Source organism: Lactuca sativa, chromosome 7 (assembly GCF_002870075.4).
Source record: "Lactuca sativa cultivar Salinas chromosome 7, Lsat_Salinas_v11, whole genome shotgun sequence".
Classification (NCBI taxonomy): domain Eukaryota; kingdom Viridiplantae; phylum Streptophyta; class Magnoliopsida; order Asterales; family Asteraceae; genus Lactuca; species Lactuca sativa.
In genome coordinates this window covers 25654791-25726879 of record NC_056629.2, presented here as the reverse complement: position 1 = coordinate 25726879, position 72089 = coordinate 25654791, and the positions used below count along the sequence as shown (strand labels likewise).

The 72089-nt window shown below is 35.3% G+C and overlaps 2 protein-coding genes across 2 annotated transcripts; one reads left to right on the top strand and one right to left on the bottom strand.

Moving 5' to 3' along the window:
- Nucleotides 1–29276: 29276 nt before the first annotated feature.
- On the bottom strand, nucleotides 29277–29960 carry LOC128127208 (kinesin-like protein KIN-7A). Its single transcript, XM_052765635.1, has 2 exons — nucleotides 29745–29960; nucleotides 29277–29660 (listed from the first exon to the last, which is right to left on the bottom strand). The coding sequence occupies exons 1-2, from the start codon at nucleotides 29958–29960 to the stop codon at nucleotides 29499–29501; spliced, it is 378 nt and encodes a 125-aa protein (XP_052621595.1). The 3' UTR covers nucleotides 29277–29498.
- Nucleotides 29961–51621: 21661 nt separating this feature from the next.
- On the top strand, nucleotides 51622–53257 carry LOC111906833 (transcription factor MYB102). The gene is made up of 3 exons (XM_023902612.3): nucleotides 51622–52018; nucleotides 52117–52246; nucleotides 52413–53257. Exons 1-3 carry the CDS (start codon nucleotides 51886–51888, stop codon nucleotides 53191–53193), a joined length of 1044 nt encoding a protein of 347 aa, XP_023758380.1. The 5' UTR covers nucleotides 51622–51885; the 3' UTR covers nucleotides 53194–53257.
- The last annotated feature ends 18832 nt before the right edge of the window (nucleotides 53258–72089 follow it).

Sequence of the window (72089 nt, the reverse complement as noted above, 5' to 3'; positions counted from 1 at the left end):
CGCGCAACCTTTCCCTCCAGTTTGTCGCCGCTATTGCTAAACGTCGCCGGTAAATGTCAAGTTGTTGCCGCTAAAGGTGTCGCCGCTATTGCCTCTCGCAGATAAAAAAAACGCACGACGAGGGTTCATTTCTCCATCTCTTTTCTGTTTGCTGCTTCTTTCCTTCCCCAATTCCAACTTCATCCGATTTTAAGCCTCTATTTCTCTATTTCCAAGCAAATTTCTTCCCTCATTGCGTCCTATTAAGAATCTAGGTGTGGTTAAAGTTTTGGAAACAATTTCTAACTCCATTTCTTCAACAAAGGTAAGTTGATTTTGTAATTTCCTTTTCAATTTGTATGTTAATTTCGATTTTTAGCTTCATCTAGTGATTGAATGATAAAAAATTGTTCATATATTTGTTTTTGGTGGTGTTGTTTTGGATTAGGTGTGGTTAAAGCTTTTGGGACCAATTTCTAACTTCAATTCTTCAACAAAGGTAAGTTCATTTGCTAATTTCACTTTTAATTTGAATATATGTGAATTTGTTGTATATATGCCAATGTATGTGTATTTGATGTATATATGTGGTATATGAGTATTTGGTAAAAATGATATGTATTTGTTATAAGTAGGATATTATTGTGTGTATATGAATGTATGTATGTTTGTTGTAAATGTGGTATATGATTGTGAAACTTTTGTATTTTGTATAAATAGGATGTTATTATCTATATGTGAAATTATGTGTATTTGGTTTAAGTAGGATGTTATTTTGTGTGTATGTATATGCATTTGTATTTGGTGTATATGTGGTATATGTATGTAAAAGTATGTGAATTTCATCATCTTATATATTATGTAAAAGTATGTGGTTTTGGTATAAGTAGGATGCTATAATTGAAAAAAAAATTATTGTTATAATTTGAAAAAAAAATAAAAAAAAATTATAAAATTGTTTAAAAACTTATATACAAAAACTAGAAAGTTTCTAGTTTTTACCCAAGCTAACTCCAAATTAATTAACCAATAAGTTATATAGTTAACTTATAATCTTCAAATTAATTCATAAGATTATATTTCTATAACCAATAATAATCGGTTACCATAAAAATAAGTTAAAGGATGCTATAATTGAAAAAAAAAATTATTGTTATAATTGGAAAAAAAACACAAAAAAAATTATAAAATTGTTTAAAAACTTATATATATTTTAATCTCGACGGTACAAAAGAACAATACAACAACATAATATGTGTGTAAAACTATGTGAATTTCATGTTCTTATGTATTATGTAAAATTATGTGGTTTTCTTATAAGTAGGATGCTATAATTGAAAAAAAAATTAATTATTGTTTTAATTGGAAAAAAAAACACAAAAAAATATATATAAAAAATTGTTTAAAAACCTATATACAAAAACTAGAAAGTTTCTAGTTTTTACCCAAACTAACTCCAAATTAATTAACCAATAAGTTATATAGTTAACTTATAATCTTCAAATTATTAATTCATAAGATTATATTTCTATAATCAATAATAATCGGTTACCATAAAAATAAGTTAAAGGATGCTATAATTGAAAAAAAAAAAAATTATTGTTATAATTGGAAAAAAAAACACAAAAAAAATTACAAAATTTTTTAAAAACTTATATATATTTTAATCTTGACGGTAAAAAAGAACAATACAACAACATAATATGTATGTAAAACTATGTGAATTTCATGTTCTTATTTATTATGTAAAATTATGTGGTTTTCTTATAAGTAGGATGCTATAATTAAAAAGAAAATAAAAATTAATTATTGTTATAATTGGAAAAAAAAAAAACACAAAAAAATATATATAAAAAATTGTTTAAAAACTTATATACAAAAACTAGAAAGTTTCTAGTTTTACCCAAACTAACTCCAAATTAATTAACCAATAAGTTATATAGTTAACTTATAATCTTTAAATTAATTCATAAGATTATATTTCTATAACCAATAATAATCGGTTACCATAAAAATAAGTTAAAGGATGCTATAATTGAAAAAAAAAATAAAAATAAATTATTGTTATAATTGGAAAAAAATACAAAAAAAAATATAAAATTGTTTAAAAACTTACAAGAAATTTCAATTAAAATTAATTAAAAAATGCATAAATAAAAAATTTAAATTTATTTATTTTTTATTTTTTTATTACTTAATTTTTGTATTATTTTAGATGTAAAAAAAAAGTGGATCGGAAAAAAAACAATGCTAATTCTGTATACTAAACTCCAAACCCAAAATTATGTTTCAGCAACATCATGTCTATTAATAAAAGGTGGACTACTAATCCATATCGAAACCATCCCGAGTTCCAAGCATGACTCAAAGCTTTTATCGAGAACTCCAAGTCGCACCTTGATAGTAATGGTAAAATCAGATGTGCGTGTGAAAAATGTGATAACCATTACTTCAAGTACCCGACTGCAGTTGAACGCCATATATTTATAAATGGTTTCAGTAAGGCGTACAAAATTTGGATCTATCATGGTGAATCTTTTATTCCTCCGGTCGTCTTGCCAAGTAACGAAATGGCCGATTTAATCGACGATGTGATGTGGGAGTCGAGAGAAAATGATACCAACCTCGATGAAGGAACCTCGACACTATTATGTTTGATATTTAATAGGATGTTTGTTTTGTAATTAGCGTCGACACTATTGGTTTTGATATTTAATCGAAGATTGTTATTACCTGCGACACTTTTACTTACGATATTATCACCGGCAACCATCATTAATTAAAAAAAATTAAAAAATTGAAAAACAATTACCGGCGACACTTTTACCGGCAACAAAAGTTATTACCGGCGACACATTTACCGGCGACAGAAGTCATTACCGGCGACAAGCTTATTAGCGGCGACAATACTCATTAGCGGCAACAGTGTCAATAGCGATGACTTTTATCATTAGCGGCGACAAACTGATCAATAGCGACGAGGCAATACCAGTGACTTAGTACCAGCGACGCGTCTCCGCTATTAGTATTACCGGCGACTTTTGTCGCCGGTAATGACATTTTTCCTTGTAGTGATAACACATTTTTTTAACATCGGGACATAATAGTCGAAAAAAACGAAAAATTCGAAAATTTTTATACTATGTCCGAAAAAAAACATGGGTTGTCGTTGTTACTATATGATTATACTGAACATAAAAAAAATATTTAATTTTTTGGAATTAATTTATCTAAACGGCCACCATGTCTAAATAAATTTTCTTTTGGAACGGCGGAGATTTTTAATAAAAAGTTAAAAGATGTTAGAAAAGGACCATTACAATAAACTAGAAGCTTGGATTATGGAGTCAATGGGTCCAAACCAACTTAGCTTTTCTACACCTATTTGAAATCCAAAAAAAATCATTAACCACATTATCAAAAATCAAAGATTTCCTAAGTAACAATGTCCCAAAAAGAAAGGAATCACGAAGATTCCATAAACATCAAAACGAAGTCAACACCACAGCCTCAAAAGCCTTCCTTTGCCCACTCGACAACACAAATGTAATCAACCAAGAAATCAAAGGCTGAATAGAGATTGTGAGAGTTTTAGAGCGCACCAAATAGAAATGCGACTCCATCACTATATTGCAAAAACCCAAAAATTCAGAGTGATTTGACGTTGAGCCAAATGTTGACCAAAATACCAAAATGGTCATTAAGACGAATTCGATAAGTTTATGAAGTTGTGACTTCACGGAAATGACCAAGATAAGTTTAAGTCACTTATAATAGGTTATATTAGTAAGTTCAAGAGAAGAAATGCATGAGAATATGCATTTTTGCCAAAAGGGTAAAATGGATATTTTTATGCTTTTGGGCCAAGTTTGTGACTTAATAGATTAAGACCCATATTATGTTAGTGAGAAATGACTTATCATAATTGTAGAGTATGTTCCCACCTTCACGTGGATATAAAGATCACAGAAAACAGGTTAGAAACGAAGAAGATATGAAGGTTTGAAGATTGGAAAAAAACTATCCCAAAGTTGGAATGGAATCAGCTAAGAAATTGCTATCAAGCAGTAACTGTGGCATGGTGAGGAAAAGCGGAAATTCAGAATCTTCATCGTAAGTAAATGGCAATGTACTTTTCCCCACGACATGGTATATGGGTGCCACGAAGCGGTGGCCAAAGTAGGATGTTGTATGAAATCATCGCAACTCAGTTATAGGCTAACGGCACACTCATTAGACACACCACGACACGGTGAGAGACCCGATGTAGCACCATGTTGAAAAAAATATTAAAGGATGTTAAGCCTTCATTCTCGCAAGAAATACCCCCAAAACCCTTTGGAGCTAAGCTCCGCAAATTTTAAGAATGGAAGATGATCAAGAGGTGACTAAGGGAGTTTATGGCTTAGATTGAACATCAAGAGCTCATGAGGTAATCATTTTCTCCATTTTTAAGCTAGTAGGTGTAACCCCTTGTGCATCTTTAGAAGGTATCAAGTTCATACCTTGGAGTTCCTTGTTATATATCTCATTATGTCCTTGTTTATGCACTTATTTGTCCTAAAACCTTGGTCTTAAGGAGTATGGACTACTCCAGGCAATTTGAGCTGTCCTTTTGAGCATTTTGGAGTGCATGGAGTCATAAAAATAGGATCTTGAGGGTTAAAGTTCACCCATGCTTGAGTTGTTGGCCTTTTTACAAAGTTTTGGACATAGTATTTAGTGTTGGAGTCCCAGTAAGACATGAAAGTGAGTAAAGTTGCCAACTTTTTGGATTAAGACCTTATTTAGATGGAGATATGAGGTTTGGACGTCAATGTATTGAGGGAATAAGATATTTGGTTAAGAAATGGGACTCTGACCAGTACGTTGTATGTACTTCTGAGTACGTTGTGCGTACTCGGTCTGAATCCCGCTTTTGGTTAACCTGAGTATGTGGGGCGTACAGGTTAAGTATGCAGGTGTACTACTTGTTGTGGGCCTAGAACGTCTTTTTGGGCCATTTCAAGTGTTTGGGCTTTGATTGAGTGAGTTCAGCCTTGATGGGTAAAATGGTCTTTTACCTTAAAAGTCGGGATTATGGATTTGGGCTCTAGGTTATGGTTTATGACCTAATTATTAATTAAGTTATTATTTGATCATGTATTGTGCATGGATTCTTCAATTTGGCAGCCCAATTGTTATTCGTCTATCAACCGATTGAGGTGAGGTTGAAGGCACCAATGCCGGCCCATGGCTTATTGTTATTTTTATGCCATATATTTGTGTGACTCTTGCATGTGTTGTATGTGTTTGTATGTATGTCGGGCGGGGCCTGATGAGTGTGTTGGGCGGGGCCCATTGCATGCTACTGAAAGACCTGTATCGGGCGGGGCCCGATGGATGGCGTGCATGGATCATTTTATGTATGGTATGGGGAACTCACTAAGTTTTGTGCTTATGGTTTTTAGTTTATGTTTCAGGTACTTCTCATTCGAAGGGGAAGGGATCGGGTTGATCGCATTGCACACACCGTGATTTTCCGCTTACTCGACTCTGATGTATTTTTGGATAATTATTGAGATGCTCTAATCTCTTTATGGTGTTGATAAACATGTTTGGTTGATGGTTTATTTGATATAAAAGACAAAAATTTTGGTTTTGAGTTTTTGGGACGTTACAAGTTGGTATCAGAGCCTTGGTTTGAGGGATTTGGGCTTACTCTCGGGTGTGATCGAACTCAAACTGAGGGTTTGGTAGATATTTCACAAAAAGAAATGTTTTAATTAAAGGATTTTCTAATAAAAGAAAGAGGTATGGTGCATGCAATTGACCGAGCTCAAGTATGTTTTTCCCAAAATTCCCACACATGTTCTTTGAGATATGTTTTGAATAACGAACATGTCAATCGCATGCTAGATTAGGGCTAAGGATCTGCTCAGGATTGCATGATAGAATGCTAGGATAGATGCCTCTATAGCCTAGTGTATGAGCTTATAGATTTAAATGCTAGTACTGGACTAGTCACTGATAAGATGGCATGTTTAGGTTATGCTTTGATTCCAATTACTTAATGCTCGAATGCTGCTTGCTTTGTGCTTTTAGGAGTTTCCATTAACATCAGCTAACTAGTAAGCGAACGTGCTAACTTACATGTTACATATATTAGATAATTGTAATAGCCTAAAAACCATATAAAAAATTTTCATTTTTAATTAAGAATTACAGCCATAAATTGTTTCCAAAATCTACTACAAAATAACATGTCAAATTATTAGAGTATCAACATCAGTAAGTGCGGAAAATAGTGGAGAGTGAATGTTGTGCCATCAAGTCGGGCCCTTCCCTTTAGTACCAGAAGTACTTGAAACCACAATACAAACTGTAAGAAAAAGCTTAGTGAGTTTCCCACAAATACCATATAACATACATACAACTATCATGGGCTACCCCCATGGTCTTTTCCCTGAAATGCCATGCGGGTAGCCCCATGGTCTACCCCCATGGTCCTCCATTCCATGGGCTACCCCCATTGTCTTCCATGCAAGTGCCACAGGCTACCCCCGAGGTCTTTCAAAAAAGCATCCACATAGACAATTATCATTCCACATGACAAGTAATCGGTCGTCATTAGTGCGTTCGACCCATGGATATAGTAAAAAGACTCACCTCGGTCTGCTGGTAAATACTAACTGCTCGGCTACCGATCCGATAATCTTACACTAAATATACACAAATTAGCCTAATCAGAATTAAGTCACAGACTCAGAACATGGGCCAAAACCTTAAGTCAAATTCCTAAAATATGTCCCATCCGCCTTTCCCATAATGGGCCTAACCATATTTGGCCCATCCATAATAACGGGCTCCATGGCCCAAAAGGCCCAAACCATGACACATAGGGCCCACAATAGAAAATTGGGCCCACCTATCCTAATCAGGCCAAGGCCCAAAACTAGTTAAGTACCAAAAGTCATAAAGTCCAATAATTGACCAACGACCCGGTTGCCGTACGCGCAACGTAATATCGGTATGCTTAGCGTACTCGATCTTCAAGCATTACGCGCGGTGTACATCTTAGTACGGACAACGTACTAAGTTGTTAAGCACTTTCAGCCAATAAGTGCTTAATCCATGCAGTCACTTCGTCAACTTCCAGATCTCGGTCATTTAAGGGGTCCTAAGGCATAAAGTTGGCAACTTTATGCCTTTGCATGCCTAATGGGAGTCCAACATCCCATTTTGTCCATTAAGACTCACTTTAAGGACCTATATTCATGCATGGTGATATAACAACCATCAATATAGCATTTTTCTGCCTCTAACACACTAAAGGGACTAAGATCTAGCATTACAAGCTTCTGGAGTTGCCCAAACTCACAAAAGAGAATCCATGGACCAAAATGAGCTTATAAACAAACCCTAACTCTAAGTATCAAAAGGATTAACAAGGTAGGAGCTTTTTACCTGCAAAAGCCTCCTAAGATGATGTAGATTTAGGATCTTGAAGCTCAACCACATCCAAGGCTTGCTCACCAACTTCTTCTTCCTTCAAACACACCAAAAAGGCCACCAAAGTCACTTTCAAGCTCAAGGATCACTCTCAAGGGGTATTAGGATTTTTAGGGACATTCAAAGTCAGTAGAGGCTGACAAGAGTGAGGTTCCAAGGTCATAAGTGAGCTTAAATAGGGCTCATGCCCTAAAATTAGGGTTTTAGTGAAAGGCTACGTACGCCTCACGTACGCGGCTAAAAGTCCCGACTCCGCATGCCCTTGTAGGCTAAGCGTACACAGACGTACACCCAGCATACAAAGGGACTTATTTTGAAATAAATTCAACAACCCAAGGACCAAAAAGGAGCATACCATAATCCGAGTGTTACAATAGTTTTAGAAGGTTAAGTTTAACCTGATTGTCCAACTCTTGTTTGACTCCAACCATTATAGTGTGAGACCTTTCATTCGAGGGATTAATTGGTTTCGATGGTATATAATTGTGTTCGTAAGCTAGTTATAGGGTGTTAGAGGGAGTTCCTTCTGTAGTTGATAGAAGAGAGTGGTGTGGTGGTAGTCCTAGGAAAACCTAGGAGGTGATTCGGTGCAGTTAGCTTTGCTTGCTAGAGACTGTTTGGATTGATAGGGAAGTAACTTGGGGGATTCAAGGTGATCATTGAGGAAAGTATGGATAGATATGAAATGTCGTATTGGGCCACGTACTAGTGGAAGCAGAAGATACGTGCTCGATTTAAGGAAAGTCACGATAATACCAGGGAGCTTATAGAATGTGGGATTCTTCAAATATATTCTGATGGTTTATATGGTTTATTTTTAGTATCGTGGTCACTTGAGGAAGTTCTAGAGGAGATATGGGTGTCAGTGTTGGTTCTGGTGTCGGTGATGGTTCGGGTTCGAGCTCTGGGGTTGGGCTTATGGATGATCAGATGCGGGAGTTCATTTCATCAGAGACTACCTACAATATTCTTGACCAGAATCCTATGATCTTCGGTACGATCAATGATGGTATCATGGAGATTCTGGATGAGTGCTTGGGTGCTTTTTGTTCTAAGATGGTGGGAGCTCGCACTTTGACTTATCGAGAGTTTTGGGCATATGGGGCTCTGAAGTTCTTCGGGAAGAAGGACCCCATTGCGTGCATGAAATGGTTAGTGGATGCCATGAACACCTTCCATACTACCTGCCACCCTGAGGGGGTAAATGTTAGACTTACATCTTGTCTTCTAAAAGACAGAGCTCGAGAATAATGGGAGGAGGTTGGTCATGCCTTGGGAGGTGAGGCGGTTAAGTCGATGACTTGGGAGGATTTCATGACAAGGTTGCAGGCAGAGTTTGCACCTGTGATTGAGGTCTAACAGTTGGTGAGGTAACCTCAGGACCTTCACCAAACTACTGAGACGGTTGTGGAGTTCACCATTATGTTCCGTAAGAGGGCGTTATTGGTTCCACAATATATAGCGGACAAGGAGATGAAGAAGGAGAGATATCATGATATGTTGAGGAGCGATATCAGACAGTTTGTGAGCATATCTAGTTGCAAGACACTGGATGATATGGTGGCAAGAGCCAAAGAGATGGAGATTGACCTGGAGATGGAGAAGAAACGGAAGTCGGATCAGGTTCAGAGTTCTGAGGGTTCAGGCAAGAGGCCCAAGGTTTTTGATTTGAGATCGAGGGGCCAACATGGCCGGGGACGCTATGGAAAGGCACACAATGGAGCTTGCAGGGTGGGTGGCTCTGGTTTCTTCAAATGCGGCAGGACGGTCACTTCAGCCGGGATTGCACTGGCACCACCACCAGCCATGTATCTGATCTGATTTGCTTCCATTGCAATTAGAGGGGCCATAAGAAGTCCAACTGCTCGAGTTTAGTAGCAGTAGGACCAGTTGTAGTGCTCGCTCCGGCGACCTTGAGGATCACAGATGGCTACCAGGACAAGACAGAGGTGCCTGTTGAGAGGAGCAAGGCATTTTAGTTGAAAACCGAGGAGGTTCGTATGACACCAAATATGGTGACGGGTGTGTATGTTCTCCTTATCTCTTTACATATTTGGATTTTCCTACTTATATATGTGTTTTGCTTATAGGGTCGTTCCTTGTGAACGGTATCTCCTCTCTGGCCGGGGCTAACATGGCCGGGGCTACCTGATCATTTGTATCTCTTGCTCTCAGCAAGAGGTTTGTTGATGCTCCAGGGAAAAGATAGATAATTTGTTAGAGGTTGATCTTGTTGATGATTGTGATGTGTGGGTATCAACGGTTCATTGGGTATACGTATTGGAGTTGTTTAAAGAGTGATACCCAATCAATTTGGCTCCCATTCCCCTACACGAGAGCAAGGTTATTGTGGGGATGGATTAGTTGAGCCCCAGTGGGGCAATGATTGATTGATAGCATCAGTTGGTACATATTCGAACCCCAAGTAGGGGAGATTTAGTAATTCTAGGAGAGGGTGTTAAGCGTGGACCGACTCTCTATTCAACAGCTAGGACCAGACGTTATCTTCATTAGGGTTGTTATGGATTTGTGGCTTATGTGATGGATAGCTAGGAGAAGGGTAAGGTTTTTGTGTGTGATGTACCAGTTGTTCTGGAGTACCCAAATATGTTCCCAAAGGATTTTCCAGGAGTGCCTCCGGAGAGGCATGTGGAGTTTCAGATTGACTTGGTTCTAATTGCGGCTCTGATAGCCAAAGCACCTTATCGGTTAGCACCCCTAGAGATGCAGGGGTTGTCTACACAGATGCAGGAGTTGTTAGATAAAGGATTTATCCGTCAGAGTAGTTCACCATGTGGAGCGCCGATCTTATTTGTGAATAAAAAGGATGGGTCTCATTGGATGTGTATCGACTACCGAGAGCAAAATAAGTTGATGGTGGACAACTGTTATCTGCTCCCGAGGATAGATGATTTAGGTGACCAGCTTCAGGGTGCATCTTAGCTTTCCAAGATTGATTTGCATTCAGGTTATCATCAGATGAGGGTAGGTGTAACAACCTGTGTTTTTGTCTAAGAATTATTATAATGATGTAATAGTTAGGTTCAACAATTGTAACCTATTTTGAAGTAATGAAGACAAATTATTCGAGTATCATGTGATTTATGTGCAATATATGTGCTTATAACGACATAATAAAAGAATAATAAACATATGCGTAAAAAATAGAATTAAAATTTAACCTAATATATTTAAATAAAGTTGAAGTAGTCGTAACAAGGATTTCGGGGATATAAGAAATGCTGAAATCTGACTTATAACGAAGAAGTTATGACCCGTCAAAGTTTTGCGACAAAACCGATACGGCGTCACGTATTGTAAAAGGTGAATTTTTGATAAGCTACTTTTTAGCCTTAGCAATCTAAACGAAAGTCATTGTATATTTTAAACGGAGAATGTACAAAAAAAGAGTGTCCAAATCTGACTTCGTTTGAAGAAGTTATGATTTTTCTAAGATTTAGTGTAGCAGTACACAACCCAGAAATCGAATTTTAGATCGATTGATTTTTAGCTGACACAACCTAAATGAGAATTGAAAATCTCATTAATAGGAGCTCAACGATATAAAGACAGTCGAAATCGGACGTCAAATGAAAAAGTTATGAATTTTTAACGGACTTTAACAGTCTAAGCCTGTTAAAATATAACTTTAAAAGTAAAGTCAAAATTAGCTGACGGAATCTAAATGAAAGTTGTAGATCCCGTCGATACCTACGCGTGGATGTAAAGAACGTAAAAAACGGAGCTCGTATGCGAAACTTATGGATTTTAGAAGATAATTACTTTTTGGAGTAACCAACGACTGACACGTGGCGCGATCTGAGCCAGTGCTTCCTCCCCACGGTTGGACACCAGATGGTGACATGTGGAAACATTACACCTAGCGTAATGCTAGATTACACCCAACATACAACCACATTACAACTTATAAATAGAGGCGCAAATCACTTCATTTCTCACACCATTCTAACCCATTCTCTCCCAAACACTCCCAACCCCTCTAAGCCTTTCCTAGCACCTCCTAGGTGTTAGAACCGAGCCCCGAAGCACCGAAAAGCCCCGAGAAGAAGAGATTTCGACTCAGAAGTTTTGCCCACGTAGAGCCCGGTTCCTCGCTAAACCCTTTCTAAGTGAGTTATGCTTACCCTACTTTAAGTATAACTTATGTTTAAGTTCATTATCGTTATTATGAACCTATAAACAAGATTTATCAGTGATTTAAAGTCGTTATATTGATCGGTCTACTTACGGGGATGATGCCTAGGCTGTGATTTAGTAAGGTGTTTAAAGTTGGCTTTCCAAATAGTATACTTCATATACCAAACGGACCCTACCTACAATATGATCCTACCTGGTTGTTCCTTACTTGATAGATCATGAAGTAGACTTTGATTTAATGATGAATCTAGACTAATAATTAGTCGCAATAAATATTAGACTAAAACTTAGTGATAATAATACTAGGTTTCGCCAACGGAAAAGACAATTGTTAGAAGCGAAGCGCTGCCCAAATTTCGAGTCATCACTTTAACAAGTGAGTGCATAGTTACTTTCATCTTACACATAGATATGAATTATTTAATATAAATTACGTGCTATATGTGCCTATTATCTGTGTTCTTGATATCTATACTAGATGAACGATTTATACACGTTTTACTTGATTTAAACTGTATATGTATTTTATATTTATAAATATGTTGGGTAAAGATGGTAGATGATATAAATGATGAAAGATGAAATAAAATGATGAGATGCCTTGATGTTTAAGCTGACTCAGTCATCTAGCGGAGTATAGATGACAACCACATACTATTCTAGACAGTCCAATGGAACGCTTGCAGGCTCGCAACCCGTAGGTTTTTGAACTACGTGTTCACCAGGTGTACTCCATCCCCCTCATGGTTGCCTTACTGAAATATATTGTTGAGGAATCCCCTAAGCAATATTGTCTTCTCGATGATAATCCTTAGGCTAGGTCCCTTGAATTAGATGTTTTAGGGACATAAAGTGAGGATAACGAGAATAGGTAATTAAGTTGAATGATTTGATAAAATTAAAGAATTTAATTATTGTAGGTTGAAAACCCTATGTGCTCACCAGAATCCCAAGCCTGATCCACTCAGTTTCTTGTATTACAAGAAGTGGCAAAAGAACACATTGGTGATGATTAGATGAGAGATCTATGGATTATAGTGTGTTAGAATAATAGATGTTTATAAGGATTGTACTATTTCTGTTTATGCTTATGCACTGTATTGACGATGACATCCCAACGTTTTTTTTAATATAATGAAAATACACTTCTTCGCAAATTATTTGATAATATACTTATCATATTTTTTGGAACAAATTCCACAATATTATTCTTAAAAAGGATACTCTAATTTTAAATAAAGCATAAACAAATCAGTCTTTTCTGGTCGTGAAATTGGGGATGTCACTGTCAGAGAGGAGGATGCGTAGAGCAAGGCCTTCCAAACTTGTTATGATCATTACGACTTTGTGGTGATGTCATTCAGACTCACCCATGCTACAGCCGCATTCATGGATCTCATGAATCGCGTATGCAAGCCTATGTTGGACCTATCTGGGATTGTGTTTATTGATGACATCCTAATATACTCCAAGACTCAGGAACAACATGAGGAGCATTTGATAGAGGTGTTGGAGACTTTGAGGAGGGAGAAGTTGTATGTGAACTTCTCCAAGAGTGAGTTCTAGTTGTGCGGGGTGTAGTTCCTGGGACACGCGGTCAACCAGAACAGTATTATGGTCGATCCGGCCAAGGTTGAGGCGGTGATGAGGTAAGAGGTTCTGGGGGTCTCCATCTGAGATTTAGAGTTTCTTGGGATTGGCGGGTTACTAGTGGAGGTTCATTCAAGATTTCTCCAAGCCAACAATTCCTTTGACCCAGTTGACGAAGAAGATTGTCACTTTCCGTTGGGGGCCTGAGCAACAGGCAACTTTTAAAACTCTGAGGCAGAGTTTGTGTGAGGCGCCGATTCTGACCCTGACTAAGGGTGTCGAGGATTTTCAGGTATACTGTGATGCGTCAATCATGGGTTTGGGTGCAGTGCTGATGCAGCGGGGTCATGTGATCGCTTACGCTTCGAGGCAGCTGAAGCCTCATGAGATGAATTATCCTACACATGATTTGGAGTTGGCGGATGTGGTTTTTGCCCTCAAGATTTGGCAAAATTACCTCTATGGGGTCCATTGTACTATTTACATGGATCAAATGAGTTTGAGGTATCTAATGGATCAGTCGAATCTGAACATGAGACAGCGTAGATGGTTGGATGTGGTGAAAGATTATGACTGTGAGATCATTTATCACCCGGGGAAGGCCAACATTGTGTCCAATTCTCTCAGCTGTAAGGTGGTTAGTGCCTCGATCAGGGATGTATGTTTGAGGATGACCATGATTACCCCACTATTAAAGCAGATTCGAGAGGCTCGGGTTGAGGCTATGAAGGAAGAACACAAGAAGAGTGCATATAGTGGGTCAGGTGGCTTCCTTTGATTATGATAGTCGGGGATTATTGACCCTTCATTTGTGGATGTGGGTTCCATATTAGGGTAGTATGCATCAAGTTTTGAGGGAGGAGGCGCACAAGTCGAGGTTCTTTATTCACCCAAGAGCGAAAAAAATGTATAGAGATCCCCGGCTTGACTATTGGTGGCTATGCATGAAACAGGATGTGGCGTGGTATGTGGAGAGGTGCTTGACTTGCAGGAAAGTCAAGGCCAAACATCAGTGACCACACGGAAAAATAGAGTCGTTGGGTGTTCCCGTTTGGAAATGAGAAGATATTACAATGGATTTTATCATGAAGTTACCGGAGACGGCACGCAGAGTGGTTTCGGTATGGGTCATCGTGGATCGATTAACCAAGAGCGCATACTTTATCCCAATCCGGGAGAGTATATGGACTGAGAAGCAAGTCGAAATCTACATTCGGGAGGTTTTGTCATAATATGGGGTGCCGATTTCAGTGGTTTTTGATAGGGATGTTTGGGTTACTTCCAAGTTCTGGAAGAGATTCCATGAGGATTTGGGTACTCGTCTACACTTTTGTACGGATTTACACCTGCAGACTGATTGGCAAAATGAGTGGACTATCTAGACATTGAAGGACATGCTGCGAGCATGTGTACTAGATTTTGGCGGGAGTGGGGATACGTATCTTCCTTTGGTGGATTTTTCCTTGTAACAACACTTATCACACCAACATTGATCGGCCTACTTCTGATATACTCTATGGGAGGAAGTGTAGGACCCCCTGATATGTTGGGATGAGGTCGTTCGGCGGGTTATGGGGAGTATGAAGGTGGTACTCAAAACGATAGAACTGATTCAGTAGGTTCGTGACAGACTTCAGACAACACATAGCCGACAGAAGAGTTACACAAATAGATGCCAGTCAGACTTAGATTTCCAGGTTGGGGACAGTGTACTCCTGAAATTCTCATATTGGAAAGGTGTCATCCAATTTAGGAATCGGGGTAAGCTAGAACCCAGGTATATTTGTCCTTTTAAGGTGTTAGCCCGGGTGGGAAGGGTTGTGTATTGTTTGGATCTGCCAGAGGAGCTCCATCAGATCCATAACACTTTATATGTCTCTCAGTTGCGAAAATGTTTGGTTGATGATTCTGTAGTGGTTCCATTGGAGGACATTTAGGTGAATGCTCACCTAAATTGTGTAGAGATACCAGTGACGATCCTTGACAGGAGCACAAAGACTCTGTAAAACAAGGTTGTGGATCCCGTGAAGGAGCACTGGCAACACCGAAAGGGTTCAGAGTGGACGTGGGAACCTAAGGACTAGATGAGGGAGAATTACCCAAAGTTATTTGTGGCAGCGGACTTCGATGGAGAAGTCTAATTCAAGTAAGGGAGAATTGTAACACCCAATTCAAGGTATTTTACATTTTGACCCTTAGTATTAAATTAGTTTGCAAATTTGGTACCAATGGGCGTTAAATGAAAATTTAAGGGCGGTGCACGTACGTTGGACGTACGTCTAGTACGTAGGGCGTACGTGGTTAGGGGACAAACCCTAATTTTTAGGGTTTGGACCATATTTATGCATCGTTATAGGGCTTGAGGCTGACCCCTCATCAATCTCCTTAACCTAAAAGATATCCCACGACATCCTAGCCCTCTTTTGAGTGTTCTTGAGACTTATTGTGATCTTGTGGTGTGTTTAGGTGATTCTTGGTGGTGAAGGATGTTCCTTGAAGAAGAAGTGGTGTATTCAATCCCTTGGATCCGGATTCTACACCTCATTATGCATCTTTCGAAGGTATCAAGTTCATAACATGGATTTCCTTGTTCTAGATCTCATTATGTCCTTGTTTATGAACTTATTTGTCCCAAAACCTTGGTCTTAAGGAGTATGGACTACTCCGGGACATTTAAGCTGTCATTTTGAACATTTTACAGTGCATAGAGTCATAAAAATAGGATCTTGAGGGTTAAAGTTCACCCATTCTTGAGTTGTTGGCCTTTTTATGAAGTTTTGGTCCCAGGGTTTAGTGTTGGGGTCCCATTAAGACATGAAAGTAAGTAAAGTTGCCAAGTTTTTGGATTAAAACCTTATTTAGATATAGATCTGAGGTTTGGATGTGAAGGTCTTAAGGGAATAAAACATTTGGTTAAGAAATGGGACTCTGACGAGTACGTTGGGCATACTTTAGAGTACGCTGCGCTTGCTAGGTCTGGATCCTGTTTTTGTTCAACCTAAATATGTCGAGCATATAGGCTAAGTACATAGGGCGTATAGGATAAGTACGCATGGCGTACTACCAGTTGTGGGCCTAAAACGCCTTTTTGGTCCATTTCAAGTGTTTGGGCTTTGATTGAGTGAGTTTAGCCTTGAGGGGTAAAATGATCGTATTTCACACACCATTATTTTCTGCTTTATCGACTCTAATGTATTTTTGGATAATTACTTATATACTCTGATCTATTTATGGTTTTGATAAACATGTTTGGGTGATGGTTTGTATAATATAAAAACAAAATTTTTGGTTATGAGATTTTGGGACGTTACAGTAGGGCTTTAATGGTGTTTTTGAAGCATTGAATTAATTATGTAAGATTTTGTTAAGAAAGCTTATTAGTGATGGTTAATCAAGTGTTTTGAAGCATTGAAACCCTAACTAGTGATTAGTGAATCGATGCATTAGTTGTAGATTATAATGAATTAAGGAGTATGAGATGCTTAATTCATTGGTTGGGTGAGATTAGAAGAATAAAATGAGAAGTTAGAATATTGATCCATTAAGTGGTCATTATGACCATAAGAGTCATTAAGCTCTTAATAGGCTAAAACAAGTATTAATAAACTTGTATATGTATATGAATAGGCCTAAGAGCAAAGAGAATGGATCGAGATGCATCAATGGAAGAATGAAGCTTATAGTAGTTAGTCCTCACTAACTAACAATGTGAGTTATTACTCTCACTCTCTCTAGATTATTTTATATATTTATTTATATGCATGTATGTAAGAGTCATGTATCTGAGCATGACAAAGAGAAATAAAGAATAGGATTATATGTACTATAATCCTATGTAAGATTATATAGTTGTGGTATTACATTTAAGATCATGTAACTGAGCATATATATATATATATATATATATATATATATATATATATATATATATATATATATATATATAACCAAACTAGGTAGAGATGTACAAGTAAAATACAAGGGTATTATGAGTAATACACATAAGAGTAGATAAAGAAAGAATGGGATTATATGTAGTATAATCCTATGAATGAGTAGATGATGAAAAGGTATATGTTGATACCTAAGAGATGGTAGAAAGAGACAGAGTATGATTAGATGTAATAAAATCATAAGAATATGTATATATGTATATATATATATATATGTATATATATGTATGTAGGTATGTATGTATGTATGTATATATCTTGTAATCCACATTCCATAAAATTTACAAATAGCTTTTGAGTAATACTTACTCGCCACTAAAGAAATACTTTATTACCATTAGGTACGAAAGCATGGATGTTAGATATAATCAATAGTTATACATATACTAGACGAATTCTCGTGCGTTGCACAGCCTAGGTTAAAAATATATTGTTAAAATGTTGAAAAATATATGTTTAAAATGGTTACGTTATTGACATTAACTTTGACATAATATTTTGAATAATATTGTTCATTGACATCAACCCACCTTCCTCATTAATAAAATTAGGTATAATTATCTATTTAATATTATTTTTAACAATTGTTATGATAGATTAATTTAAATTTTTACTTATGCGATTATTTTCTAATTTCAATAATGATATTCATTTAAAATACAATTTATTTGTTGTTAACGTTATGTAATTTATAAATTGATGTTATTATCATTTAAAATTATTGCTCTTTAGTTTTAAACCACTTATTATTATTAATAAGTTAAAAAGACTTTTAAGAAATACTTAATATTACTATTAAAATGTGAAACATACACTAAATAATAAACTGATAAGATAGACAATTTGCATTTCAAAAAAGACTTGCATGGATAATATGACATATCCATGATTTTTACAGTTTGATTTTATTATTTATAATTATGGTTCATTAGTTTTAAAACCAATTATTATTATTAATAATAAACGAAAGAAAACTTTTGAAAGAAACTTATTATTATAATTAAATTGTTAAATATAAACTAAAATATAAAATGATAAGATAGACAATTTACATTTTAAAGAGACTTACATGAATACTATGGATAATATTGCATATCCATGATTTTTTTATTAATTATTACTTTGAAACAACACAAACATACAAACATGCATACAATATTTAATTAAATATTATATATACCACTTTCCATAACATATGATCGATAACATGAATCTAATCTTATTTACATTAAAATTTCAACCACAACATATAATGATTGTCTTAAAAGAATACTTAAACAAAAAATATATAAAAAAGAATTAGTATATAACAAACTACAAATTAAAAACTTTAACATAATAATATGACTTGAAAAATGGCCCAAACCCCTCAAACCAACACAAAACCTTGAAACTTGTTTTCTTTCTCAATTTTGTATGTGGTTTGTATTTGTGTGTCTAGTAAAAAAAATGACATTTTTATAGTAAATTATCCATTAATTACTTATTAAACATATTATATAAGTTATAAAACCTTTCATAATGTGTGATTAATTACTTTGAAGGTGAAAAGGTGTGGAGGTTTCAAATGTATGAGGTGCTTGGAAATTTGTGTGGGGGTTTCAAATGCATCAGGTGATATGAAAAATATCTCATTTATAAGTATAACAAGACGAATTTCTGCGCATTGCGTAGCGAAGATTAAAGATATATTGTAAAAATATTGAAAATATATGTTTAAAATGGTTATGTTATTGACATTAACTTTGAGATAATATTTGTACACTAATATATATATATATATATATATATATATATATATATATATATATATATATATATATATATATATATATATATATATATAATCTCTATTATTTTGAACAATAATATTCGTTGATATCAACCACATTCCTCATTAATAGAATTAAATATAATTATCTATTTAGTATTATTTTTAACAATTATTATTATTGATTAATTGTATTTTTACTTATGCGATCATTTTCTAATTTCAATAATGATGTTCATTTAAAATACAATTTATTTATAGCTAAATGTAATTTATAATTTGATGTTATTATCATTTAAAATTGTTATTCATTAATTTTAAACCACTTATTATTAATAATAAGTTAAAGAAGACTTTTAAGAAACACTTAATATTATTATTAAAATGTGAAATGTAAACTAAATAATAAAGTGATAAGATAGACAATTTGCATTTCAAAAAAGACTTGCATGGATAATATGACATATCTATGTAATTCGATTTTATTATTTATAATTATTGCTTATTAATTTTAAAACCACTTGTTATTATTAATAAGTGAAAGAAACTTTTAAAAAACACTTATTATTATAATTAAAATGTTAAACATACACTAAAATATAAAGTGATAAGATAGACAATTTGCATTTTAAAAAAGGCTTACATGGATAATATGGATAATATGATATATTCATGATTTTTAATTAATTATTGTTTTGAAGCAACATCAACATATAATTAATTTTAATGTATACAATAGTTAATTGAATATTATATATGTCACCTTCCATAACATATAATATAATCTAATTTACATTAAAATTTCAACCACAACATACAATGATATTCTTAAAAGAATAGTTAAATCAATAAAATATAAAAAAGAATTAGTATATAACAAACTTAAAAGTGAAAAACTTCAACATAATAACATGACTCGAAAAATTGTTCAAAACCCTCAAATCAACACAAAAAACTTTAAACTTGTTTTCTTTGTGAATTTTGTATGTGATTTGTATTTATGTGTCTACTAAAAAGATTGACTTTTTTTATAGTAGAGTATCCATTAATTGTTTATTAAATATATTATATAAGTTATAAAACTTTTGAATTGTTAACCATTGTCAAGAGACTTTTGAATGGTATTAATTAAAATATGAGGTTTCAAATGCATGAGGTGTTTGCAACTTTTTATGGGGGTTTCAAATGCATGAGGTTCAAGAAAAAATGTTAGCTTTATAAGTATGCTAGACAAATTCTCGCGCGTTGCGCGACGCAAGTTAAAAAAATATTGTTAGAATATTAAAAAAAGTTTGTGTTTATAATGGTTATGTTATTTACATTAATTTTGACGTAATACTTTTACATTATATATATATATATATATATATATATATATATATATATATATATATATATATATATATATATATATATATATATATATATAATCTCAACTATTTTGAACAATAATATTCAGTGACATCAACACACCTTTCTCGTTAATAGAATTAAATACAATTATCTATTTAGTAGTATTTTTAACAATTGTTATGATTGATTAATTTAAAATTTTACTTATGCAATTATTTTTTAAATTTCATTAATGATGTTCATTTAAAATACAATTTATTTGTTGCTAACGTTTTTTAAACCACTTATTATTATTAATAAGTTAAAGATGACTTTTAAGAAACACTTAATATTATTATTTAAATATGAAACATATAGTAAATAATGAAGTTATAACATTGAGAATTTGCATTTCAAAAGAGACTTTCATAAATAATATGACATATCCATGATTTTTATAATTTGATTTTATTATTTATAACTATTGTTTGTTAATTTTAAAACCACTTATTATTATTAATAAGTGAAAGAAAACTTTTAAAAAACACTTATTTTTATACTTAAAATGTTAAACATATACTAAAATACAAAGTGATAAGATAGACAATTTGAATTTTAAAAGAGACTTACATGGATAATATGGATAATATGATATATCCATGATTTTTAATTAATTATTGCTTTGAAGCAACACAAGCATACAAACATATATACAATATTTAATTAAATATTATTTATATCACATTCCATAACATATGATCGATAACATGAATCTAATATAATTTACAAAAAAATTTCAACCACAACATACAACGATTGTCTTAAAAGAATACTTAAACCAAGAAAAAATAAAAAATAAAAAAAGAATCAGTATATAAAAAACTTACAAATTAAAAACTTTAACATAATAACATGAATTGAAAAATGGTCCAAAGCACTCAAACTAACACAAAACATATACACTTGTTTTCTTTGTGAATTTTATATGTGATTGGTATTTGTGTGTTTACACAAAAAGATTGGCCTTTTATAGTAGACTATCCATTAATTGTTTATTAAACATATTATATAGCTTATAAAACCTTTGAATGGTAAATCATTATTAAGAGACTTTTAAGTGGTATTCATTAAAATAAGAGGTTTCAAATGAATGTGGTTGAGTAAAATGCATCATGGGAGTTTCAAATGAATGTGGTGAAAGAAAAAATGCTTCCTTTATAAGTATATAAAGACTAGGCGAATGTCCACGCGTTGCGCAGAAGCATCTATATAGCTGAAATCTTTACAAATATATGTTTTTTTTTAAATATAACAATAATGTCGTTGTTAAATTTGATATAATAATTCGTATACTAAGTTGATATAGTATATTGATTATTTTGAATTATATGATAATATATACATTTATTAAAACTGCACAATCTCAATCTTTTGAATGACCTCTACCTGCGAGTTACTCATGAATAAAATTAAATATAATATATGGTTTAATATTATTTATAGTTGTTGTTATTGTTAATTCATTTTTAAAATTTATTTTCTTAACGTTTTAATTGCTATCAGTGTAATTATTTAAAACATCAAACAATTTTTTTATTTATTTTAAAGGTAACAATATAATCATTTATATAGAGTTAATTTTAACTATTGTTATTGTAAGTTATTTTAAGTTACTTATTTCAAAACTTTTAACGATTATAAAAATATCTTTAGGAAGTATTTTAGTGAATTGATATTACAATTTAGTTTTCGCATTTAGCACTATAATTTATTACTTTTCACTATTCACAAAATATTCTTTAAGTTTTTTTAAGTGGAACTGAAATTTATATTGAAGTTGACCCTGTAATATTATATTTAAATTAACAATTTAAGTATTTTGTCCATACAATTCAAAAGTTGTAGGCTTGTAGCTTTAAACTGGTAATGGTTTACATACAACAACATATTAAATCTAATAAATTAAGTAAAATATGTTAAAAGTTAAAGACATAACTTTATAAGTAGAAATAAAAATATTATTTTAATATTAAAATTTAGTTTATTTTTTATTACACTTTAGGTTTGATATTTATTTATCCTTATTAACCAATTTATAATCATTATTAGAAGGACACTACAATTTATCACTTTTAACTATTTACAAAATATTATTTGGGCTGTTTAAGTTGAACTAAATTATATATTTAAGTTGATCCTATAACGTTATATTTAAATTAACAATTTAAGTATTTTATACAAACTGATCAAAAGTTATAACTTTAAAATGATAATGGCTTACATACAACATATTAGACCTAATAAATTAAGTATAATATGTTTAAAGTTAAAAACAAACTTTATAAGTAGAAGAAAATATATTTTTTTAAAATTAAAATTTAGTTTATATATGATTACATTTTAGGTTTGATATTTATTTAACCTTATTAACCAACTTATAATAATTATCAGAAAGAAATTGAAAAGTCATGGGAGTTTCAAATGAATGTGGTGAAAGGAAAAAAATGCATGGGAGTTTCAAATGAATGTGGTTCAAGAGAAAATGCAAGCTTTATAAGTATACTAGGCGAATACCTGCGCGTTGCGCAGAAACACTTATATAGTTGAAGTCTTTACAAATATATGTTTTTTTAAATATAGCAATAACGTTGTTGTTAAATTTGATATAATAATTCATATACTAAATTGATATAATATATTGATTATTTTGAATTATATGATAATATATACATCTATTATAACTGCATAATCTCAATCGTTTGAATGATTTCTATCTGCGAGTTACACATCAATAAAATTAAATATAATATATGGTTTAATGTTATTTATAGTTGTTGTTATTGTTAATTAATTTTTTAAAATTTATTTGCTTAATGTTTTAATTTCTATCATTATAATTATTTAAAACATCAAACATTGTTTTTTGTTTTTAATGGTAACAATATAATCATTTATATAGAGTTATTTTTAACTATTTTTATTGTAAATTATTTTAAGCTAATTATTTGAAAACTTTTAAAGATTATAAAAATATCTTTAGGAAATATTTTAGTTAAATTGTGATTACAATTTAGTTTTTGTATTTATCGGTATAATTTTCCATTTTTAACTATTTATAAAATATTCTTTGGCTTTTTAAGTGACACTGAAATTTATATTTAAGTTGACATTGTAATGTTATATTTAAATTAACAATTTAAGTATTTTGTCCAAACTGTTCAAAAGTTGTAGCTTTAAACTAATAATGTTTTACATACAACAACATATTAAATCTAACATGTTAAAAGTTAAAGACATAACTTTATAAGTAGAAGTAAAAATATTATTTTAAAATTGAAATTTAGTATATTTATGATTACACTATAGGTTTGATATTTATTTAACCTTATTAACCAACTTATAATCATTATTAAAAAGACAATACGATTAATCACTTTTAACTATTTACAAAATATTATTTGGGTTGTTTAAGTTAAACTAAAATTTATATTTAAATTGACCGTGTAATGTTATATTCAAATTAATAATTTAAGTATTTTATTCAAATTGTTCCAAAATTATATCTTTAAAATGATAATAGTTTACATCCAACAATATACTAAAACTAATAAATTAAGTATAATATATTAAAAGTTAAAAAACATAACTTTATAAGTAGAAGTAAATTTATTAATGTAATATTGAAATTTTGTTTATATATGATTACACTTTAGGTTTGATATTTATTTAACCTTATTAACTAACTTATAATTATTATTAGAAAGAAATTGAAAAGACATGAGAGTTTCAAATGAATGTGGTGAAAGGAAAAATTATTCCATAAAAGTAAATATATTAATTTAATATCGAAATTTAGTTTATTATGATTACACTTTAGGTTTGATATTTATTTAATCTTATTAACCAACTTATAATTATTATTAGAAAGAAATTGAAAAGTCATGAGAGTTTCAAATGAATATGGTGCAAAGAAAAATACATGAGAGTTCCAAATAAATGTGGTGAAAAGAAAAATGATTCATTTATAATATAGTATGATAATGATATTATGTATGATATGATACATGTATATGAGTTATTAATATATTCAATTAAATATTATAATTTATAACAAATCCAGTTCACCGTTCACATATGATATAGAACCAAGGTTCTGAAAATTGGACTGTGAGACCAAATCGACCGTCTTATAGTTTCGATGGTTCAACGGATCTAACCGGTGGGACACGTTTCAATAATCGGAAAAACCGAATTATGTCATAATTACGTAATTATTAATATTAGTTATATAAAAAAATAAAAAAATAAATATTTTTTAAAATTTTTGGTTTTAACCGGTTCAACCGGCCGAACCGTATTTACCGGTTCACAACATGAAAGTTTTTTTGGACTCTAAGAACAAGATCCGAAATCGATTCCCAGGTAAACCGGACGTACGTTCCAGTCCTCTTTTCAAAACATGGTATAGAACCAACACATAAATTTTTACATATAGTTACAACATTGAAAGCATCTAATGCAAATAATGACGATAAATTATTGCATTGGCTCAAATGGTTGAACTTTTTCTACGATAGGCGGAAAACCATGAGTTTAAATTAATATTATAAGTCTTGAGATGAATAAACTAATATTTGACCAAAGATGGGGATTGGGGAGCTGGGCTTTTAAGGCACTAGTTTTCAATGTCTCAAGTCTCAACTGGGGTTCACATGAGCATTGCTTATTTTCTCATCAAAACTATAGATAATAAATTTATTCAAGTCCCGAAAAGCTGCTTAATAGATATATTATTATCGTATTTAAATACCTTTTAGACAAAATTTCAAAATAGTCCCTGTGTTTTACTACAAAAAATAACAACTTAATGATATCTTTCAAAAATAGTCCCTGTGTTTTGCAAAAAATAACAACTTAATGATATCTTTCATTAGGGTAACACCAGTGGTCCTAACGTTTTCAAATCCGACACGGATGGTCCCTGGGTTTAATGTCGTTAGGTTATCTCTGTTTGAGAGAGGGCATTTTCGTCCTTTCACTCCCTCCTTTTTTTTATCTCATTGTCTTGTAAAAGTGGCCCTTTCACCTTGTCTCAGGCGACTCTCATCCCTTAGCTTGTAACCAATCTTCTTCGGTGATCAATTATTTCAAAAACAGAAAGAAAAGCTCATGTTTTATTGTTCATCGCAACAATGGAGAGAAAATTAAGGTAGAAAGAGTCCTGGAAAGAAACTAAGACCCATCAGTAGCTCTCTCCGGCGATCTCGATTCTAGAGTTCAAAACTGATTTGTGATTTCGGGATTCAAAATCAATATACGATTCTGAAGTTCCGTCGTCGCTACTCTTCAGAAGACTATCGAAGCTTACCTTGTTAGACTATTTAAGACACAAATCTGTGTGTTTGGTGCCAATTTGAGTATGTAGATTGCGACTAATTTGGTGTTGGTCTTTGTGTTTGTTGTCAATCTGAGTATATTTCATGAAAAATCCATTTTTTTGTTGATAAATGACCCACTGCCATTACAATGTCTTGATCCTAAATTCACCTAATTTTGTTTTATAAATTCCAAATTGTTGTTGATAAATGATATATTGGTTTTGTTTGTGTTGGATCTTAGTGAAGATTAGTGAGATGATAATGTGGAATAAGTAATTAACACTAGGAAAATAGTATGGTAGCCTTCTCATAGTTGCAAACTTTAGTGTTACTCTGTGCTGATCTATGCAGCCTTCCTTTCGATTCCTTTCAATTCTTCATGGTTTATCCAATCTAATCTTTATGGGTTAATTACTTGTATGAATGTTGATAGGTTGATCCAAATGAAATGAGGGTGGAGATCATGTGTGCAACATGTGGAGGGTATCACTACAAGAAAAAAGGCCTTTTACGACGCTCATTGCGCGTCGTAAAAGGCTCAGACGACGCGCAAATGCGTGTCAAGGAAGGCCCTGTCATAAAGAGAGACGACGCGCATTTACGACGCTCATTTACGACGCGCAATTACGACGCGCGTTTACGACACGCAATGCGTATCAAGGAAGGCCCTGTCATAAAGGAAGATGACACGCATTCGCGTGTCGTAACCTTACGACGCGCGTGTTAATGACACACAATGCGTATCAAGAAAGCCCCTGTCAAGAAAGGCCATGTCATAAATGAAGATGACACACATTTTTGCATATCGTAAATTTAAATGTTTAAAAAAAATAAATTTATATATTTATTAATTTTTAAATTAAATTTGCATTTAATTTCTCATAATAGAAATAAAATACCATATACAAAAAATACAATCCATTGCATAATATAAAATAAAATTTCATACTCAAAAAATAAAATAAATTACACAAATTGTAATGTCATACAAAGAATCATTCAAATGTTAAACAAAAATAATACATTGCTAACATGGGTTATACATTCCTATAAAACTAACAAATAATCATACAAATCTATTTCTTACTGGAAAGGAATGTCAAACATGATTACAAGTCTCCCTTAATCTTGATTACTCACCTGCTTAAGTAGAATGTTGTTGTTGAGAAGGTTACCTAGCAACAGAGAAAAACACAACACCTCTCCCACAATCACAACATCATTTACAGAGAAAGGGTTGTCAATTACTTTCATTAAGACTTTCATTCAATCACAAAAATATTAAATAAAAGGGTGAAACAGTAACTTACTTTTGATAAGTTGATCTCCCTTAGAGCAAACACAGCTAAAGCATTGAACAAGACCCTATTTCCCTCTTCTTTTAAAGTTTCCAGAATGTTTAGAATGCTCTCCTTACCTTGTTATTTCAAGTTTCAAGGGGAAAAAAAGTCCTCACTTTTGGTTCCCTATCAGATGCAGCATCAAGAACAGAGAACATGATCTCACCAAACATAATCAATAATCAGATTGAATTATATATTATGAGTAAGTAATAAAGTACATGTAACACAATAAAGTATTATTAAGGAACTTATGAGTTCAAATATTATTTTTTACACTCAGATGCCAAAATATTTTATGTTATTCTTCTACAAGTTGAGAACCAACTGAAACATGAAAGATAATAGTCCATCTGGCAACTTTTGATGACATGGCAAATGAAATTTCTCAGAGATAGAATAATACCTGTACTATTAAAATGATGGCAACCACAACAGGTGGTCCAATAACTACAGCCAAAAACATGCCTTTAATCATGTCTGGAAAGAAAAGAAAGATTGTTTGCTGCAATCATAAATCCCATGTGTTACAAACTTATATCCAAATTTAAATTAAATAAAAAGAGAAAACTGTAAAAACAAATTATATCCAAGGTAATACACCATACAACAAAATAGCAAAGTCCATTAGTATTGTTACAAACCCATGAAGGAAGTGGAAGTTACTGGAAAAAAAAACATATGATTTGAGGCCAATTCTCCATTCTTCCTAATAAGATAAATTGAGAAGCATTTTTCAAAAAAACACCATTTTCTTAATTATTAGAACACATTAGGAAAGCTTTATACTCTTTGATTTAAGAAGCTAAGTAAACTATAAGAAATCCACAACAAAAAGAAACTATAAGAAATCCACAACAAAAAGATTTGAAACTTACCTGTCCAGTAAGAAGAGGGGTATCAGCAACAAGCTTGAAAGCAACAGGCCTTGGAGTACGCACAGGCCAAGCCTGCAAATAAAAGGTGCATCAAGTATAAAAGAGAACAGGGAAACTGATATTAAAAACAAGAACTTTGATCATTAGAATAAAAGAGAGAGAGAAAAATAGAGAGGGAAGAAATGGAACGAATGACTCATTCCATTCCATTCCATTCTATATTCCAACCTTTACCTTGTTTTCTTATCATTATCAGTTGTATCTGCACCTCTTTCATTTCCTGCAAGATTTATAAACGAAGAATGGCATGTGATCGTGAAGATTCCTCATTTGCATCTATTGTCCCTATGATTGTAAATTAGTAAAAGCATAATATAAAAAACTGAAGTAGAGAAGTGACTTGTGTACTTGATAATATATTTCTCATTTAGGCAAAACGGCTTGAAACAACCTGTTCTTCAATAGGAGTAACTTGACCAATGCAACGTTTTTTCCTAGATCCTGAAACCCAAGAACTGCTACCAAGCACACGTGCCTCCATGTCCAGTACTGCATCCATTTTCTCCTTCCAACCAAATTCATCCTTTACCCTACCATAAATTTCTAAAGTGTCTATTCTTGGTAAAGTTGATCTGTTGAAAGTTGTTCCTATGGAGATTGTAATTTCTTCATCAGCTAGAAGGGATTCTGCAACTGTAAATGGGATGTCATACCATGACCTCATGCCTTCGTCTAGTTTTATAACTCTTTGGAAAATTGTTATCTCAGAGGGTATATGGTTTGCTAATGTGTTCCCCACAGCGACACGAAATCCAACCATTACTATGTTTGGATTCGAATTGGAAACTGTTACCTGGAATGGGAAAACACAAGGTATCAATCATGAATCAATACAAATAATTCAGGGACTGTTTCTTTTTTCTTTTATTTTCCCATCAAGTCTTGTATGGTAAAGTGGCTGAATGGTTAGCAACTATAAAACAGCCCCTAAGACCAAATGACCATTTTACCCTTACATCCCAACAAATAGATTTCATAATCATCATCAATTTTAACATGAGAGAAGTTGGTGGAAAAAATATTAAGGGCAAGTAGGGGAAGGGTTGGTGTTTTGATACACTAAGCTGTCCAGATTAAGTGGTTAACCAAGAAAGCCCATCAAGTCAAACAAAAAAGTATGCCGACATGCGAAAGCCACGTTTCATCAGTACATTATTTAGGGAACCTTTTAATTATGCATTATCTCTAGAAAACCTTGATCATATTTATTGCATTTCAACTTTTATCGATCAAAGTCGATTATATCGAACGATAATTAACTTACACCTTATAAAAAAAAGTTAATTGATGAATCAATTAAAATGCACTCTTTCTTGTTCGGCCCATACATTTTTACAAAAGAGTTTTTTTATTTTTATTTTATTTTTAAATTATTATCACAAACGGATATTTTGTAGGAAATGACACGTAGATAGCCGACATTGCCAAATGTAAAAAGAAAGAAAGCAACGGGGATGAATCCAGTGGGATGGCAGTACGATTATACACCTGTAGAACACGTATCAGACCCTAATCCAACAGGTGTGCCGTTAGTGTAGTGTACATATATGTGTTTGACAAAAGTAGTTTTATTGCAATACTATTATTCGAGGAGTACAAGCTTGTTCCATAGGTACCTGACATAACACAAGGTGACGTGGCATGATAGGATATTCCATTTCCTCCACAAAATCCGTCTCATCAGAGGCCCCACCACCACCACCATCGTTTGCTTCCTCTACCTCGAATGCCTGTTCAAACCAAAACAATAATTTTACAAAGGGCATTTTCGGAATTTTAGTAAAAACTTACTTTCTTTCTAAATTGTAACTAACCTGGCAGACAAGTAGCTGTTTTTGGTATTGTAACTTTGACACACGTTCTTTTAATTCAGTAACATAAGTTTTTATGCTTTGAATATTATCTTCACCTATTGTTTTAGACATCATTTGAATCTTTTTCAGATTTGGTTTGCTTTGTGCAGCAACATCAGGAGGAGTAGTAGTACTAATATTTTTGTCCTCCTCACTCTGTTGATTATATGGAGCCATGTTCTCACGCCCCCAACACAACTTCTTTAAGGGATCAAATTACTTTGAAATTGACCTTGATATTCATCGATTTAGTTACATAGCAAGAAAAGGATTGGATGCATTTCGTGAACGTCTAAAACACGGGATTATGAATCTCGGCTTAACAATTTAGGTAATCTAAATCTAATCATGAATTGTTGATGTACTTTCAAACTATTACAACTTTTTCCCTCCCTAATATTTTTTCTTGTTAAAAAAAACATACAGGCTCAAAAACCAGAAGAATTACCCGAGAAAATTCTTTGCTGTTTGAGATTAAACAAGATTGACTTTGTCAATCAAGGTCACATACCCACATTAGTCGCAGATGATCACAATTCCAATTCCTCTTGAAATCATTCTTCCTTCTTTTCTTTGGTAAAATGTTCCTGCCCACTGTAAGTACACAGCTGCAATCCCAGTAAAAAAAAAGGTGAATTTTTGCTTAAACCGAGTTAGAAAAGTAACAAAAGGTAAAAACTTTTCATTGTTTCTTCAATGTCAATTTTGAATGGTTAACGATACGGGTTCATTGTAATGTAAGTTGTTGTACATATTGATGTATCGATTGTTATTGGTTTTGTAAATACAGGATCATTTTCATTTTATAAACTATTGTTTTTAGTTTCATTTTGTATTCTGGTATTTACCTCCATCAAAATATGAACGTTTGGCTTTGTTGAACCTGGTCAATCATTATCAGATTCGTTCGTGGGAACCGAAGCCTGTTACAAAATAAAAATAGGAATAAATCATTATTAAATCATAAAAGTTAAAAGTTAAAAAGTTCTAATAACAATCAAGACCAAAATATCCCCACACTAAGAGCCAAATCTGTCATCAAGTTCTTTTGAAAGATCTCCATCAGACATGAAAAACTTTAGCAATTGTGCCCTTGAAGGATCCTTTATGATGCTGTCTATGATATCAACAACTTTGGAGACTCCACATTCGTGTGTGTCTATGCACACACAAACACCATCTAGGAAGTAGGACGACGTTAGCTCAATGGTAAATTAATTAATATCTGTATATGTATATATATATATATATATGTGTGTGTGTGTGTGTGTGTGTGTGTGTGTGTCTAACAGTTTAAAGTCTAAAGAAAATGACAAATTATCTTATGTTTCAGATGGTGATGCTTACTGTGCATGTGTTCTTATACGGGAGATTATAACTCTGTTTAAGTGGATTAGAAAAAGCGATTATGAAATCAGCAAAGATGCAAGGAGATAAAGCTTTGAAAGCAGCCATGGCTTCTCAATCTGTAGTTCAACTTGGTCTTTTAATGGCGTTACCGATGATTATGGAGATCGGACTCGAAAGAGGCTTCAGAACTGCACTCGGTGACCTAATAATCATGAACCTCCAGCTCTCCGCTGTCTTCTTCACCTTCTCTCTTGGCACCAAACTTCACTATTTCGGTCACACAATTCTCCACGGCGGCGCCAAATACAGAGCCACCTAACCATCTCAATGTGGTTCCTAGTCGTGTCGTGGCTGTTCGCCCCTTTTCTTTTCAACCCATCTGGATTTGAATGGCAGAAAATCGTTGAAGATTGGGACGACTGGTTAGCGTGGATCAGAAACCACGGTGGAATTGGTGTTCCGGTGAACAAAAGCTAGGAATCGTGGTGGGAGGAAGAACAGGACCACCTCCGATTAGGGCTTTTTCTAACAATTTCAACATCTAAGAAACAATGAAGAACAGGACCACCTCCGATTATGGCTTTTTCTACTGCTACTTCTTCACCATCTTCTATTTTTTCTGTATTTAGACTTGAGAGTATAATTAGGGCTTTTTCTAACAATTTCAACATCGAGTGGGAGATATGGTGGTTCCAGTAGGTAGAAGTGAGGGAAGAAGTAAGCAGCAATCAATGTCGGGAGGGGGAAGGAAGGAGCGTCCAGGGCAAGAGGGAAAGGAGAAAAAAAAGGAAGGCGGGATTTTTAATTTTTTCAGAATTTCATTTCCCCCTACTGTTAAAGGATGGAACGCGCGTTCCATTAAAAATTATAAAGCGACATCCTTAGACGACGCACATTTTATTATAGGTGCCCTCCGTGCTTTTTTTTAGACACTAATTTAAGGGCGCGCAATAATGCGTGTCTTCTATCCTTAAATTTTTTGAAGAGATGACATTTTTCTAATGTCACTCTCCTTTGCGTAACATAGATCAATGAGCGTCGTATTTTGCGCGTCGTAAAAGGCCTTTTTTCTTGTAGTGTATCTTGGGCATGTCTTCAAAGGTAAATGTTTTCGTACACCAACAGATAAACGTCATTGTGATAATAGCATCTCCTTTAAGTTTACGCCTATAAATTCGATAATTAATAGTTCTTGTTGGCGGTGATATGTTAAGGGATTAATAGCATATACCCATAATATACTTGAAGAACATTGTTAAAGCAAACCACCATTGACTCAAGCAAACCACCATCATCGAATTGTAGGTCCCATCAGAAGATAGATCAATGAACAAGGAAGGGGTTAATTGATGATTTGTAGTGGGATTGATTGATGATTTGTAATGGTGATATCCATGATAGGGTTAAGTTTGATGGTGGTTATAAAAGAGCGGCAGTCAACAGAATTCCTCCATCGTCTTCAAGTAGTGAAAATTATGGTGAAGAAACATAAGTTGGTGGTGAAGTAGGGGCCAAAGGAGCCTTTGGGGTCGAATCCATATGTCAAGGCAAATGTTTTATGGCCATCATGATTAGAATCAGTCTTCCGGAAAAATCATACCTTCATATGTAACTTGTTTGAGCACCCGTGTAATTTATTTAGCAACAAAGGTATAGTGGAGAGGTGGTCATTATTAGATTTGAAGAAATGATGCAGGGGAGACGGCCGGAAGGGTATAGGGTATATGGTTAAGGTTTAATAAAATAAAAGGATAAAGAAAAATGAGATAAAATGAAATTATATATATATAGTTAGATAAAGGTAAATTTGTCATTTCATATGTACTTAACCATTCTTTTTAACTGGGTTAGTTAAAAGGACTAACTGCATTTGATTTTGAAACCACAAGGACCACCGATGTTATCCTAATGAAAGATATCATTAAGTTGCTTCTTTTTGCAAACTATAATGACTATTTTTTAAAATTTGTCTTATTTTTATAATATTTGTAAGAATATGGTTGATGGATAATACACTTTTCTGTATATTTTAAGATTTGATCACGAAAAAGAACCTATGATTTGATGTAATTGGCACTTTGTGTTCAAATTTCAGAGAACCTAGCACCATTAGTCCTCATGGTATTTTTTTGCACGGTTTGTTCTTTTGACTAACACCGTTAATTACTTATAATAATTCATTATAAAGAATATTTTTTACCTTTTCTTTCTTTTTTTTTTCTTATTATTATTATCATATTTATTTTTCATATTTACCTCTAATAATTAAAAAAAAAAACCTTTTTCTTTACCTTCTACAATCCACCCCACTTCATATATCCCGTCCCTTTCCTCTCATATCGTCGATACAATCCCTCTTCATGATGGAAAACTTTTTGGAATCTACTCTTGTAGGAAAACCACATAAAAAATCATGATAGATTAAACCAAGACCAAAACATGAGATTGGCTTAAACTATGGACCTAATTGTAAAGAACATGTTCGTTTATGTTCTCTCACAATTTAAGCCCAAGTGTGTCATGTCACTGCCCAATTTTGTTAAAAGATGAATTTGATACCAAATTGTTATACATCATATCATTAGGAACTAGCATAATAATGAGACATTATTCTTAATAATGTCAAGTCAATAAAATCAAGGTGCAACATACATATTGTCACCCCCTCGGCCGGTCGGAAACGATGAGCTGCACAACGTAAATTAGTGATCAAAGTTATTGAACATATATAGAACTATACAAAATAAAATCTTCTATTATTACCGAAATAGAATTTACATTGACAATAACTATTGTTTAATCACAACACACGCCTAACCATTCAACATTTACAAATATATAATAAAAAAACAAAGAGTATTCTGTGCAAACTCTTTTGACCTGCTAATAAACCTAAGAATACATGCATTAAGATACGCCGACAAAAAATTGTTGGTGAGTTCTACAGGTTTTGACAAAAAAAACTTTTATAACGAAACATGTTTTATAAAATTTATCTAGTTGACCATCTTTTATAAATCCGTACTTTTCTATCAAAAGTATAAAAATAGATGAGTTATAAAAGTGTTTTTCGATTCATATATAAATGTTGTTTGTTCAAATCTCAAAAGCACAAAATTTGATAAATATATAAGTAAGTCATACTTGTATCAAGTTTTACGGTTCTCATGACCAAAATGCATTTTTATATAAGGATTTTGAATACCAAGTTATATAAAAATAAGACATGTCACATTTTGTGGAAACATAAAATAACCAACGTTATTGTTGAAGTTTCTTATAAGCAATTTTGTAGTTTATATGTAAAACTCATAAATTTTAAGTTTATAAAACTTGTGAGGTCGTGTCGTAGTAATGATTAAGTGTTATCTTACATAATTTGAAAACCAACACCGAATCAGTGGAGCAAACTTATCCTATAAAAGCATTATGTTTTTATGTCACAATAATTCTTAAGCATCATCGTACACCTTTTTGGTTTGTGTCAAGAGAATTAGTTTCGCCAAAAATACTTTCGTACAAAAATGAAAGGTTTATGATTATAACTTATTTGTTTATAAATTTATAAACCTTGACCAAGCAAGTCATGTTATTAATTAAGTGTTATATAACTTTTTTTTGGTAATGACACTTATCATTTTGAGTTACAAACTGTCGCATTATATACAATCTCTTCCAACTAGTATAAGTGAACAAAAACCCCATATAAATCTTATTTCAGTTCTATACGGTAACAAAACAATCAAGGATCTATAATTAGCTCATAACCGAATTACAGCTCGAATCCTCTGCACCAACACAAAAAAGGGTGTGGTAAAAGTTCCAGATCAATGCTTTATCAGCATCGTGGAGTAAGTAATGTAGAAACGTTAACATATGTTTTCGACTTGTCAGACGATGATTGTAGCTAACAACCGTTGGCGGGATGTCTACCCGTATAAACCAGTACCGTTGATTTATACCTGACGTTCCACGTTTCATACGGATTAATGGTTATAACATATATGACATTTACTAAGACACATAGTTATAGTGTTGATAACAATATAGTCCATGTAGCTTAGGAAATGATCCTAGATCTTATAGCTTTTAGAAACAAACATAACTCATATAGAAAATCCCCTATGTGTTGGATCCTACAATGTGTCTAGGCATCCTAATCCTAAACTTTCCTTTATAAGATTTTTGAATACTTTTAATTTTTTTTGTTTAGGATTAATCTTTGATTGAAGTTTTTTAGTATTTGAGATTCGTAAGACTTAAAGAGTTTCCAAATTTTATTATATATTATGACAAAATTTGGACAACATAACAACTGCTTTTATAATATTTTTTAGGTTTCAACCAACGTGACACCAACAATTTCCATAATAATCGATAAGTTACATAATTGACACGATACATAATTTCTTAGATAATGATTCTTAAAATCCGGAATTCAGTTATGCTATCGTATGCAACAAATTTCATAATTTAGTAAAAATGATTTTTATTTTTATAATAATTATAAAAATATAATAAAAATCGTTTTTAACTCATTTTTACATAACTTCACAAATGTTTAGTTGATTTTTATTATTTTCAACTAATTGTCATGTAATTGTTCAAACTTTGTTTTTCAACCAATTTAGACAATATACTTTCGTTTTGTACATAATTATGTTGAATAATATTTTTGGTTATATATTAAATCTTTTTATATATTCATAACATGATTAAACTTATATATAACAAAAGATCAAAATCTTTATAAAACATAGAAAATACTTGCATTCTTATAGCAATTTACTTATGAATTTGTGGTTTTTCTTAACCTTCGTACTCTAATTTCTCGTCAAGGTAAAATTATATCATCTTTTAGCATTCTACTTTAACTGATAAGTTTTATTGATGATTTATAACATTTTAGATTGCTATTACCCAAACTTTTGACCAATAACAAAGTTTGATGCATTTTAACGTATGAAAACTTGAAAATCATCAAAACTTCATTAAACATGCATGTATTCTCCCTCAAATATAAAAAACAAAAAAGTAGGGCTATAAAAACTCACCCTTGAGGCGTGAGTTCGATTTGATCGGGAAATTGGAAAATGATTCACGTTTTGTCATTTTTTAAAAAAAAAATGATATTTTGAACATTATAAGTATAGGAGTTCGAAAAACTGATTTTCACCGTCTAAGGGTCACCAAAACAGTGTTCGCCGAAGACATGAAGGGTCACCAACACCTTACGTTGTATTAGTATTTGAGGGTTCAAGTTTGTATATGTATGTATATATATATATATATATATATATATATATATATATATATATATATATATATATATAACCATATATTTGTAGGTTACGCAATACACCTAACCTTAAGAGAGTAAGCCCTCGGCTATACTCGTGCTTTCCTAAGAAAGTACTAGTTCACTATAGCCAATAACTATGATACCAATTTTTCACACTCTCGGCCGCCGGCGGAAACGCCGAGGTGCGCAACGTAAATCAGTGATCACAATTATTAAACATAAATTGAACAATACAAAATAAAATATTCTATTATTACCAAAATAGAATTTACATTGAGAATGGTTATTGCTTAATCACAACACACGCCTAAACATTCAACGTTTACATAGGTATAATAAAATAACGCAGATTCTTCTATGCATATTCTTCCGACCTGCTAATAAACCTGAGGAATACATGCATTAAGATACTTCAACAAAAATTACTAGTGAGTTCTATAGGTTTTTACACAAAGTACTTTTATAACCAAAAGTGTTTTATAAAATTTATCTATTGACCAAGTTTTATAAATTCGTACTTTTTTATCAAACATATGAAAATAGATGAGTTATAAAAGTGTTGTTGGACTCATGTAGAAATGTTGTTTGTTCAAATCTCAAAAGTACAAAAATTCGATAAATATATAAGTAAGTCATACCTGTATCAAATTTTACGGTTCCCATGACCAAAATTCATTTTTATATAAGGATTTTGAAAACTAAGTTATATAAAAATAAGACATGTCACATTTTGAGTCAAGAAGTATTGAATCTGATGACGTGGCAATTCTACTGGTGATGGTGATAGAGAAGCTTATATATAGAAGTTCTTGGAGAAGACCCAACTTCTCTACAGAAGGTCATGGATAGTTCTCTATATCGAAGTTGATCTTACTTTGATATATTTATTTGTTTTAGTGTGAACATTGAGGTTGTACTTTATGCCTTAGTCAAACTATACATTTTGGAGTTTGTTGAGGGCATTACTATACATAGTGTTGTAGTCTTAAGTGTTGAGAGAGAGAAAAAAGAGTTCTTACATTTCCACATTTTTACACTTGAGATTACCTTCCAGACTAATTGAGCTAAATAGAATTATTTACACCTTGTGTTGATTTTCTTATTGTTTGATTCATGATTGACGTTATTAATTCCGTAATGTCATTTCCATGGGATCCTACATCATATTTTTTGAAAACATAAAATAAACAACTTTACTCTTGAACTTTCGTACAAGCAATTTTCTAGTTTATATGTAAAACTCATAGATTTTGAGCTTATAAAACTTGTAAGGTCGTGTTGTAGTAGTATTTAAGTGTTATCTTACTTAATTTAGGAACCGAAACCAAATCAGTGGGGGCAAACTCCTCCATTAAACATTGTGTTTTCGTGTCACAATAATTCTTAAGCATCATCTTACACCTTTTTGTTTGTGCCAAGAGAATCAGTTTCGCCAAAAATACTTTCGCTCAAAAGTGAAAGGTTTATGAACAAAACTTATTTGTTTATAAGTTTATAAAACTTGACCAAGTGAGTCATGTTATTGATTAAGTGTTATATAACTTTAATTTTTTTGGTAATGACACTTATCATTTTGAGTCACAAACTATCCCACTATATATAGTCTCTTTCAACTAGTATAAGTGAATAAAAACCTAGTATAAATTTCAATTCTATACGGTAACGAAACAAATCAGGGATCTATAATGAGCTCATAACTGAATTGCGACTCACAACCTCTACACCCGCACTAAAAAAGGGCATGCTAAAAGTTCCATATCAATGCTTTATTAGCGTCATGTAGTAAGTAGTGTAGAAATGTCAACGCATGTTTTCAACTTGTCAAACGGTGGTTGTAGTTAGCAACCTTTAGCAGGATGTCTACTCGTATAAAACAATAATGTCGATCTATACCTGAAATTTCACGTTCCATACGGATTAACGGTTATAACACATAAGACTTTTACTAAGACATACAGTCATAGTGTCGATAAAAATATAGCCCATATAGCTTAGGAAATGATCCGAGCTCCTATGACTTTTAGAAACAAACATAGCTCATATATAAAATCCCCTATGTCTTGGATCCTAACAATGTGTCTAGGAATTCTAATCCTAAACTTTCCTTTATAAGATTTTTGAATACTTATAATTTTGTTATTTAGGAATAATCTTTGATTGAAGTCTTTTAGTATTTGAGATTTGTAAGACTTAAATGATTTCCAAATTTTATTATCTGTTATAACAAAATTTGGGCAGCATAACGATTGCTTTTATAACATTTTCTAGGTTTCAACCAATGTGATACCAACATTTTTCATAATAATCGGTAAGTTACATAATTGATACGATACATAATGTCTACAATAACAATTCTTAAATTTCGGAAATCAATTATGCTATCGTGTGAGACAAATTTATTAATTTAGTAAAAATGATTTTTTATTTTTATAATACTTATAAAAATATATTAAAAATCGTTTTTAAACTCATTTTTATATAACTTCAAAAATGTTTAGTCGATTTTTGGTATTTTTCAACTAATTATTATATAATTGTTCAAACTTCGTTTTTCAACCAATTTAGGCAATGTACTTTTTTTTACATAATTATGTTGAATAACATTTTTGGTTATATATAATTTTTTTTTATATATTCTCAACATGCTCAAACTTATATATAACAAAAGATCATAACCTATATAAATCATAAAATATACTTGAATTCTTATAGCAATGTACTTATGACTTTGTGGTTTTTTTTTTAACCTTCATACTAATATTTCTCATCAAGGTAAAAGTATATAATCTTTTAGCATTCCACTTTAACTTATAATCTTTATTGATGATTTATAACATTTTAGATTGCCATTTCCCAAACTTTTGACCAATAACAAAGTATGATGCATTTTAACATATGAAGACTTGAAAAATCATAAATACTTCATTACACATGCATGTATTCTCCCCCGAATATGTAAACTATAAAAATAGGGCTATAAAAACTCACCCTTGAAGCGTGATCTTGATTTGTTCGGGAAATCAGAAATCGAATCATGTTTTCTCATTTTTCAAACGGAGGACCTTTTGAACATTCCGAGTACACAGGTTCGTAGATCTACACTATAATAGTTTGAAAAATTGATTTCAATGTCTAAGGGTCACTGGAATAGTGCTCTCCGAAGACATGAAGTGTCGCCGGAGAACTCAATTCGGCGGTTTCTTCGTGTTGCAACCCTCATTTTCAAGGATCGAACGTTGTGAGGGGTATTAGAAGATTATAGTTGGTGAAGGTGTGGTAGATTGGTGCCAAAACAGTCGAGAAAGGGAGGTAATCCCTTTTGTTCAGTGAGTTTCTTTCTCTGTTGTTAGCTCGCTCGTCGAAGCTGTGGTTTCGAACTTCGGTAGCAGGCGGAGAGGGGTGGTGTCAGAGGTGATGGGGAATCGAGTAGGGTAACTTTAGAGAGGATATATCAAAGGCAACAACCTCCTTCCTTCTGTTTCGTTTTTCCGAAAAGCCAAGGAAGAGAGAGAGGGGGATCAAGATTAGCAGCAGCAGTGAGGGGGTGTTTGGTTGGTACTTCTTCGACGGGAGGAAGGGTTGCAGCCTCCTCTTTTTGACCAAAAAAAAGCCTCCGATGGAGGCTTCTTCCACTGTAAGTAAGTGAGAGGGGGGGGGGGAGGAGATGTAGCTTGCTTCCAGCTAGAGTATTTCTTCACATTTGAATTCTTCATTGAATCTTTGGGTATACTTATTTGGCACCAAGCATGTGCATGGTACTTTTTGGTACCATGCATGATGTCATACATAAATTTCTCACCCCTCAAACCTCGATTCACGTGCTCACAAATCCCCGCATGTAATTTTTTTCTTCTGAAAGTGCCTACTTATTGTCCCAGCTGTGGTTATTCCAAAAATGCAAACGTAATTCAATTATGATATACCCAACTCCGTGGAATGGCGTTTAAAGTCTCGCGATTAAGTGGTTCCGATTCGACATATTTTACAAATTCGATTTTCCTTGAGGTTCAAAATGACATAAAATGAAATCTAATAATAGACCACAGTTCGACTTCAAAAATGTGCTCAAAAACAATTTATGAGGCTTGTAACTATTCCAAACGAAGTAGCAAAAAGTTTGTTTCTAGAAAATCAAATAAATATTGATTTTATAACTTGAAAGAGGCGTAACTTCCTCATACGATCTCTGTTTTGGACATCCTTTATATCCATAGAATCAGGTGAACATAATCTATTCTAATCATGTATCTATAGATCTTAAGTATACTTAATGCAAAAATTTTAAGGTATTCCGTAGGAAATTTAAAGTATGATGACTTCAATTGTACTTAAGAAAAAGGAATACTACACAATAGGTCGTTTTACAATAGTGTTCGCGGTGGTTTAACTGATGAACTTTGACCTATTTATACCAATTCTTACGCATACATATATGTAACTTCATCCAAGTCAGTGGAAACCAAAAATATTAACAAGCAATAAAGAAGTAATACATGATCACAAAAGGTTATACTTCAAAAGTATTGTTTACCAATGCTTCTTTCCATGAAAATTCCAAAAGTTTGTCATCTTAATGTCATAAAATCCTTTATGTAGGAAACTAAGTCCTATAAGGCTTCATAATTGAACATAAAGTATCTATACTATAATACTCATTTTCCAGAATAGATTCATATAGGAATTAGAGGGATGAAGGTAAGGTTTTTAGGAAAAACCTTGTGCCATGCGTGGTGAATGGAGTACTACAATGTGTTATATAAATTTCAAGAAATGCGCTTCTAATGACCGCGATGATGCGGTAAGAAGAATGCCACGATGTGGCAGCTGCTGCAACCCAAGCCCATGATTTTAGGGTTTCTTCCATATTTAAGCACCTAAACTTAAGGATTAGGGCATCCTCTTCAACCTCCAACCCTTCAACACGAAACCGTAGCCTCTAGGCATGATTGAGAGCTTGTTTGCTTGATTGTGAGCTTATTCTTTGGAATTTGGTGAAGCTTGAGGAAGAATGTAACGTCCCAAATTGTATAATTTCGTAAATGATTTTTAATTCTATAATAATTATAAATATATAATAAAAATCATTTTTAAACTCATTTTTACATAAATTCATAAATGTTTAATTGATTTTTGGTATTTTTCAACTAATTGTTATGTAATTGTTTAAACTTTGTTTTTCAACCAATTTAGGCAATATACTTTCGTTTTGTACATAATTATGTTGAGTAACATTTTTGGTTATATATAAAATCCTTTTATATACTCTTAACATGGTCAACCTTATATATAACAAAAGATCATAATTTTATAAAGCATAGAATATACTTGCATTCTTATAGCAATTTACTTATGACTTTGTGGTTTCTCTTAACCTTCATACTTGTATTTCTCATCAAGGTAAAATTAGATCATCTTTTAGTATTCTACTTTAACTTATATGCTTTATTAATGATTTATAACATTTTACATTACTATTTCCCAAACTTCTGATCAATAACAAAGTATGATGCATTTTAATGTACGAAAACTTGAAAATCATAAAAACTTCATTAAACACGCATGTACTCTCCCCCAAATAACAAAACCGTTAATGGGGAGATAGGATCACCCTTGAAGCGTGAGTTTGATTTGTTTAGGAAATCAAAAACCGATTCGTGTTTTCTCGTTTTTCAGACGGAGGACCTTTTGAACATTCTGAGTACATAGGGTCATAGATCTACACTATAAGATTTCAAAAAACTGATTTTCACCATCTATGGGTCGCAAGAACAATGTTCGCCAGAGACATGAAGTGTCGTCGGAGTTTCTCACTGGAGAACTCAATCTGATAGTTTTCATCATGTTAAAACCTTCATTTTCAAGGAACGGACATCGTGAGGGGTATTAGAAGATCATAGTTGGCACAAGTGTGGTAGTTTGGTGTCAAAACAATCGAGAATGGGAGACAACCCATTTTTCCGGTGAGTTTCTTTCTTGGTTGTTAGCTCACTCGTCGAAGTTGTGGCTTCGAACTCTGATAGCAGGAGGAAAGGGGTGGTGCTAGAGGTGATGGGTAGTCGAGTAGGGTGAATGGAGGGAAGCTAGATCATAGGTAGCAGCCTCCTTCCTTCTGTTTTATTTTTCCGGCGAGCCAAGGGAAAAAAAGAGAGAAAGGGATCGAGATTAGCAGCAATAGTGAGGGGGTGTTTGGGTGGTGGTTCTTTGACAGGAGGAGGGGTTCGTTCTAGCCTCCTCATTTGGCCAGAAAAATCAGCCTTCGGTGGAGGGTTCTTCCACCCTAAGTGTGTGTGTGTGAGAGAGAGAGAGATGAAAGGTTTAGAGATAAAGAGATGTAATGAATGAGAGAGAGAGAGAGAGAATGTGATGTAGCTTGTTTCCAATTAGAGTATTTATGCACATTTGAAGTCTTTATTGACTTTTTGGGTATACTTATTTGGCCCCAAAAATGTGCATGGTACTTGTTGGTACCATGCATGATGTCATAAATAAATTTGTCACCCGTTAAACCTCGATTCACGTGCTCATAAATCCCAGCATGTAATTTTATTCTTTTTAAATTGCCTGCTTATTGTCCTGGTTGATGTGATTCCAAAAATGCAGACGTAAGTCAGTTATGATATACATAACTTCGTGAAATGGCGTTTAAAGTTTCACGATTAAATTGGTTCCGATTCGATAGATTTTACAAATTCGATTTTGCTCTAAGTTTAAAATGATATAAACATGAATTCAAATAATAGAACACAGTCTGAGTTCAAAAATGTTATAAAAAAAAATTTACGAGGCTTGTAGCTATTCCGAACGAAGCAGTGCAAAGTTCATTTCAGGAAAATCAGAAAAATACTGATTTTATAACTTGAAACCAGTGTAACTTCCTCATACGATCTCCGTTTTAGATGTTCTTTATATCCATGGAATCATATGAACAAAAACTATCCAAATAAGTTATCTATAGCTCTCAATTATACTTAATGCGGAAATTTTATTTTTAGGGCATTAATCAATACTTGTTTTTGTGAATTGTTTTCTAATTGTTAACGACCGTCCACTTTGAGAAATTTAAGGTATTACACATGCAATTTCCAGTATAATGACTTCAATTGCACTTAAGAACAAGGAATACTATACAATAGGTCCTTTTACAGTAGTGTTTCTGGTGGTTTAACCGATGAACTTTGACCTATTTATACCAATTGTTACACATACATATATGTAACTTTGTCTAAGTGAGCGGCAACAAAAAACTATTAACACACAATAAATAAGTAATACATGAAACAAAAGTTTATAGTTAGATAATATTGTTTACTAATGCTTCTTTCAATCTAAATACCAAAAATTTCAGCATCTTAATATCATAAAAGCCTTTGTGTAGGAAACTAAGTCCTATAAGGCTTCATAATTGAACATGAAGTACATCTATAGCGTAACACTCATTTTCAAGAATATGTTAGTTGAGGAATTAGAGGGATCAAGGTAAGGTTTTTAGGAAAAACCTTGTGCTATGGCGTGGTGAATAGAGTACTACGACGTGGCATGTCAATTTCAAGAAACACGCTTCTAATGATCGCGACGATGTGGCAAGAAGAATGCCACGATATGGCAGCTACTGCAACCCAAACCCATGATTTTTAGGGTTTCTTCCATATTTAAGCACCTAAACTCAAGGATTATGGTATCATCTTAAACCTCCAACCCTTCAACACGAAACCGTAGCCTCCAAGCATGATTCAGAGCTTGTTTGCTTGATTGTGAGCTTATTCTTTGGAATTTGGTGAAGCTTGAGGAAGAATGTAACGTCCTAAAAATTAAGGCTAAAAATTTTGATTTTTCAAATTAATAAAAACATTATCCAAACAACATTATAGAACCATGATGAATCAAAGTGTATCAATAACATCCAAGTACATCAGAGTAAAATAAAAATGCAGAACGATATGTTGTGTACAGTGTAATCATCCCGGGCTCTTCCCCTTCGAACCATAAATACCTGAAAAAATAAACTGAAAACTGTAAGCACAAATCTTAGTGAGTTTCCTTATAATACCACATATCAAATATATAATAGGCCCATCCCGACATCAGGCCCCGCTCGGTAAACAGATATGTCAGTCATCAAGCCCCGCCTGGTATACATATAAACACATAAACATATAATCATACAAACACATGTAATAATCACAAAAATAAATAGCATACATGATAGTCATCGGGCCCCGCCCGCTAAACATATAACACATAACACATGCAAGAGTCACAAAGACAACTAGCATCCTAACATGGCAAACCATGGGCCGACATTGGTGCCATCGACTTGCTAAACACAGTGAGAAAACTCACATCTAGCTGCTGAATCTCTCAAATAAATCTTGGTATGTTCGTCTAGAAAATCTCCACACTAACATCATCAAATAATATCCAATTAGTAATTAGATCTCGACCCATAATCAAGAATCTAAGATACTTGTCAAATTTCCAAGGTAAAAGACCATTTTACCATTTTCCTTACTTAGCCCCAAAACCAAGGCCAAACCCATCTACTCAAAAGTCCTAAATTCCTTAAATGGCATTACAAGGCCCAATAAGGCCCAACTTCCAAATTGGGCCCAAAAATCATCATGAACCTAATTCCCAAAAATTCCATAGTCTATCCATGGCCCAAAGTAAGAAGTCCAATGGCTCAACAAAGCCTAAAATATCGCCCAAACTCGTGAAAATCAAACCGAAAGTCAGTCTGTTGAGTGTGTGGGGCGTACTCAGCTCGTATGCTTAGCGTACTCCTTCCGGGGCCAGTACGCGCAACTTAGCAACTAGGTATGTCTAACGTACTCCCCCGATTACTAATCTACTCCATTGAGCACTTATTCAGTTAAGACAACTTGCCAAACTCTCAGATCTGATCCTAAATGGTGACTTAATACGTAAAGTTGGCAACTTTACACCCATGCATGACTTAATGGAACCCAACACTCAAAAAGAAGCTTAATAAGAGTCTTAACACTTGCATGGACCAATACCTCTCATGAAGTTTGCATTTCTATGAACAAGTGACCTCAATGGAGCTATGATCTAACATCCATGGCTTCTAGAATAGAACAAAAGCTCAACCTTAACTCAAAAGACCTAAAAATGCATAAACAAGGCCCAAAACTACATCTTGCATAATAAATCATCAAGTATGGAACTTTATACCTCAAATAGCTTGCAAAGATGATGATGAATCTGGATCAACAAGCTCAAGCTACCCCAAGAAAATCTCCAAGAGTTCTTCTTCCTTCAAATCACCAAAAATACCACCAAAATTCACTTTCAAGCTCCAAAGATCACAAACAGCACTAGGGTTTCGTTCTAACGGTTTAGAGAAGTGGAAATTGGTCATAAGAAGATCCATGAGTGACTTAAGGTGATTAAATATGGCACAAACCGTAAATTTTAGGGTTTTGCCCCTACTGGTCGTACGCCCCGCGTTAACCATGCGTACGCCCAACGTATGTTGAATCCTCTACGATCCGGATGTCGAGCCAGTACGCCCGGTGTACTCCTAGCGTACTCCCAACGTACTCGGCTAGGGTCAAGAACCGCCAATCTTCCGAATGTCATAACTTCTTTGTTATAAGTCCTATGTCAACGTTCTTTATATCAACGAAAAGGCAATGAGAAGCTATACACTTCTATCAACTCTCCCTTGCATTAAAACTTTCCAAATTTAAACCTAAATTTCATAAAGGCCCGAACTGATACTCTACCGATATACCCTTGGGCTCCAAAACACAAACCAAACTCCCGGGTATTCCGATCTACATTTTCCACACTCAATGGAGGGGGGGATCTAATTCTCTATTTTCCAATTATTATAACCGATCTTCGGGTCATTGGCCCCGAATTAGGAATGATTTGGAATAGGGTGTTATAAAGAAAGAAATTCATTTTGGTTCAAGGAAGCAAGGAGAAAGTTTGGATCCAACATATCCTTCATATTTCTAAACTATTTGAGGTATAAAAATAGGGAAAGCCATATTTTGGACATTAAGAACTTAATTTGTTTAGTCCTTTGCTCCAACTTTCCAGAAGGCTTCCTTTCCTTCTAAAGAGCCATAAAAATCCTTACTTTATGGACATGCATGTCCAATGCATGTCTCTCCCAAAACTAGGTCAAAAAGAGTAATAAATGTAGCCAAAACTCCATGCATTTCACCGAACAACATGAGAGTTTAGATCTAGAACACATGATGATCAAAGGACCTGAAGGAGTGATAAAGTTGCCAACTTTATCAAATTAAACCAATCATAACCACAAACCATGAAGGAAAAGGTCTCAAAACTTAGATCCACAAGAGATGAACCAAATAGATAGGAACCTAGAGACTTACACAAGTCCTGAAGGTGCACCAAGAGATGTAGAAAAGCTTGCTAGTTGATTCTTTGCTAAACAAAGTCTTCCTTTAACCTTCAAGAGACCCAAAACACCATCAAGGAGCAAAAAGGAAAGAGGATATGCTAAGGTTTCGTTTAGGGAGGATGGAAGCTGAAGAGAATGGCTTAACCCTAGAGTTAAGGCCTTTAAATACGAAGGAAAACCTAAAAATCATGGGCTTGGGCTACAACGCTTACCACGTTGTGACACTCTTCTTGTCACGTTGTGTTGTCCATTAGAAGCACACAATATTCATTTTTCATGCCACGTCATGGCACTCCATGCGCCACGTCGTGGTATATGGTTTTCCTTAAAACCATGCCTTTGACTCCTTTATGTTATCAACCGATCCATTTTGGAAAACAGGTGTTACAACAGTCGACTTATCCACCTCTCTGGCCTCGTCACTCTAATGCTACTCACCTCATTTGCATTGATACCGACCACCATGTCTACTCCATTACTGGCCACCACCTATACATCCACTGACGATCTGTTGCATCATCTTCTCTAACCACCTCCCCCAGTTGTTCTCCTATGATTACTGAACACATCCCTTAATGTTGTCTTCCACAAACATATTGAGTTACCACCATTACCACTCCTCACCATATTTGCTTTTTCATCCACCTCCCTAGCGGTTCCCAATAGATATACCAACCCATTGACCTCTTTATCATTCCTACCAGTGGCCCCAACACCATATCCATAATATGTGCATCAATAAGCATTTGTGGTTCAATTTGAGGTTTTGAACAATTAGGTTTATTTTAGTTTCAAATTTTAAATAATTGAATTTGAGATCAATTTCTTAGTTTCAAAAGAATTCCATGCTTTAAACGATTGGTCTTGAAATTAATTTCATGTTTTAAACAACTGGATATGAGAATTTTAAGTTTTTAAGAATTAGATTTAAGACCCATTTATAGGGTTGAAATATGATTTCAATTTGGCTTTGTTTGTACGTTAGATATTTGAATGTAATGGTGGTGGATGGCAACTTAAGTTTGGTGGGTGTTATATCATACTTACCACATTTTTACAATGTCACGTTATTTTTGGTCTCATACTATAAAACTGGTGAGTGTCATACCACACTTCATCACTTTTTTTTCCTTTTTTTTTAAAAAAAAAATGAATAAAATGTAATTTAATAAAAAAAACCTTCATTAATTTAATAAAAATGATTACATTCCTAAAAAACGACAAAAAAAAAAATACATAAACGAGTACATTCCTAAAAACGAAAAAAAAAACCTACATGAAACGACAAATTTTAACTAGAAACACTACTTGTAATATTTTTATATGATGTCCGCTCTAGCCCTCTAAACCATATCGAGCTCGTCTTCAATGATGTGTAAGGTTTTCTTAAAAATTTCATATCCCGACTTTTTTGTTTCTCCTCTCGAGCTCGTTGCTTTTCCTCTCTTGATCTCTTTTTCTCTTCCATCTTCTCCTTTTCAAAACTCAAACAACTCTGAAAATTCAAATTATAAATTTCCTAACTAGTAGCAACTCTATGTAATTTATCTCCTCTTCCCGTTCCTGATGTATTCGACGACGATCTTTTTTTTCCCTATCTCGCTATCTTGACCCATCGGTCAAACTACTTCTTCAAGCTCGAGTTCATCCACTTCGTTCAAATCAACCCCAAAATGTGCATCCGATGAAATAGTGTAAGACATCTGGGAAAATACTCTTTTATCCATTTCAGGGACTTGGATAAAACCCTCCAAACATCGAGAAACTTGAACGAATTCTTATTACTATGAACAAGATACATTTTAAGGGCCGTCTCTAAAATTTTCTCATCGTCTTCTCTGCTTTTCTGTTGCGTTAACAAATTGTTGTAAATGCCATTAAATTTAGTGACAAGTTTATCCATCTCGCGAAACTTGCTAGTATACTCACCTTTAGTGCGATACTATCTACGATTCATGACCTTAAGAAAAAACTCCCTTATGCGTCGCCAAAAATGGTCATCTTTTTACGCATTTCCTTTTTGGAATCTTCCGAAATATCGACACATGATTGTGCTAAAACCATCTCTTCGTCCGGTTGTCATTGTTGAAACATCATCTTCTCTTTTCGAGCCAATGCTTTTGATTTTCCGTGTTTTTTAGGGTTGGATGATTCGACTTGGGTTTCCCGAACAATTTCGGGATCGGGCTTGGCTACCGGTTCGGGATCGGGTTGAGTTTTCTGGACAAATTTGACTTCCGATGAGTAAATGTATTTGGGAGCGGGGATATTTTTTGAAATGTGGTTGGGCTAAGAGGTTGCATCGTCTAAAATTGTTGTGGTATTTGTTGATAGAAAAATTGTTGGGGTTGGGGCGAGATTGAAGACATATCCATTTGTGGTCGGTAAACTGACGGCTCAATCGGACAAACATTAGCACGCAACTTGCTACAACGGTAAATTGAGGGTTGTTTGGATTCATTTTTGGAACGCAAAGGTTTCGAAAGTTGTATAAATTGCAGGTGGTTTGTGTGTGAAAAATATAAATTAGATAGTTTGTATTTATAGTGGTTTTCTGAAATAAAAAATTTAAATTAAATTAAAATACCAATTTCTAGGACAACAGCTAGAAACAACTCACTTTTTCATTTCTCATGCGGCAAAACTATAACACAAAGCACATATGCTACATTTTTTTGTTTTTTGGTCTCGGTAAGATGTTTATCGCATACCGAATCTTACCGCGCTATGCAGTAACCGGTGCACTGTATGGTCTTAGGTGATGGTGGTAGTAGTAAATAACACATCTAAATGAGTAAGTGATGTTAGATGGAAGTTTTAGGTGGTAGAAGTAGTTGTTGAATTCTCATGGAAAAAAGGACACTAGCAACACTAGTGGATCTATAGTGCTATCTGGTGTTGCAGTGACAACACCTATTTTTTCTGTATGCAATGAAATTTTTTTTTTTTTTAACTTATTTTTCTTGTACCGGTAACATCTATATCAACTTGACAACAACTTATATGAATTCCTAAGTCTAGCAAGTTCAAAGGCGGAATACATATGCTCGGTTATTTATTCAATAATAATCTATATTAATAAAAGAGTAACTCTTTTGCCATGTGTCACCATATTAGACATTTTAATTAATGTGTTGTCACTTGTCAATCTATTAGTTTTCCATTTTAAATTTATTAGACCTCCTCATTAATGTGATTCTATTTTAAATTTTAAATTTTAAATTTTAAATTTTAAATTATTGTTTTCATTAATTCACAAATAAAAAATATCTAATATATATTAAAAATTAATTTTATATATTTATTTGAATCAATGATTATAATTTCACATAACTAATAAAAAATATCTCTTAAATTAATAATTTATTTAAAATAACTTATTCATAATTTTGAGTTTTTACTATAAAAATTTGATTAATTATTTTATAACCGTGGTTCTCATAAGTTATAAACTAGTAATAATAATAAAACAGACAAAAAAAATATAATTTTATCATGTAAATTTTACATGTATTTAAGTGGTTTACACAGTAACTGCAAACGGACCATAGCTGATGGATTCGCCGATCATAAAGATCGTGGTGTCAAATTTTCAAAAGTATGTCCAAACCTGTTGAAATGTATATACTATAGGGACCGAAAGTGTAATTTAGTCTTAAGTGTATAATAAATTAGAAAAGGGAGTTGTGAAAGAGATGGGATACGTGGATTTCGCTTATTGGCGTTGGAAGACAGCTAGTATGAAAATAACGGATGAAGATCTGTCCTATATATTGTAGGATAATTTGACCATTTGACCATCACCACCGTCCCCGCGGCCATGGATCACCACTAGCCGGAAATATTTGTATTTGTGAATGTTAATTTGTCTGTGATTTGTGTATATGAATATTAACGTTTTAGAAAAGGTCTAGCTCACTGTAATATTGTGCGATCTAGTTTAAAGTTTTTGCCAAACATTCATGAATGTGTGAATACATTAAGTGATAAAAAACATTTAGTAAAATTAAACATTATTGTGTAAATCATTAAGAAGGCTATTTCATATATATAAATGCATAAAGTATAAGACTTTATTCTATAAAATTATAACCCTTTAGAAATTTAACATATGATTTACATACAACTTAATATAAATATTTTATTTTGATTATTGTATAATATATATCGTTAAATCTCCATTATTAAGTCATGAAATGAACAAAAAAAGGAAACATCAAATTTCACTTGGATTTTCTTTCCATTTACACATAAAATCTTTAAGTATGGACGCTAGCTACGTTGTAGTAATAATAATAATAATAATATGAATTTAAATAAAAATCTAGAAGGAGTAATTGGTCACAAGGGTAAATTTTAGAAAGTTTCAAACAGCAGAGGTTAATTTGATAGCATTTTTTGTTTCTCTTTTTACAATTGTCTGATTAATTAATAGTCTAATTTATTAGACACCATTATAAAAATTATTATCAAGATATTAAATCATTTCTTATATATTGAATACATGTTATATTATATATCTATGAATATATATGATTAAAATTCTACCCTTGATAATTAACCATACCAAATATTTCGAAGTTGCATCATGTGACCCCATCACTCTTATCATATCATATGCCAGCGAAAAGTGAAAATAACAACAGTAATATAATATATAAAGTTACACATTTGACTTTGTAAAATCTTTGTTGTCAATACACACCCAAATGTGTGTTTTTGTGTGTGTTTTTGTGTGTGTTTTACGTGTATTTTTTTTTTTTTTTTTTTTTTTTTTTTTTTGTGTGTATGTGTGTTCGTTTAAGCCTTTAATGAAGGGACACGTTACCATGGAGATTAACACAGGACGGCCACCGAATCCCATTGACTTCCCCTTTGTTTCTTGTCTTCTTTCCCTCTCTCTTTCTCTCTCTATACGTATATATATACACAAGTACTTGCATTTCCATGGACCTACATCTCTCTCTATCTATCTATCACTCTCTCTCTCTCTAAAACTCTTTTAGTAAGCAAACGATACAGATTAAAGAACTTAAACTTAAATTTACACCATGGGAAGATCACCTTGTTGTGAAAAGAATGGGTTAAAGAAAGGTCCATGGACTGCAGAAGAAGATCAAAAACTGATTGAATACATTCAGAAGAATGGCTATGGAAACTGGAGAACTCTCCCCAAGAATGCTGGTAAGTTCTTGAATTTATGGACTACAAGAGAGTGGCTGTGGAAACTGTATCTATGAATAATCACTGATCATTTTCGGGTTGAACTTTATGGTGTTTAGGGTTACAGAGGTGCGGAAAGAGTTGCAGGTTAAGATGGACGAATTATCTGAGACCCGATATTAAAAGAGGAAGGTTTTCTTTTGAAGAGGAGGAAACAATTATTCAACTACACAGTGTGTTGGGGAACAAGTAAGTCAACTTTTTAATTGATTTTATATTTGATTAATGATCACTTTGATGATATTTGAAAACATGGGTTTAATTTGTTCAAAATGTTAATTTTCAAAACGGGTTTGGTTAAAGATTTGAAATTTTTGTTTTTAGTACGTTGTCTAATCATTTCATCATTTCACAGGTGGTCTGCTATTGCAGCTCGTTTGCCAGGAAGAACTGATAACGAAATCAAGAATTACTGGAACACCCACATTAGAAAAAGACTTCTTCGAATGGGAATTGATCCAGTTACCCATAATCCTCGACTTGATCTTCTTGATATTTCATCCATTTTAAGCTCATCGTTATATAGCCAATCTCACACAAACATGTTCGGGGTTCAACCAGTGGTTAACCCTGAATTGTTGAGGTTAGCAGCATCACTCCTCTCTTCTCAACGCAATCAAAACACTACTACTTTTGTCCACCAAAATGGTCAAGAAAACCAATTTGGAAGTCCCCATCAAGTTCAAGAAAATCACCTAGTCCAACTCCAAAACCAAGATCATCAAACCCTAATTCAAGAAATCCCTAGTTGTGCCCCATTGAGTAATTACCCTAGTTGTGTTCAATACTCTAGTGAATCTTCCCAACTCATGGAACCAAATGTAGACCAGCTTCCTTCGAGTTTTTCGGATGTTAACCCACAAACTTGCGCATTGAATGATTGGCAAAACAATCTTGATAACTTTATCGCCATCGACAACTATGGCTACCATCAACACGTCAGTGATTTTGACTTCAACTCACATTTGTCGAATCTATCAACACCTTCGTCAAGTCCAGCTCATCTAAATTCGAACTCGAACTCCACTTACATCACTGGAAGTAGCAGCACCGAAGATGAAAGAGAAATCAGCTATTGCAGCAATTTGTTCAAATATGAATATCAAGAAATCTTGGAGTCGAATGCTTTTATGTAATTTTTGAATATATTGTAATTTGAATCCAGCTACATGATCATAATCCAAAAGGTTCTTTTGTTTATTTTTTTAAGCTAGATTTCCATTATTGGTATATCATTTGTTTGAACTATTTTTGATTGAATGCTTTGTCAAATTTAGTAAGAATATAATATCCTGACACAGCATAAAAAAAATAAAAATTCCCAATCAAGAATGCATTTGTTTAGGATAACAGAATAAAGAATACACAACATACAGACAAATTTTATATGTTGAAAGTTGACTTTTGGAAGGCCATCTTGACAGGTGTACAATTAAAGAAGTAACTAAAGAAAAATATTTGATTATCAATTAAATATATATATTTTCTAATCATATATTACAATTCAAATTATTAATTTATTCGAGTGCTAGTTAAAAAAAAAAGTAAATTAGAGATTAGGTTTTACTATTATTTTTTTTTAACAGCAAAGAGATTACGTTGCAAGACAATCTTAAAAGTAATTTCTTCTTAGAAAATAAGTGTATACAATTATATAATTATTTAAAAACTACCAATAATTGGGATTTGTAAGCAATAAAGAACTTTATAATTGTGTGGTCCTTTTTCTCACACACACACACACACACACACACACACACATATATATATATATATATATATATATATATATATATATATATATATATATATATGCTTAGGTTATTTTGTTTTTACTAAGTATTGTGTGCCAGAATGCACAGATCTGGACCAACGGATGAAATTAATCGATGGACATGATTTGAGAGTGTATGATACTACAATAGAGTAACATGTACCATATAATCACATAATTTTTAGCAAAAGGGTATTTTGGACAATTAACTACATTTATAAAAGAAAATTTTCGGATTTTTAGGGATGATTAATTCTCCTAATTTAAAAAAATCTGAATTTTTTAATTAATTCAATTTAAATTTTTACCGATTTTATTCTATCAGAATATTTTTTGTTAGAATGATATTCTTCTAGAATTTTATTCTAATAATTCTAGAAGAATATCATTGAAGAAAAACAAAATTCTTTAATCATATGTTGAAAAATAACAAACATTCTAATATATTCTCATACATCCGAACTTAAATACAAATTTATACATATTTTTACAAACTAAAAGTCTTATACATTTTAATATAGTTATAAAATATTCTAAAAGAATATCAACAAAAATGAATAACATTCTTAAAAAATAACAACATTTTGCTAGAATATTCTCGTTTTCCATGTTTTTTTCATTTTCCACATCAATGGCAGCCCCTTCAAAACCTAAATCCAAAAAAAAAAAAAACATAATCAACTTTAAAATAGTATAACTTTCAGTATATTCTAAAAGAATAAAACTATAATTCTAACATAATGTGTTAGACATTAAAGACTTTTAATTTATTCTAACAGAATGTACTCGAGTCACTTGATCAAGTATTCCCCGAGTCACCTGATCCAAATTTATCGACTTAATCTAATTACAATGACTACATTTTAGCTAACACATAGGACAATACTGTAACGACCCGTCTCCGGTATGATGATTCCTTGGTATTTATTTTGAAGTTTTGCAAGAGGGACTCGGCGAGTTCATAGCCTGACTCGCCGAGTAGGGACGGGATTTCGAGCACGTGTTAGCTGGCGACTCGGCGAGTCCATATTCTGGACTCGGCGAGTCTGTCCGTCTGGGAGAAACCCTAAATCCCCGGGTTGCCCACTATTTAAGCCACCTTATGGCCTCCATTCTCGCTTCCTTCACCCTCAGTGAGCTGTGAGAAAACCCTAATTCGTTCTTGAGTGATTTTAAGTGATCTTGTGTGCATTTGTGAAGGCTTGAAGAAGGAGAAGAAGAAAGGAGCAAGGAGAAGAGTTGTAGAGTAAAGATTCAAAGGGAAACCAGAGTTTTTTGAGGTATTCTTCGGATTTCCTTCCCTTTTATGCTTTAAAACCCCTTCTAGATCTAGTTGATGCTTTTCTCAAGCCTTATGTTGATATGGAAGCCCTATTATGCCGAGATATCCTTAGATCTGTTCATTTAGGAGTTGTAGCACCCAGATCTATTGCCTTTATGGAGCTATTTTGCATATTAACCCTAGATCTACCCTTTTAAGTGTCTTTTAGTCTTTATTTCCTTTTTCATGTGTTTATACACGTAAAGTTGGAAACTTTACGTGGTAAATCAGCTTATTGGACTTAGATCTATCATTTGTATGTAATGGATTCGAGCAGAATCGAGTGTAGAATAGTTGCATGGCTGTGACTCGGCGAGTCGAGTCGCGAGTCCCTGATTTCTTCTTTTTGAGCGGTGTCGAGTGGGACCAGTGAGTAGTGGAGTGGACTCAGCGAGTTTGAGGGTAGACTCAGTAATGGAGGGACTCGGCGAGTCCAAGGCAATCTTCTTAAGCTCAAGAACAACTCGTCGAGTTGTTCATATGACTCGGCGAGTCGGATGAAGATTTTCTGAGTTCTTGGATCGAGAGGGTACTCGTCGAGTCGAGTCGATGCCATACTCGACGAGTAGCAGCGAGTAGGGTCGAGGAGTGAGAATAGGGACTCGGCGAGTTGGCGGCCCAACTCGGCGAGTCAGGTCAACTGAGAGTTGACTTTGACCGAGAGTTGACCTTGACCGAGAGTTGACTTTGATCGAGGGTAAAAGAGTCATTTTACCCAGTGCAGTGTTTAGTATTTGATTGAGTGTGTTTATGGACTTGTAGCCGGGGAGATACCGGAGCAGCAGCAGTTAGCTTCCAGAGCCATACACACGGCAGCCAGTTCACGAGGTGAGTTTTCTTCCAGTAGGAACGGGTCTAAGGCCACAATGTCGGCCCGTTTAGTTAGCAGTAGTATCCGGATTTTGATCCGATGCAGTAGTTAGCATGTTTGATGCCTTCGTGGCTCAGACAGGATTTATGTGTGTTCATGCTAGTGATATGTTTATGCTATGTTCAGTCAGCTTCGGACTCCGGTCCGATGTAGGGGACAAGGTCCCAGTCAGCTTCGGACTTCGGTTCGATGTAGGGGACAAGGTCCCAGTCAGCTTCGGACTTCGGTCCGATGTCAGCTTCGGACTTCGGTCCGATGGAGGGGGCAAGGCCCGAGTTAGTTAGCTTCGAACTTCGGTCCGATGTAGGGGACAAGGTCCCAGTCAGTCAGCTTCGGACTTCGGTTCGATGGAGGGGGCAAGGCCCCAGTATGTGCTTGATATGTTATTGTATGGTATGTGGTAGTTTGGGGGAGCTCACTAAGCTTCGTGCTTACAGTTTCAGTTTTGGTTTCAGGTACTTTCGCAAGCAGAGGGAAGAGCTCGGGATGATGGCATCGCACACACCACAACTTCAGCTTTTATCCTGGGAGTTGATTTAGTTTTTGATTTTGATATGACATAGATATGATACAGTTTTCCGCACAGTGTTTTTATTATGTTTGGGATACACCACGTATGGTTTTATGATATGACACTCAGATTATGGTTTTTGGTTATATTGAAAAATGAAATTTTTGGATCGTATTTTTGGGTCATTTCAAGTTGGTATCAGAGCCTTGGTTTGAGGGATTCGGATACACTTCCGGGTGTATCTGAACTCAAACTAAGGGGAAGATAAAAAGATTTTTAAAAAGGAAAATGTTTTCTAAAGAATTTTGAAAGCACTTAGAAAGAAAGAAAATTTTTAAAACGAGATAAGGGTGTGGTGCATACGATCAGCCGAGCTCAAGTAAGTACTCCCAAATTACCCATACAAGTTATTTGTTCAGTTTTAGTTCCAGTAGAACAGCATGCTAGTATAGGACTAAGGATCTAGGAGGATGCCTTATGTGCCTGCTTTATGTGTTACAGCTTTATGAGTATTGCATGCTAGTATTGAGTAGACAGCAGTAGGATAGCCTGTTTAGGTTATGCCTGATAGTATGAGCTTAGCATTGTATGCTAGTATAGTTTCTCGTTATGAGAATAGTTTTGCCTGAGTATGTTTCCTTTATCCGAATGCTGCTTGCTTCGTGCTTTGTGGGGTTCTGAGTGATGGGAGTTAGCCATTAGGTGAACACGTCACACCACATGTGATCAGGGTTGAATAATCCCAGAGTGCTGGAACTGGCCCTATTGCGCAGCTCTTGTTTGAGTCCAACCGTTATAGGGACGGGTCTTTTACTTGAAGGATTATCTGATCCTCGTCACATGTGATGGTGTTCAGGTGGTGGCTAATTAGCATTATAAGGAGACCTTCAGCAGCTGAGGACTAGTTGAGTTGAGTCTGAGGTTTCCCTAGGGCAAGCCTAGGATGAGAGTAGTAGAGATCAGTAGTAGTAGAAGTGACTTGGTGGAGTCAAGGCAGTTCTTGAAGAAAGTACGGATAGATGTGGAAGGTAGTATGGGCCCGTACTACTGAAAGCAGAGGATCCGTACTCGAATCAAGAAAGGCTGAGACAAGACCAGGGAGCTAGTTGTAGTATCAATGATCCCTTGAGATATTTCAGTTTTCTGATGTAGTTGTGATGTGTTTCAGAATGGTGGTTTTGCGTTCGAGACCAGCAGCCGGCAGTGGAGGTGCCGGGGAGGGATCAGGTTCAGGCTCGGGGGATGAGCGCATGGATGAGTAGACCCGAGAGTTTCTTTCTTCGGAGATTACACGCATCATTATAGAGCAGACTCCTGTGATCTTCGGTTCGATCAAGGAGGGAATTCTAGAGCTGATGGATGAGAGATTGGGCACCTTCCGTGCCGAGGTGGCGGCCATGATGGGGTCGCGCACCCTTACTTTCAGGGAGTTCAGGGCATGTGGAGCTCCGGACTATCATGGGGCGCGGGACTCCATAGCGAGTACTAGATGGTTGGCGGATGTGGCCAACGCTTTCCGCACTAGCAGGTGTCCCGAGGGGGACAAGGTCAGATTGGCGTCCTGTCTTCTGAAGGACAGGGCACGGGATTGGTGGGAGGAGGTCGGACATGCCATTGGAGATGATGTAGCATTGGACGCCATGACCTGGGCTGATTTCTCTACCAGGTTCAGGGCGGAGTTTGCACCGGTTATTGAGGTGCAGCAGTTGGCTAGGGAGTTTCAGGACCTCACCCAGACTACAGAGACAGTGGTGGAGATCACCGCCAAGTTCAGGGAGAGGGCTTTTCTCGTTCCTCAGTACGTGGCTGATGAGGAAATGAAGAAGGCCCGTTATCATGAGATGTTGCGGAGCGATATCCGCCAGTTTGTGAGCCGGTCCAGCTGTAAAACGTTGGAAGATATGATTGCTAGGGCTCGGGAGAGGGAGATTGATCTCGAGATGGAGAATAAGAGGAAACCGGAGGCGGTTTCGGGTTCAGGCGGTTCGGGCAAAAAGCCCAGGGTTTCAGATCACAGGTCCAGGGGACAGCCGAACCGCGGTCGATGTGGTAGGTGTGGGAAGATGCACGATGGAGCGTGCAAGGCAGGGAGTTCCGGCTGCTACAAGTGCGGTTGGATTGGGCATTTGAGTAGGGATTGTACGGCCCCTGCTACTGCCGTTGCAGCATCAGATCTGATTTGCTTTCAGTGCAATCAAAGGGGACATAAAAAGTCCCAGTGTCCGAGCTTAGCCGCAGCGGGGAAGGTGGCTGCACCTGCCCCTGCTACTTTGAGGATTACAGATGGCCGGCAGGGCTGAGCTGATGCGCCAGTGGCGAAGAGTAGGGCGTTTCAGATGACAGCAGAGGAGGCGCGAGCGACTCCTGATGTGGTGACGGGTATGTATCTTCCCTTCATCTCTTTATTATTATTATCGTTTGAATATTGCTTATGATTGTATGTTTTATTTAGGGTCGTTCTCTGTGAACGGCATTTCTGTTTTGGTACTATTCGATTCGGGGGCTACCCGATCATTCGTATCGCTTGCGCTTAGCAAGAGATTTAGTAGAGCTCCAGGGGAGCTGGATTGTCCATTAGAGGTTGAGATAGCAGATGATAGGACCGTGAGGGTCGGCAGAGTGCATAGAGGGTGTTCTCTTCAGTTGTTTGATGAGCAGTTTTCAGTGGACCTGGTACCTATTCCCCTGCGAGGGAATAAGGTTATTGTGGGCATGGATTGGCTAAGCCCCAATGGGGCGGTGATTGATTGTGAGCTTCAGCTAGTGAGGATTCGCACTCCCAGTGGGGGAGAGTTAGTGATTCAGGGCGAGAGGCCACAGCGTGGACCGACCTTTTGTTCCGCCGCAAGGGCGAGGCGCTATGTTCAGCAGGGTTGCGCTGGTTTTGTAGCTTACGTCTTGGATGCCCGGGAGAAGGGCAAGACGACAGTTGATGATGTTCCTATAGTGCGAGACTACCCGGATGTGTTTCCCGAGGATTTCCGGGGATACCTCCTGAGAGGCAGGTTGAGTTCAGGATCGACCTAATTCCTGGTGCGGCTCCGATAGCCAAGGCACCGTATCGACTAGCTCCCCCTGAGATGTAGGAGTTGTCTACACAGCTGCAGGAGTTGTTAGACAAGGGTTTCATTCGGCCGAACAGTTCGCCTTGGGGAGCGCCGATCCTGTTTGTGAAGAAGAAGGATGGGTCGCATCGTATGTGTATAGATTATCGGGAGTTGAATAAGGTAACGGTGAAGAACCGTTACCCACTTCCGAGGATAGATGATTTGTTTGATCAGCTTCAGGGAGCGTCTTGGTTCTCCAAGATCGATCTACGCTTCGGTTATCATCAGATGCGGGTTAGAGATGAGGATGTACAGAAGACTGCTTACAGGACCAAGTATGGTCATTATGAGTTTGTGGTGATGTCATTTGGGCTCACCAATGCTCCAGCCGCGTTCATGGACCTCATGAATCGCGTGTGCAGGCCGATGCTGGATCGGTCAGTGATAGTATTCATAGATGATATCTTGGTATATTCCAAGACGCAGGAGCAGCATGAGGAGCACTTGCGGGAGGTGCTGGAGGCTTTGAGGAGGGAGAGACTTTTCGCAAAGTTCTCCAAGTGTGATTTCTGGTTGCGCGAGGTGCAGTTCCTTGGTCATCTCGTCAACCAGAAGGGTATTTTGGTAAATCCGGCCAAGATAGAGGCCGTGATGCAGTGGGAGGTCCTGAAGTCTCCATCTGAGATTCGGAGCTTCCTAGGGTTGGCAGGGTATTATCGGAGATTTATTCAGGACTTCTCCAAGATAGCAGTGCCGCTCACCCGACTGACCAAGAAGTCGGTGGTATTTCGTTGGGGGCCTGAGCAGCAGGCAGCGTTCGAGACCCTCAGACAGAGATTGTGCGAGGCTCCGATCCTTACCTTTCCAGAGGGAGTAGAGGACTTCGTAGTCTACTGTGATGCCTCGATCACAAGTATGGGAGCAGTATTGATGCAGCGAGGCCATGTGATAGCTTATGCCTCGAGACAGTTGAAGCCTCACGAGGCTAATTATCCTACCCATGATTTGGAGCTGGGGGCAGTTGTGTTTGCCCTCAAGATCTGGAGGCATTACCTTTATGGGGTCCGTTGTACTATTTACACGGATCACAAGAGTTTGAGGTACCTTATGGATCAGCCGAGTCTGAACATGAGGCAGAGGAGGTGGTTGGATGTGCTAAAGGATTATGATTGTGAGATCCTTTACCATCCAGGGAAGGCCAACGTGGTGGCCGACGCCCTAAGCCGTAAAGTGTCGGCGGCCCCTATCAGAGATCTGTGTTTGAGGATGACAGTGATCACTTCGTTGTTGGAGCGGATCAAGGAGGCTCAGGTGGAGGGCCTCAAGGAGGAGAGGCAGAAGTGTGAGAGGATAGTGGGCCGAGTAGCCTTGTTTGATTATGACAGTCGGGGATTGCTGACGCTTCACGGGAGGGTGTGGGTACCGTACTGGGGTGGAGTACGGCAAGTGTTGATGGACGAGGCTCATAAGTCTCGATTTTCCATCCACCCAGGGGCGACGAAGATGTATCGAGATTTTCGACCTGATTATTGGTGGCCCTGCATGAAGCGGGACGTCGCCTGGTATGTTGAGAGATGCCTGACCTGCAGGAAGGTCAAGGCGGAGCACCAGAGACCTCACGGCAAGATGCAGCCGTTAGACATTCCCGTGTGGAAATGGGAGGACATCACCATGGATTTTTTTCACCAAGCTTCCCAGGACCGCACGAGGAGTGGATTCGATATGGATAGTAGTGGATCGGTTGACGAAGAGTGCCCATTTTATCCCGATCCAGGAGAGTATATCGGCGGAGAAGTTAGCCGATATCTATGTGCGAGAGATTGTGGCACGTCATGGAGTGCCGGTATCGGTGGTGTCAGACCGAGATGTCCGTTTCACATCCAGATTCTGGAAGCGGTTCCACGTCGAGATGGGTACTCGTCTCCATTTCAGCACCGTTTTCCACCCTCAGACGGACGGGCAGAGCGAGAGGACGATTCAGACTCTCGAGGACATGCTTAGGGCATGTGTTCTAGATTTCGGTGGCAGTTGGGATACGTATCTTGATGGGTTTTGGTCATAAGACATCCTATGTGCTCATACAAACCCTAAAGCTTGGATCTAGGTTTCTCTATCGTACATACTTTGAATCCAAGACTTGAACCCTAATTCTAGCATATGGAAATCAGAATTCACATGTAAATAGGTTTAAGAACATACCTTGATTGTTATATAGCAATAACAATCCAATTCCTCCTTGAATTGACCTTGGAAAGCAGAGAGTCACAAGTGTCACTCCTCTAATGGCTTACAAACACCATAAGCAAGTGGAGAAGGTATAAAGAAAGAGGAGGGAGGTTAGAATTCGTATTTGGGACCTCTTGGGAAGGGATACACGAATTCATAACCCTAGGGGTGTTTATATAGGTGTAGAGATAGGGTTTCAGTCATTATCCTTATCTAGTTGATTATCCATTAAGCAACCAATAAGATAATCCTTGAATCCTTATCATACTCGAATTCTAAGGCTTTCCAACCTTAAATTCGTTCACCATACTTATAATATAATCCTTACCTTATTTTGTAACTATCACATAATTACAATTCAGCCCCTATAGTTTAATTAATTACATTTGATCACAAAACTAATTCTTAATTAATTATCGACCAATATTAATTAAACAAATATGATTTCTCCTTTAATATATTATTCTTATAACATATTAATAAATCATATTATCCTCTCTTTCTATTTATTTCTCCAATCAAGTTGCTTTGGTGAAGGCAACCCAAAAGGACCATGCACCATCGGGTCAAGTACATACCAAAATAGTTATGGACTTAGACACTAATCCAACAGTCTCCCACTTGGATAAGTCTAACAACTATTCTGCGTATGACTTCGGATCCCGATCTGCAATCGTAGCTTTCCAAAGCCGCTGTCAACTCTGATCATATCAAATACGCGTGTCCTTAGATAAGGGATCATATATTCCTCCATTCTAGATATCATATGAGATATGATTTCAAATCATTCTCTTTGTACTCTATCTCGATTCCCGATTTATGACGACTGACTAATTGAACAAATCAAATTAGCCCTAGCCCGGCCGAGCATTTACGTTTGTCATCACTAAACCATCGAGGGGCCCAAAGATATCGCTTTTATCCTACTTTGAATAAAAGGAACGGATAAACTTTGATACAATGCTCACTTGTACTCACGCACCGAATCACACACAACAATATGTTTTATAACACCAAGTTACTGGTGCGTTTACATATTATCAATGTGCAACCGATTTGCAAGATACAACTCACACATCTCGGTTTCAAGAATATAAGATGTTATCGTCTCACCAATCACTCGTGATACAATCCATGGAGTGATCCAAGTGAGCGTGGGTCTAATCCAATGCTCAAATCACATTCATAAGCACTCATGAACGTTGCAGCAAACATTTGCTTATGTCTAATACTTTTCTAGACAATCCACACACCAATTCACGACAGTCTTCATTCATATCTACTTCCAACATATGAACGACTGTGGCCCGTTTGAATAATTCGATTATTCTTAATAAACTCAATTATTCTGGAAGTCAAAACATGCAAAGTGAAACACAAGAATAATACTAATCCCATATGGCCTCAATCCTTTGAGTATAAATAAAACACCTTTTATTTATCACCATATTGATTACTCATTATTTGTCGTTTCGGGTAATCAACTTCTTACTTGAATTACAATACTTGTCCCATGCTCCTAGCATGCACACAATGTTTACCTATGGTTCTTACTTTGTGAAATAGATCACATTGAACACATTTCCAATCCTTCTCATTTCACAACTCCAAATCCGTTTTTCATAAGTTAAAGAATATCAAATTCTTGCTACTTATAGAATATGCTAGATTCTAACATTCTATGCAACTATCCTTTCGTAATGTCACTACACCAAAGTCACAAAGACATTTCCAATGATATTACAAAGTCTTCTATCGGAGATTGTTACAAGACAATTCCATAGATGTGATGTCTCTCACTCAAAGTACTTTCTTTGAACATCCTTTTGCATAGAAGTTTCTAATCTAGTCATAGATTTCTCAATATTCAATTCCCAATATGGACACACTTCCATATGTTCCATATGACAACTCATTCTTAATAGAATCTTATCTATTCATAATGATGTCGATATGGTCCATCCAATATGGAAACATTTCCATATTTTCCAATACTATACTTCCAACTACTCACAAGCGACCAATCCTCGTCGAACTTGGATTGTCCTTTGATAGTTGTTTAATTATTTTAGTCTAAACCGATTCTTGTCCTTTTTCCCTCTAAATGTGCTCGACATTTGGAAAATTTTAGAATGGTCAAACATTAAAGCATTTGCAATCGATCCTATACCCGAAGCGTATGGGACACGACGCATAATGTTTTATTTGCTATGTTCTCAAAATTCGAATTGTGAAAAGGGATGCCGTAATCATAATCGAAATTTTAAGAACACACTATGTACCTTTGACTAAATTTATTAACATTTCTCAACCTAATCCTTTAGATTTGAAATGAAGCATAATATTCTCTCCCTTAATTATAGCAAAACAATTCTTCAACTATTGCGACTTTGCAAAGTATGACTCTTGTTTTCTATAATTAATATTGCTAACCTTGCAATACTTTCCTTAATAATCATACAATCATAACTTTTATGCTCCCACTATCTTGATGATTATTATAAAACATAACACTTATGCTCCCACTAGCTTCGACATGTATTCATAAACATCTTAACTTTCAGAAACAATGCTTATTGAATTTCTTAAGTTCATGTTTCTAATACTTAGTGCTTTGATAATCTTTTATCAAGGATTCTTTATACACCTTTGCCTTCGATAGTTCATATGTGTGTCTAAACAATTAAGACTAATTGCCAAACCTCACAATTCAAATTATGGAAAGGGATGTCGTAACCATAATTGAATTCGAGAATGCAATTTCACTATCTTCTTAAAATCTTTCTTAGTGAAAGCATTTCCTCACAATCATTTTCATGAAGGAGGAAATCTTATGACACTTAGATTTTAAACGGTGTAAATGTTATTATCCATGTGAATTTGTCAAAACCAACGTTTACGACAAATTCAAACTCATATGGATCGAACTTTCTTAATCTTGATTTCTTGCCTCATGGTAGCATAGCTGCCCACCACGTCTTCCAAGTAGTTAAGCATCTCACCCTTTCTTATCAATGTACCTTTCATTGATTAAGGTGCTTTGCCTTTTATGCGTTCAAAATGAGAACTCATAGAACTCACATGCATAATTAACTCGATTGGATTGGCACATAATCAAGATAATGTCAACACGACAGGTTGTAAACCTCAACTCGTGTGCTAGTGATGATCGATAAGGTTTATTTGATTTGTTCTTGAAACTTTTCAAGACCATTAAGACTCCCACTGACTCCTTGACATATAAGATTCTCTTGTCAAAACATTTCTTGACAAATAAATATTTAAGAGTTAGTGTAGCTTTTATCAAAACTCTTCATAAATTGGTCCTAGTTGGTCTTTGTCTTATCTAAGACATCACAACTTACCACATTTAATGAAAGTTATAAACCTTCTTAATACCTTTCACTCAATGCCACAATCTTAACTTTAAGACTTGTTATTGGAACGAAGTATGATTGACTTATTGATTTAACCATTCCTTCAATTCTTGATTCCTCTTCTTAGACATACAATTGTACTAAGACTCACTTAGAGGATCAATTGAGATATGGTTCTTAATCACTAATACATATCATAAAGCATAAAAGCTACTCTCCCATCTTCTTAGAATGGAGAAACTTTTATCTTTCTGCCTACTTGATTCTTCTTATTCGTTCTGCTATTGATCTAAACCCTTTAATCAATTCAGAATTACACTTAGTCTTGTAAGTATAATCATATTTACTAAGCCTTTAGTAAATCATGACGAATATCTTTGTTATTCTTATGGTGAACTTGATCAACACACTACTTTGTGTACTTGATCTCCTAGTCCTTCACTTGACACTTTGTCAACGAATTGGTCTAATTTCCAAATATGAATTTCTCATTCATCATGCAACCAAGTTGCATGATTCCAAATTTCTGTCCGATTGAAACTTTGGGCGATGAGAAACTCTCCCTATTTGGTAAATTCTTGACATTTCCATAAATAACATAAACAAGAATCATATCCATTCGTTGTAGAAATATTCAAACATCGATTTTCATAATGATTTCATTGTAAGGAAATAAACAATTAAATAAGTCAAACAAAAAATTATTTTATTTATAAAAGCAGCGGAAAAATTTGTCCTTACAATGCAAAATCCATTGAAAACTATGTACAAAAGAAAATTTCTAACAACTCTATCATAACTTTCTAAGCTCAAAATCTAATCTTCAAGTCCATGCGATCGAGATCCATCTCTTGTGATTAGATTCATCTTGCTCTCTTATCAAGCTTCCTTTCTTTTCACCGACCCTACAAAGCACTCAAATGTAATCTTATTACATCATGCATTAAGAATCAATGAATAGGAGCTTAATGGAGTTAGATAGTGGATTTTTACCTAAAGCGCAGTCATACCTTTGACTCTCCCATCTCTTAGATCTCTTAGGTAATTAGGGCAACTTCGTCTCCAATGTCCCTTCTCTTGGCAATAAAAGCAAATTGACTCTTTTTGGAACAACAAATAGAACTACTTCAGACATCGTCTTTCTCTTATGATCAAACTTTTCGATCATTGCATGTCCTTTATTGCCATTGTCTATATCCATAGAGTTCTTGAAGGCAGATTCACCAATCAACCTTGCTTTTCTATTGCGCCAAACCATTGCTGATTCGGCAACAATAAGCATATAGGTGAGATCTATAAGGGTCACGTTGTGGTTCGTCATATAGTACTCTCTTACGAACTCACTATATGAGTTGGGAAGTGACTGAAGAACCCAATCAACAGCTATCTCTTCACTAACAACGGATCCCATGTCTATCAATGCGCGACTTCATCCCTAGGACGTGTGCACACACCGACCTTCCTTCTTTATGTTTACTTGCCAAAAGGGCTTGAGTGATATTGAACCTTTCAATTTTACAATCTTGTGGGTTAGGGAGAATAATTGGAGGAGGAGGAGGAAGTGAAGCATGATTTCTTGATCCTCGATCGAATCGTGGAATATCATCTTCATGTGGAAAGCTTGTTCCACGGGATTTGGGAATACCATAGTTGTCGAACTTTGACATCTACAAAACGGGAGAAAACGAACTCAAGTTAGTTGATAGATTAAGTCCTTGGTAAATCACCCAAATGAAATTCCAAGGCTAGGACCCAACACAATATTCTACAACTCGGGAGAGGGATGCCGTAACCCTAATTGCAGAATATTTGAAGGTAAGTGAATGACGATTCACTAATTTCCACCATGAAAAACGAAAAAGAAATTTAAGTTTTAAATCTATGAAAACTCCTAGATCCTTTGAGATACATTGAACTTTCAATGGCATGTTTATATCTCGATATGCCCCTCTTGTTTGTGACTGGGATGCCGAGGATCACAAAGCGGGTGTGAATAACCATGCAAACTTACATGGTGCCCTCACATGTTACAATCACCTATTCGATGTGCCGGTAAACCACACACGCTCCACCGAACTATGACAAACATTGAGTCACCCTTTGCTACCTTTACTTAGAACCATTTAGTGTGCCGGTTAACCACACACGCTCCACTAACGTCTTCGCAAGGGCACAAAGTGTAATTTCATGGAATTGCATCAATTCACTTTTGCCTAAGTAACTAAGATTGGGAATTTTATAAAACATTTAGTTACTTGATAATTTATACTTATAATGGAAGGTTTCGTCCTATCCTACCCGTTCGGCTAACGACCCTCCACTAGTCAAGAGTGCGGTGGGTAAGAGTGGATACCCATTCAATCGCCATTTTATAGGCAATTTCCTTAAACACCCCTTATAGACCAGCTTCGTGAATGAGGCCTACTAACGGTAAGACTGACTTTTACTCATACATATATATAATGTTAGACTTTAAATGTTATATATAGTATAGGGTGTATTTTAAAACTTTTAAAATACTATGTGGTTAACTATAATAATTATACTTTTAATTAAATGGTTAACCTAAACTTTTATGGATTTATTAAATCTCTTTCAATTATACACCTTAATTAATTAATAAAACCATAAGGGTGTATTTGAACTTTTTCAAAACTAGTGTTTTAGAATTTAACATTCCTAATTAACTTTTAATCAACTTTTAAATTCCAAAACTTGAGGGCGAATTTTGAAACATTTCAAACCATAAGGGTTTAGAATTTAAATATGCATCAAAATTAAACTATTTAAATCAAAATTTAAATTCCAAAACTTGAGGGCAAGTTTTGAAACCTTTTTCAAAACATTAAGGTTTCAACTATTTAAATTTCAAAACAACAAACTTTTGGGGTTCAAATTTAAACTATAAAACCTAAAGGGCCAAATATGAAATTTTTCACAACAACAAGGATCAAATAACAAATAATTCAAATTAACATTTAATCACATAATTATCCATATTTGATGATTTCTTGCAAAATAATTTATCAATTTACTTAAAATAATTAATCAATTATCTTATAAGGAAACAATTATCCTATTAATTGACAAATATCTTCAATTAGATTAAAAATATAGTCAAATATATCATATAATCGGATTAATATTAATCTAACATGATAAGGTAATTATCCATAAGCAAAAACAGCAAGAAATCCCGAAGTACCCTCCTTCTGACGAGTTGACTCGTCGAGTCAGCCTTGGACTCGTCGAGTCACCTTGGACTCGGCGAGTTCAGCCATGGACTCGGCGAGTCCAGCCTCCAGAATGCAAAAATTCGTATTTTTCAGTTACAACAAGCATCAATACAATAGAAACCAATCAAGGCTCTGATACCACTGATGGGTTTTGGTCATAAGACATCCTATGTGCTCATACAAACCCTAAAGCTCGGATCTAGGTTTCTCTATCGTACATACTTTGAATCCAAGACTTGAACCCTAATTCTAGCATATGGAAATCAGAATTCACATGTAAATAGGTTTAAGAACATACCTTGATTGTTATATAGCAATAACAATCCAATTCCTCCTTGAATTGACCTTGGAAAGCAGAGAGTCACAAGTGTCACTCCTCTAATGGCTTACAAACACCATAAGCAAGTGGAGAAGGTATAAAGAAAGAGGATGGAGGTTAGAATTCGTATTTGGGACCTCTTGGGAAGGGATACACGAATTCATAACCCTAGGGGTGTTTATATAGGTGTAGAGATAGGGTTTCAGTCATTATCCTTATCTAGTTGATTATCCATTAAGCAACCAATAAGATAATCCTTGAATCCTTATCATACTCGAATTCTAAGGCTTTCCAACCTTAAATTCGTTCACCATACTTATAAGATAATCCTTACCTTATTTTGTAACTATCACATAATTACAATTCAGCCCCTATAGTTTAATTAATTACATTTGATCACAAAACTAATTCTTAATTAATTATCGACCAATATTAATTAAACAAATATGATTTCTCCTTTAATATATTATTCTTATAACATATTAATAAATCATATTATCCTCTCTTTCTATTTATTTCTCCAATCAAGTTGCTTTGGTGAAGGCAACCCAAAAGGACCATGCACCATCGGGTCAAGTACATACCAAAATAGTTATGGACTTAGACACTAATCCAACATATCTTCCGTTAGCAGAATTTTCGTATAACAACAGTTATCATGCGAGCATTGATCGACCTCCCTTTGAGATGCTGTATGGGAGGAAGTGTAGGACCCCGATTTGTTGGGGCGAGGTCGGTCAGCGAGTCATCGGGAGCACAGAGGTGGTGCTCAAGACGACCGAGTTGATCCAGCAGGTCCGTAGTAGACTGCAGACTGCGCAGAGTCGGCAGAAGAGCTACGTCGATAGGAGGCGTTCGGACTTGGAGTTCCAGGTGGGAGATATGGTCCTTCTGAAGGTCTCACCTTGGAAGGGTGTCATCAGATTCCGGAAGAGGGGCAAGTTGGGCCCCAGATTTATTGGTCCTTTCAGGGTTTTGGCCCGGATGGGTCGGGTTGCTTATCGGTTAGATCTTCCTGAGGAGCTTAGTCAGATCCACAACACTTTCCATGTGTCTCAGTTGAGGAAGTGTTTGGTAGATGAGTCGGCAGTCGTTCCCCTAGAGGATATTCAGGTTGATAGCAGCCTGAATTATATTGAGAGGCCGGTCGCGATTCTGGACCGGAAGACCAAGACCTTGAGGAACAAGGAAATTCAGTTAGTGAAGGTACAGTGGCAGCACTGGAAGGGGTCTGAATGGACGTGGGAGGCTGAGGAGGAGATGAGAGAGCACTACCCAGAGATATTTGCAGATTCAGCCGTAGCAGACTTCGAGGACGAAGTCTGAGATAAGTGGGGGAGAATTGTAACGACCCGTCTCCGGTATGATGATTCCTTGGTATTTATTTTGAAGTTTTGCAAGAGGGACTCGGCGAGTTCATAGCCTGACTCGCCGAGTAGGGACGGGATTTCGAGCACGTGTTAGTTGGCGACTCGGCGAGTCCATATTCTGGACTCGGCGAATCTGTCCGTCTAGGAGAAACCCTAAATCCCCGGGTTGCCCACTATTTAAGCCACCTTATGGCCTCCATTATCGCCTCCTTCACCCTCAGTGAGCTGTGAGAAAACCCTAATTCGTTCTTGAGTGATTTTAAGTGATCTTGTGTGCATTTGTGAAGGCTTGAAGAAGGAGAAGAAGAAAAGAGCAAGGAGAAGAGTTGTAGAGCAAAGATTCAAAGGGAAACCAGAGTTCTTTGAGGTATTCTTCGGATTTCCTTCCCTTTTATGCTTTAAAACCCCTTCTAGATCTAGTTGATGCTTTTCTCAAGCCTTATGTTGATATGGAAGCCCTATTATGCCGAGATATCCTTAGATCTATTCATTTAGGAGTTGTAGCACCCAGATCTATTGCCTTTATGGAGCTATTTTGCATATTAACCCTAGATCTACCCTTTTAAGTGTCTTTTAGTCTTTATTTCCTTTTTCATGTGTTTGTACACGTAAAGTTGGAAACTTTACGTGGTAAATCAGCTTATTGGACTCAGATCTATCATTTGTATGTAATGGATTCGAGCAGAATCGAGTGTAGAATAGTTGCATGGCTGTGACTCGGCGAGTCGGAAGAACGACTCGGCGAGTCGAGTCGCGAGTCCCCGATTTCTTCCTTTTGAGCGGTGTCGAGTGGGACCAGTGAGTAGTGGAGTGGACTCAGCGAGTTTGAGGGTAGACTCAGTAATGGAGGGACTCGGCGAGTTGTTCATACAACTCGGCGAGTCCAAGGCAATCTTCTTAAGCTCAAGAACAACTCGTCGAGTTGTTCATATGACTCGGCGAGTCGGATGAAGATTTTCTGAGTTCTTGGATCGAGAGGGTACTCGTCGAGTCGATGCCATACTCGACGAGTAGCAGCGAGTAGGGTCGAGGAGTGAGAATAGGGACTCGACGAGTTGGCGGCCCAACTCGGCGAGTCAGGTCAACTAATAGTTGACTTGACCTTGACCGAGAGTTGACTTTGACCAAGGGTAAAATAGTCATTTTACCCAGTGCAGTGTTTAGTATTTGATTGAGTGTGTTTATGGACTTGTAGCCGGGGAGATACCGGAGCAGCAGCAGTTAGCTTCCAGAGCCATACACACAGCAGCCACTTCACGAGGTGAGTTTCCTTCCAGTAGGAACGGGTCTAAGGCCACAATGTCGGCCCGTTTAGCTAGCAGTAGTATCCGGATTTTGATCCGATGCAGTAGTTAGCATGTTTGATGCCTTCGTGGCTCAGACAGGATTTATGTGTGTTCATGCTAGTGATATGTTTATGCTATGTTCAGTCAGCTTCGGACTCCGGTCCGATGTAGGGGACAAGGTCCCAGTCAGCTTCGGACTTCGGTCCGATGTCAGCTTTGGACTTCGGTTCGATGTAGGGGACAAGGTCCCAGTCAGCTTCGGACTTCGGTTCGATGTAGGGGACAAGGTCCTAGTCAGCTTCGGACTTCGGTCCAATGGAGGGGGCAAGGCCCCAGTCAGTTAGCTTCGGACTTCGGTCCGATGTAGGGGACAAGGTCCCAGTCAGTCAGCTTCGGACTTCGGTTCGATGGAGGGGGCAAGGCCCCAGTATGTGCTTGATATGTTATTATATGGTATGTGGTAGTTTGGGGGAGCTCACTAAGCTTCGTGCTTACAGTTTCAGTTTTGGTTTCAGGTACTTCCACAAGCAGAGGGAAGAGCTCGGGATGATGGCATCGCACACACCACAGCTTCAGCTTTTATCCTGGGAGTTGATTTAGTTTTTGATTTTGATATGACATAGATATGATACAGTTTTCCGCACAGTGTTTTTATTATGTTTGGGATACACCACGTATGGTTTTATGATATGAC

Bases quoted from the DNA above. Each gene is read 5' to 3' on its own strand.
- LOC111906833 (XM_023902612.3), top strand. From the start codon at position 51,886: ATGGGAAGATCACCTTGTTGTGAAAAGAATGGGTTAAAGAAAGGTCCA. The intron at 52,019-52,116 runs GTAAGTTCTTGA...TATGGTGTTTAG, and splicing joins AACTCTCCCCAAGAATGCTG to GGTTACAGAGGTGCGGAAAG. The intron at 52,247-52,412 runs GTAAGTCAACTT...ATCATTTCACAG, and splicing joins CACAGTGTGTTGGGGAACAA to GTGGTCTGCTATTGCAGCTC.
- LOC128127208 (XM_052765635.1), bottom strand. From the start codon at position 29,960: ATGGCTCCATATAATCAACAGAGTGAGGAGGACAAAAATATTAGTACT. The intron at 29,661-29,744 runs GTTAGTTACAAT...TGGTTTGAACAG, and splicing joins AACAGCTACTTGTCTGCCAG to GCATTCGAGGTAGAGGAAGC.